Source organism: Aegilops tauschii, chromosome 4 (genome assembly GCF_002575655.3).
Source record: "Aegilops tauschii subsp. strangulata cultivar AL8/78 chromosome 4, Aet v6.0, whole genome shotgun sequence".
NCBI lineage: Eukaryota > Viridiplantae > Streptophyta > Magnoliopsida > Poales > Poaceae > Aegilops > Aegilops tauschii.
The window spans coordinates 340,316,431-340,388,519 of NC_053038.3; the positions used below are offsets into that span (position 1 = coordinate 340,316,431).

At 47.1% G+C, this 72,089-nt stretch overlaps 2 protein-coding genes across 2 annotated transcripts; both read right to left on the bottom strand.

Annotated features, from left to right (window-relative positions):
- Positions 1–18,731: 18,731 nt before the first annotated feature.
- Positions 18,732–22,460, bottom strand: LOC109733462 (probable leucine-rich repeat receptor-like protein kinase IMK3). Its single transcript, XM_020292686.4, has 2 exons — positions 19,756–22,460; positions 18,732–19,650 (listed from the first exon to the last, which is right to left on the bottom strand). The coding sequence occupies exons 1-2, from the start codon at positions 21,542–21,544 to the stop codon at positions 18,977–18,979; spliced, it is 2,463 nt and encodes an 820-aa protein (XP_020148275.1). The 5' UTR covers positions 21,545–22,460; the 3' UTR covers positions 18,732–18,976.
- Positions 22,461–22,958: 498 nt separating this feature from the next.
- LOC109733463 (pentatricopeptide repeat-containing protein At1g62350) lies at positions 22,959–30,805 on the bottom strand. The gene is made up of 2 exons (XM_020292688.4): positions 30,427–30,805; positions 22,959–23,446 (listed from the first exon to the last, which is right to left on the bottom strand). Exons 1-2 carry the CDS (start codon positions 30,757–30,759, stop codon positions 23,042–23,044), a joined length of 738 nt encoding a protein of 245 aa, XP_020148277.1. The 5' UTR covers positions 30,760–30,805; the 3' UTR covers positions 22,959–23,041.
- Positions 30,806–72,089: the final 41,284 nt, after the last annotated feature.

Sequence of the window (72,089 nt, forward strand, 5' to 3'; positions counted from 1 at the left end):
ATGAACCCGGCCGCCAAAAGCCGGGCCACTTCTTCACCAATAGCCTTCCGCCTCTCTTCGTTTAACCGTCGAAGGAACTGTCTGACCGGCTTAAATTTTGGATCCACATTGAGAGTGTGCTCAGCGAGTTCTCTAGGTACACCTGGCATGTCAGAAGGTTTCCATGCAAAGATGTCCCTATTCTCACGGATGAACTCGATGAGCACGCCTTCCTATTTCGGGTCCAGATTTGCACTGATGCTGAACTGCTGAGACGAGTCACCTGGAACAAAATCAACAAGTTTAGTCTCATCGGCTGATTTAAACTTCATTGCTGGTTCATTCTCCGTGGTTGGCTTTTTCAGAGAGGTCATATCTGTTGGGTCAACATTGTCTTTATAAAATTTCAACTCTTCTGTGGCACAAACAGACTCTGCATAAGCCGCGTCACCTTCCTCACACTCCAGAGCCACTTTCCGGCTGCCGTGAACTGTAATGGTCCCATTGTGACCCGGCATCTTGAGCTGTAAGTACACATAACACGGCCGTGCCATGAACTTGGCGTAAGCCGGCCGTCCGAATATAGCATGGTATGGACTTCTTATCTTGACCACCTCAAAGGTCAACTTCTCCACCCTGTAGTTGTTTTCATCACCAAAAGCCACTTCCAATTCGATCTTGCCGACTGGATAAGCCGACTTACCGGGTACCACACCATGGAAGATAGTATTTGACTGGCTGAGGTTCTTATCAACTAGCCCCATACGACGGAAAGTCTCATAATAGAGGATGTTGATGCTACTGCCTCCATCCATGAGTACCTTTGTGAACTTATAGCCTCCCACCTGAGGAGCCACTACTAAGGCCAGGTGGCCCGGGTTATCCACCCGGGGAGGGTGATCCTCCCTACTCCACACTATGGGCTGCTCCGACCACCGTAAGTAGCGTGGAACCGCCGGCTCAACAGCATTAACAGCCCTCTTGTGAAGCTTCTCGTCTCGTTTGCACAAACTAGTGGTGAACACGTGATACTGTCCACCGCTAAGTTGCTTCGGGTTGGTCTGATAGCCCCCCTGTTGCTGTTGATGACCCTGACCAGACTGTTGATTGAAGCCCCCTTGACCGTTCTGAGGACCGGAATTTGACCCGCCACCCGGGCCATGAAAGCCACCAGCGCCGGAGCCGCCTGCGCCTGGGCCGCCGCCCGGGCCATTGTAGTTTTTAAAGGCCTTCATGATGGCACAATCCTTCCACAGATGAGTCGCTGGCTTCTCTCTAGAGCCGTGTCTCGGACAAGGTTCATTCAACAGCTGCTCCAGAGAAGGTCCTGACCCGCCGCCTCGGGGAGGGGCCCTCCCCTTGCGTCGCTGGTTGTTGCCTTGGGTGTTGGCTACGAACGCCAGGCTGCCATCGGCCTTGCGCTTGCCTCCTCCTTGATTCCCCGGGTTAAACTGAGGGCCCTTGCCATTGCCGTTCTTCTTTCCCTTCCCTGTCCTTTCATCATCTGAAGGGGGATCCTTGGTACCATCGGAATCAGCATATTTGACAAGAGCCGCCATTAGTGTACCCATATCCGTGCAGTCACGTTTAAGCCGCCCAAGCTTCATCTTTAGGGGCACAAAACGACAGTTCTGTTCTAACATCAAGACTGCAGAGCCGGCGTCCATCTTATCTGATGAATGTATGATCTCCTTGACCCGGCGAACCCAATGGGTCGTGGACTCACCCTCCTGCTGCTTACAGTTAGTCAAATCCACAATTGACATAGACTGCCTACAGGTATCCTTGAAGTTTTGAATGAACCGGGCCTTCAGCTCAGTCCAAGACCCAATGGAGTTCGGTGGCAGCCCTTTTAACCACGTGCGGGCAGTTCCATCTAACATCATGGTGAAATATTTGGCCATGGCCGCCTCGCTGACCTCTAGCAGTTCCATAGCCATCTCATAACTTTCAATCCAGGCCGCAGGCTGTAAGTCAGCTGTATAGTTAGGCACCTTCCTAGGGCCCTTGAAATCCTTAGGTAGACGTTCATTACGGATGGCCGGCACCAAACAAGGGACACCCCCGGTCCTGGTAGAAATACCCACATCAACGGACGCCGTTGGATAAGCCGGGGGGGTCTGATAAACCGTCAATTGCGGCACCTGCTCCGCCTCTTGCCGTGCTTGGTCTGCGGCGTAGAAGGTTCCAACATGAGCCGGGCCATGGCGTCGGACATTACTTGAGCCGGTCGCCGAGACCATGTGCCGGCTGTAACTCGGGCTCTGGCCTGGGCGAGGAGTTGAGTGGATCCTGTCCCGGCTGTAGGAGTACGCCTCTTGCTGCGCTAGGGCCGTCTGCAGGAGTTCCCTGACCCGGCGGGTTTCAACGGCTGCCGGAGAATTGCCGTCAACGGGAAGAGCCGCCAGTCGTGCTGCCGCAGCTACCATGTTCTCCAGCGGGTTATCGTAATGACCCGGGGGTATTGGCACATACTGAGGCGGGGCAGGGGGCGCCTGGGGAGGCCCCATTACTAGTGGCTGAATAAGGGGTCCCGACTCGGGCGCAATGACCCCTGGTGGGTTACTGGATCCCGCACCCGGCGTGTTGAATAGATTGCGCGGATCGTAAACCGGCGGGAGTCGAGACTGGGCCTTCTGATGCCTCCTTCTTGTGACCTCGTTGGCCGCGTTCTGATCCATCGTGAGTTGGAAGGACTGCGCCTGAATCAACTGAGTCCGGGCGTCGAGAGCCGCCCGCTCCGCCGCCAGCCTGATCCCTTCTGCTGCAAGATCCTCTTTTGCTTTCATCAGATCCAATTTTAACTGTGCCACCTCCGCGTCATGCTGGGCTTGATCTGCCGGGTCAACCGTGGCAGTTAACAGGGCCGTCATCTTATCTGTGAGATCCATCAGCACCTGAGCCGGGGAAGGCTCCGGGTTTTCTGATCCGGTAGCGGGGTTCTGAATAGGCTGCGCACCAGCCATAAAAACTCCGACCTGACTTGGCGGCTCAAAAAGGTCTGGAATACTGTTGCCATCGGAATAACTCATGAGCCTGCCATCTTGAAGTTGGTACAGCGAGTTTGACTCATCAGCGGCCGACTCGCCGTCAGAGCCGGCGGCCGCCTCATCCCCAGACCCAGATGGATCGGAGGGCCTTCCATGGATGCATCCCACAAAAGCGCGTTTTAAGGCAGGCCGGGCCCGGGCGGGTCGTGCGCGCTGAGCCGTTTCGATGAGATCGGCGCAGAGACCCGGCTCGCGGCCCGGCTCACCAACCTTGCCAATGAAGACATGAATTCCGCCAAAGGGGACCCGGTACCCGTACTCCACTGAGCCGGCGTCGGGGCCCCAGTCCGCGTCGTCGATGTAGAGCCTGCCGCGACGACTCTTGGTCATCCGGCCCACAGCGTATCCCTTGAGCCCTTCGAAGCTGCCCTTCAAGAACTCAAATCCACCGTGCGCTCGCCCCACGGTGGGCGCCAACTGTCGTGGAATTGTCACGGCAGATGTCCTTGGGCTAGGACTTAGTCGTGGAGCCATCGCAACTAGGAAGCTTGAAGGGGTTATGCGGGACAAGGAACACGAGGGTTTATACTGGTTCGGCCCCTTACGGTGAAGGTAAAAGCCTACGTCCAGTTCGAGGTGTTATTGATTAGGGTTACGATCGCCAGGGAGCTAAACACTTATCCCGGCTCTCGGAGAGATTGTTGTCACCCTTGAACCGCTGCCGGGTCCTCCCTTTATCTAGGGAGGCTGATGCCCAGCAGCCCTTAGAGTCCCGGCCGGCTCATAAGAGCGTCCGGCTCGGACTCTAATCAATACTTGCCTTACACTACAAGTCTACTATAACAATGATTGTAACTACGGGCTTTAAGCCATATCCGGGTCTCAGCCCATCTCTAGCCCATTATCTTGAAACTTAGCTCCGGGCTTCTGGTAATGACCTTTAGAGTAACCCGGCCATCCTGGCGGGTGACTCCAAGGTCTATATCCTCAACAAGTCCCTTTGAAGTAGAAGCACTCAGTTTCAGGCTTAGGTCCAGACTTGGATTTCTTCCCTTGAGTAGCAACTTGCTTGTTGTTCTTCTTGAAGTTCCCCTTCTTCCCTTTGCCCTTTTTCTTGAAACTAGTGGTCTTGTTAACCATCAACACTTGATGCTCCTTCTTGATTTCTACCTCCGCAACCTTTAGCATCGTGAAGAGCTCGGGAATTGTCTTTTCCATCCCTTGCATATTATAGTTCATCACGAAGCCTTTATAGCTTGGTGGCAGTGATTGAAGAACTCTGTCAATGACACTATCATCAGGAAGATTAACTCTCTAGTCAAGTGGTTATGATACCCAGACATTTTAAGTATATGTTCACTGACAGAACTATTCTCCTCTATTTTGCAGCTATAGAACTTGTTGGAGACTTCATATCTCTTAACTCGGGCATTTGCTTGAAATATTAACTTCAACTCCTGGAACAGCTCATATGCTCCATGACATTCGAAACGTCTTTGAAGTCCCGATTCTAAGCCGTAAAGCATGGCACACTAAACTATCGAGAAGTCATGAGCTTTGCTCTGCCAGACGTTCATAACGTCCGGAGTTGCTCCTGCAGCGGGTCTTGCACCTAGCGGTGCTTCCAGGACGTAATTCTTTTGTGCAGCAATGAGGATAATCCTCAAGTTACGGACCCAGTCTGTATAGTTGCTACCATCATCTTTCAACTTAGCTTTTTCTAGGAACGCATTAAAATTCAAGGAAACGGTAGCACGAGCCATTGATCTACAACAACATAGATATGCAAAAACTATCAGGTACTAAGTTCATGATAAATTAAAGTTCAATTAATCATATTACTAAAGAACTCCCACTTAGATAGACATCCTTCTAGTCATCTAAATGACCACGTGATCCATATCAACTAAACCATGTCCGATCATCACGTGAGATGGAGTAGTTTTCAATGGTGAACATCTCCATGTTGATCATATCTACTATATGATTCACATTCGACCTTTCGGTCTCAGTGTTCCGAGGCCATATCTGCATATGCTAGGATCGTCAAGTTTAACCCGAGTATTCTGCACGTGCAAAACTGGCTTGCACCCGTTGTATGTGAACGTAGAGCTTATCACACCCGATCATCACGTGGTGTCTCGCCACGACGAACTGTAGCAACGGTGCATACTCTGGGAGAACACTTATACCTTGAAATTTAGTGAGGGATCATCTTATAATGCTACCATCGTACTAAGCAAAATAAGATGTATAAAAGATAAACATCACATGCAATCAAAATATGTGACATGATATGGCAATCATCGTCTTGTGCCTTTGATCTCCATCTCCAAAGCACCGTCATGATCTCCATCATCACCGGCATGACACCTTGATCTCCATCATAGCATCGTTGTCGTTTCGCCAACTATTGCTTCTACGACTATCGCTACCGCTTAGTGATAAAGTAAAACAATTACATGGCGATTGCATTTCATACAATAAAGCGACAACCATAAGGCTCCTGCCAGTTGCTGATAACTTTTACAAAACATGATCATCTCATACAACAATTTATATCTCATCACGTCTTGACCATATCACATCACAAACATGCCCTGCAAAAACAAGTTAGACGTCCTCTACTTTGTTTTTGCAAGTTTTACGTGGCTGCTACGGGCTTCTAGCAAGAACCGTTCTTACCTACGCATTAAAACCACAACGATTTTTCGTCAAGTGTGTTGTTTTAACCTTCAACAAGGACCGGCCGTAGTCAAACTCGATTCAACTAAAGTTGGAGAAACAGACACCCGCGAGCCACCTGTGTGCGAAGCACGTCGGTAGAACTAGTCTCATGAACGCGGTCATGTAATGTCGGTCCGGGCCGCTTCATCCAACAATACCGTCGAATCAAAGTAAGACGTTGGTGGTAAGCAGTATGACTATTATCGCCCACAACTCATTGTGTTCTACTCATGCATATCATCTACGCATAGACCTGGCTCTGATACCACTGTTGGGGAACGTAGCATGCAATTTCAAAAAAATTCTTACGATCACACAAGATCTATTTAGGAGATGCATAGCAACGAAACGGGGAGAACGTGTCCACGTACCCTCGTAGACCGAAAGCGGAAGCGTTATATTAACGTAGTTGATGTAGTCGAACGTCTTCACGATCCAACCGATCCAAGTACCGAACGTACGGCACCTCCATGTTCAGCACACGTTCAGCTCGATGACATCCCTCGAACTCTTGATCCAGTAGAGGGTTGAGGGAGAGTTCCGTCAGGACGATGGCATGGTGACGGTGATGGTGATGTGATCCGCACAGGGCTTCGCCTAAGTACTACGACGCTATGACCGGAGGAGTAAACTGTGGAGGGGGGCACCGCACACGGCTAAAAGAATTCTTGGTGTGCCTTTGGGGTGCCCCCCGCCCACGTATATAAAGGGGGAGAGAGGCCGGCGGCCAGGAGGGGCGCACCACGGGGGGAGCCTACTTGGACTCCTAGTCCAAGTAGGATTCGCCCCCCCTTTTCCTTTCTCCACCGAAGGGAAAAGGAAGGAGAGGGAGAGGGAAAGGGAAGGGGGGCGCCGCCCCCTCCTCCTTGTCCTATTCGGATTCCCTGGGAGGGGGGTACGCGGCCACCCCCCGCGGGCTTCCCTCTCTCTCCCTTAGGCCCATGTTGGCCCAACACTTCCCGGGGGGTTCCGGTAACCCCTCGATACTCCGGAAAAATACCCGAATCACTCGGAACCATTCCGATGTCTGAATACAACCTTTCAATATATCAATCTTTACCTCTCGACCATTTCAAGACTCCTTGTCATGTCCGTGATCTCATCCGGGACTCCGAACAAACTTCGGTCACCAAAACACACAACGCATAATACAAATCGTCATCGAATGTTAAGCGTGCGGACCCTACGGGTTCGAGAACTATGTAGACATGACCGAGACACATCTTCGGTCAATAACCAATAGCGGAACCTAGATGCTCATATTGGCTCCTACATATTCTATGAAGATCTTTATCGGTCAAACCACATAACAACATACATCATTCTCTTTGTCATCGGTATGTTACTTGCCCGAGATTCGATCGTGGTATCCTCATACCTAGTTCAATCTCGTTACCGGCAAGTCTCTTTAGTCGTTACGTAAAGCATCATCCCGCAACTAACTCATTAGTCACATTGCTTGCAATGCTTATAGTGATGTGCATTACCGAGAGGGCCTAGAGATACCTCTCTGATACACGGAGTGACAAATCCTAATCTTGATCTATGCCAACTCAACAAACACCTTCGGACACACCTGTAGAGCATCTTTATAATCACCCAATTACGTTGTGACGTTTGATAGCACACAAGGTGTTCCTCCGGTATTCGGGAGTTGCACAATCTCATAGTCAGAGGAATATGTATAAGTCATGAAGAAAGCAATAGCAATAAAATGAAACGATCATAATGCTAAGCTAACGGATGGTTCTTGTCCATCACATCATTCTCTAATGATGTGATCCCGTTCATCAAATGACAACACTTGTCTATGGTCAGGAAACTTAACCATCTTTGATTAACGAGTTAGTCAAGTAAAGACATACTAGGGACACTCTGTTTTGTCTATGTATTCACACATGTACTAAGTTTCTGGTTAATACAATTCTAGCATGAATAATAAACATTTATCATGATATAAGGAAATATAAATAACAACTTTATTATTGCCTCTAGAGCATATTTCCTTCAAGCACATCCTAGATGGAGTTGTTGTCCTACATGAAACAGTCCATGAATTACACCGGAAAAAGTTGAACGGGGTAGTACTCAAACTAGACTTTGAAAAGGCTTATGACAAAGTCAAGTAGCCCTTTCTTCAATAGACTCTCAAAATGAAAGGATTTTCTGCAGAGTGGCGCGCTATGATCTATACCTTCATTTCTGGAGGTAGTGTTGCCATTAGGGTCAATGATGACGTTGGACACTATTTCCAAATGAAGAAGGGATTGCGACAAGGTGACTCGATATCGCCCATGCTATTCAATATAGTGGCGGATATACTAGCGGCCATGATTGAGCGTGCCAAGGTTGATGGCCAAATTGATGGGATAGTTAATCATCTAGTTGATGGTGGTCTCTCTATACTTCAATATGCCGATGATACGATTCTCTTCATAGATCATGACCTCAAGAAAGCGAGAAATCTGAAACTGGTTTTATCAGCATTCGAGCAACTCTCGGGTCTTAAGATCAATTTTCATAAAAAATGAATTGTTTTGCTTTGGCGAGACTCAAGACGAGGCCCGCCTGTATGCTGATATGTTTGATGCGGGTTGGGACAGTTTCCGATCACATATTTGGGGATACCGATACATTATCGGAGACTCACACATGCTGAATGGAAACACGTCGAGGAGAGACTACAAAAACGACTTGACAGTTGGAAAGGTAAATTGTTGTCTCTGGGTGGAATATTGGTCCTCATAAATTCAGTACTGAGTAATATGGTACTATATATGATTTCCTTCTTCCAGTTGCCGAAAGGAGTTTTACATAGATTGGATTACTTCCGATCAAGATTCTTTTGGCAAGGAGATAGCGAGAGAAAGAAATATCGACTGGCTAAATGGAGTGTGGTTTGCCGTCCCAACGACCAAGGCGGGTTGGGCATTCATGACCTTGAGGTTAAGAATAGGGCCCTTCTCGGCAAATGGTTGTTTAAATTATTGACGGGAGATGGTGTATGGAAAACCCTCCTAAGCAGGAAATATGTGGGTTCCAAGGCGGTATCCCAAGTATACTGGAAGCTTAGGGATTCCCACTTTTGGGTGGGTCTAATGGCTACGAAGAAATATTTCTTCTGCTATGGATCCTTCTCTATTAAGTATGGTTCGGAAATTAGATTCTGGGAGGACAAGTGGCTAGGAAATGCCACACTCCGGGAACAATATCCAGCTCTATACAACATTGTGCGTCACAAGGGTGATACTATGGCCATGGTAATAGAATCATTTCCGCCGAATGTGTCGTTCAGAAGAGATTTAATTGGACCCAGACTCCAATCGTGGAATATCCTGCTACAACGCTTGTCCATGGTGCGATTATCACATGGGTCTGATGTATTTCGATGGATTCTCCATGGGAATGGACAATTCTCAGTGGAGTCTATGTATAGAGTGTTAATCCAATCTGATGTGCCAGTTGATAATAATAAGAAGATCTAGAAGATGAAGATACCTCTTAAGAATAAAATCTTTGCATGGTATCTTCGTCGCGGAGTCATTCTTACTAAAGATTGTTGGAAATATGCCCTAGAGGCAATAATAAAATGGTTATTATTATATTTCCTTGTTCATGATAATTGTCTATTGTTCATGCTTTAATTGTGTTATCCGGAAATCGTAATACATGTGTGAATACATAGACCATAACATGTCCCTAGTGAGCCTCTAGTTGACTAGCTCGTTGATCAATAGATGGTTACGGTTTCCTGACCATGGACATTGGATGTCATTGATAACGGGATCACATCATTAGGAGAATGATGTGATGGACAAGACCCAATCCTAAGCATAGCACTAGATCGTGTAGTTCGTTTGCTAAAGCTTTTCTAATGTCAAGTATCATTTCCTTAGACCATGAGATCGTGCAACTCCCGGATACCGTAGGAATGCTTTGGGTGTACCAAACGTCACAACGTAACTGGGTGGCTATAAAGGTGCACTACAGGTATCTCCGAAAGTGTCTGTTGGGTTGGCTCGGATCGAGACTGGGATTTGTCACTCCGTATGACGGAGAGGTATCTCTGGGCCCACTCGGTATTGCATCATCATAATGAGCTCAATGTGACTAAGTAGTTAGTCACGGGATCATGCATTACGGAACGAGTAAAGTGACTTGCCGGTAACGAGATTGAACGAGGTATTGGGATACCGACGATCGAATCTCGGGCAAGTAAAGTACCGATTGACAAAGGGAATTGTATACGGGATTGCTTGAATCCTCGACATCGTGGTTCATCCGATGAGATCATCGTGGAACATGTGGGAGCCAACATGGGTATCCAGATCCCGCTGTTGGTTATTGGCTAGAGAGGTGTCTCGGTCATGTCTGCATGATTCCCGAACCCGTAGGGTCTACACACTTAAGGTTCGATGACGCTAGGGTTATAAGGAAGGTTTGTATGTGATTACCGAATGTTGTTCGGAGTCCCGGATGAGATCCTAGACGTCACGAGGAGTTCCGGAATGGTCCGGAGGTAAAGATTTATATATGGGAAGTCACCATACGGTCACCGGAAATATTCGGGGGTATACCGGTATTGTACCGGGACCACCGGAGGGGTTCCGGAGGTCCACCGGGAGGGTCCACCTGCCCCGGAGGGCCTTATGGGCTGTAGGTGGAAGGGAACCAGCCCTTAGTGGGCTGGGCGCCAACCCCCCTAGGGCCCATGCGCCTAGGGTTTGGGGGGAACCCTAAAGGGGGGCCCCCTTGCTTGGGGGGCAAGCTCCCTCCCCCCTTGGCCGCCACCCCCCCTCTAGATCTCATCTAGAGGGGCCGGCCCCCTTCCCCCTTCTCCCTATAAATAGAGGGGTGAGGGGAGGGCTGCAGAACCACATCCAAGGCGCAGCCCCTCCCCTCCCCAACACCTCTCCTCCTCCGTGTGTGCTTGGCGAAGCCCTGCCGGAGAACTGTCACTCCACCACCACCACGCCGTCGTTCTGCTGTTGGAGCCTTCTTCCTCAACCTCTCCCTCCTCCTTGCTGGATCAAGGCGTGGGAGACGTCACCGCTCCGTACGTGTGTTGAACGCGGAGGTGCTGTCCGTTCGGCGCTTGGATCATCGGTGATTTGGATCACGACGAGTACGACTCCATCAACCCCGTTCTCTTGAATGCTTCCGCTCGCGATCTACAAGAGTATGTAGATGCATTCCTCCCCTCTCGTTGCTAGTAAACTCCATAGATTGATCTTGGTGATGCGTAGAAAATTTTCATTTCTGCTACGATCCCCAACAGTGGCATCATGAGCTAGGTCTATGCGTAGTTTCTATGCACGAGTAGAACACAAGTTGTTGTGGGCGTCGATTTTGTCAATTTACTTGTCGTTACTAGTCTTATCTTAATTCGGCGGCATCATGGGATGAAGCGGCCCGAACCGACCTTACACGTACGCTTACGTGAGACAGGTTCCACCGACTGACATGCACTAGTTGCATAAGGTGGCTAGCGGGTGTCTGTCTCTCCCACTTTAGTCAAATCGGATTCGATGAAAAGGGTCCTTATGAAGGGTAAATAGAAATTGGCATATCACGTTGTGGTTTTGGCGTAGGTAAGAATCGTTCTTGCTAGAAACCTATAGCAGCCACGTAAAAATTGCAACAACAATTAGAGGACGTCTAATTTGTTTTTGCAGCAAGTGTCATGTGATGTGATATGGCCAGAAGGATGTGATGAATGATATATGTGATGTATGAGATTGATCATGTTCTTGTAATAGGAATCACGACTTGCATGTCGATGAGTATGACAACCGGCAGGAGCCATAGGAGTTGTCTTAATTTATTTATGACCTGCGTGTCAACTGGAACGTCATGTAATTACTTTACTTTATTGCTAACCGTTAGCCATAGTAGTAGAAGTAATAGTTGGCGAGACAACTTCATGAAGACACGATGATGGAGATCATGATGATGGAGATCATGGTGTCATGCCGGTGACGATGATGAACATGGCGCCCCGAAGATGGAGATCAAAAGGAGCAAAATGATATTGGCCATATCATGTCACTATTTGATTGCATGTGATGTTTATCATGTCTTACATCTTATTTGCTTAGAACGACGGTAGCATAAATAAGATGATCCCTCGCTAAAATTTCAAGAAAGTGTTCCCCCTAACTGTGCACCGTTGCGAAGGTTCGTTGTTCCGAAGCACCACGTGATGATCGGGTGTGATAGGTTCTAACGTTTGCATACAACGGGTGTAAGCCAGATTTACACACGCAATACACTTAGGTTGACTTGACGAGCCTAGCATGTATAGACATGGCCTCGGAACACAAGAGACCGAAAGGTCGAACATGAGTCGTATAGCAGATACGATCAACATGAAGATGTTCACCGATGATGACTAGTCCGTCTCACGTGATGATCGGACACGGCCTAGTTGACTCGGATCATGTATCACTTAGATGACTAGAGGGATGTCTGTCTGAGTGGGAGTTCGTTAATAATTTGATTTGATGAACTTAATTATCATGAACTTAGTCTAAAAAACCTTTACAATATGTCTTGTAGATCAAATGGCCCACGCTAATGTTGCCCGCAACTTCAACGCGTTCCTAGAGAAAACCAAGCTGAAAGACGATGGTAGCAACTACACGGACTGGGTCCGTAACCTGAGGATTATCCTCATAGCTGCCAAGAAAGCATATGTCCTTGAAGCACCGCTAGTTGATGCACCTGTTTTCCCAGCAACTCAAGACGTTCTGAACGCCTGGCAGTCACGTAGTGATGATTACTCCCTGGTTCAGTGCGGCATGCTTTACAGCTTAGAACCGGGGCTCCAACAGCGTTTTGAGCAGCACGGAGCATATGAGATGTTCCAAGAGCTGAAAATGGTTTTCCAAGCTCATGCCCGGGTCGAGAGATATGAAGTCTCCGACAAGTTCTACAGTTGTAAGATGGAGGAGAATAGTTCCGTCAACCAACACATACTCAAAATGTCTGGGTTGCACAACCACTTGTCTCAGCTGGGAGTTAATCTCCCGGATGACGCGGTCGTTGACAGAATCCTTCAGTCGCTCCCACCTAGCTACAAGAGCTTTGTGATGAACTTCAATATGCAGGGGATGGAAAAGACCATTCATGAGGTATATTCAATGCTGAAATCAGCGGAGGTGGAGATCAAAAAGGAACATCAAGTGTTGATGGTGAATAAAACCACTAAGTTCAAGAAAGGCAAGGGTAAGAAGAACTTCAAGAAAGACGGCAAGGGAGTTGCCGCGCCCAGTAAGCAAGCTGCTGGGAAGAAGACAAAGAATGGACCCAAGCCTGAGACTGAGTGCTTTCATTGCAAGGGAAACGGTCACTGGAAGCGGAACTGCCCCAAGTACTTAGCGGATAAGAAGGCCGGCAATACCAAAGGTATATGTGATATACATGTTATAGATGTGTACCTAACCAGCGCTCGTAGTAGCTCCTGGGTATTTGATACCGGTGCGGTTGCTCATATTTGTAACTCAAAGCAGGAGCTGCGGAATAAGCAGAGACTGGTGAAGGACGAGGTGACGATGCGCGTCGGGAATGGTTCCAAGGTCGATGTGATCGCCGTCGGCACGCTACCTCTACATTTACCTATGGGACTAGTTTTAAACCTCAATAATTGTTATTTAGTGCCAGCTTTGAGCATGAACATTGTATCTGGATCTCGTTTAATGCGAGATGGCTACTCATTTAAATCCGAGAATAATGGTTGTTCTATTTATATGAGAGATATGTTTTATGGTCATGCCCCGCTGGTCAATGGTTTATTCTTAATGAATCTCGAATGTGATGTTACACATATTCATAGTGTGAATGCCAAGAAATGTAAGGTTGATAATGATAGTCCCACATACTTGTGGCACTGCCGCCTTGGTCACATTGGTGTCAAACGCATGAAGAAACTCCATGCAGATGGACTTTTGGAGTCTCTTGATTATGAATCATTTGACACGTGCGAACCATGCCTCATGGGCAAAATGACCAAGACTCCGTTCTCCGGAACAGTGGTGCGAGCAACCAACTTATTGGAAATCATACATACTGATGTGTGCGGTCCAATGAGCGTTGAGGCTCGCGGTGGCTATCATTATGTTCTCACCCTCACTGGTGACTTGAGTAGATATGGGTATGTCTACTTAATGAAACACAAGTCTGAGACCTTTGAAAAGTTCAAGGAATTTCAGAGTGAGGTTGAGAATCAACGTGACAGGAAAATAAAGTTCTTACGATCATATCGTGGAGGGGAATATTTGAGTCACGAATTTGGCACACACTTAAGGAAATGTGGAATTGTTTCACAACTCACGCCGCCTGGAACACCTCAGCGTAATGGTGTGTCCGAACGTCGTAATCGCGCTCTGTTGGATATGGTGCGATCTATGATGTCTCTTACTGATCTACCGCTATCATTCTGGGGTTATGCTTTAGAGACTGCCGCATTCACTTTAAATAGGGCTCCGTCAAAATCCATTGAGACGACACCGTATGAATTATGGTTTGGAAAGAAACCTAAGCTGACGTTTCTTAAAGTTTGGGGATGCGATGCTTATGTCAAGAAACTTCAACCTGAAAAGCTCGAACCCAAGTCGGAAAAATGCGTCTTCATAGGATACCCTAAGGAAACCATTGGGTATACCTTCTACCTCAGATCCGAAGGCAAGATCTTCGTTGCCAAGAACGGGTCCTTTCTAGAGAAAGAGTTTCTCTCGAAAGAAGTAAGTGGGAGGAAAGTGGAACTTGATGAGATGACCCCTCTCGAACCAGAAAGTAGCGCAGCACAAGAAAATGTTTCTGTGGTGCCTGCACCGACTAGAAAGGAAGTTAATGATGACGATCATGATCAAGTTACCACTGAACTTCGTAGGTCCACAAGGACACGTTCCGCACCAGAGTGCTACGGCAACCCTGTCCTGGAAATCATGTTGTTGGACAACGGTGAACCTTCGAACTATGAAGAAGCAATGGCGAGTCCAGATTCCAACAAATGGCTTGAAGCCATGCAATCCGAGATAGGATCCATGTATGAAAACAAAGTATGGACTTTGACAGACTTGCCCGATGATCGGCGAGCGATAGAAAATAAATGGATCTTTAAGAAGAAGACGGACGCGGATGGAAATGTTACCATCTATAAAGCTCGACTTGTCGCTAAGGGTTATCGACAAGTTCAAGGAGTTGACTACGATGATACCTTCTCACCCGTAGCGAAGCTAAAGTCCGCCCGAATCATGTTAGCAATTGCCGCATTCTACGATTATGAAATATGGCAAATGGACGTCAAAACGGCATTCCTTAACGGCTTCCTTAAGGAAGAATTGTATATGATACAGCTGGAAGGTTTTGTCGATCCTAAGAATGCTGACAAAGTATGCAAGCTCCAGCTCTCAATCTATGGGCTGGTGCAGGCATCTCGGAGTTGGAACATTCGCTTTGATGAGATGATCAAAGCGTTTGGGTTTACGCAGACTTATGGAGAAGCCTGTGTTTACAAGAAAGTGAGTGGGAACTCTGTAGCACTTCTCTTATTATATGTGGATGACATACTATTGATGGGAAATGATATAGAATTCTTGGAAAGTATAAAGGCCTACTTGAATAAGTGTTTTTCAATGAAGGACCTTGGAGAAGCTGCTTACATATTAGGCATCAAGATCTATAGAGATAGATCGAGACGCCTCATAGGTCTTTCACAAAGCACATACCTTGACAAGATATTGAAGAAGTTCAATATGGATTAGTCCAAGAAGGGGTTCTTGCCTGTATTGCAAGGTGTGAGATTGAGCACGGCTCAATGCCCGACCACGGCAGAAGATAGAGAAAAGATGAGTGTCGTCCCCTATGCCTCGGCCATAGGGTCTATTATGTATGCCATGATGTGTACCAGACCTGATGTAAACCTTGCCGTAAGTTTGGTAGGAAGGTACCAAAGTAATCCCGGCATGGAACACTGGACAGCGGTCAAGAACATCCTGAAGTACCTGAAAAGGACTAAGGATATGTTTCTCGTTTATGGAGGTGACGAAGAGCTCGTCGTAAAGGGTTACGTCGATGCTAGCTTCGACACAGATCTGGATGACTCTAAGTCACAAACCGGATACGTGTATATTTTGAATGGTGGGGCAGTCAGCTGGTGCAGTTGCAAGCAAAGCGTCGTGGCGGGATCTACATGTGAAGCGGAGTACATGGCAGCCTCGGAGGCAGCACATGAAGCAATCTGGATGAAGGAGTTCATTGCCGACCTAGGAGTTATTCCCAATGCATCGGGGCCGATGACTCTCTTCTGTGACAACACTGGAGCTATTGCCCTTGCCAAGGAGCCCAGGTTTCACAAGAAGACCAGGCACATCAAGCGTCGCTTCAACTCCATTCGTGAAAATGTTCGATATTTGTAAAGTGCATACAGATTTGAATGTCGCGGATCCGTTGACTAAACCTCTTCCACGAGCGAAACATGATCAACACCAGAACTCTATGGGTGTACGATTCATCACAATGTAACTAGATTATTGACTCTAGTGCAAGTGGGAGACTGTTGGAAATATGCCCTAGAGGCAATAATAAAATGGTTATTATTATATTTCCTTGTTCATGATAATTGTCTATTGTTCATGCTTTAATTGTGTTATCCGGAAATCGTAATACATGTGTGAATACATAGACCATAACATGTCCCTAGTGAGCCTCTAGTTGACTAGCTCGTTGATCAATAGATGGTTACGGTTTCCTGACCATGGACATTGGATGTCATTGATAACGGGATCACATCATTAAGAGAATGATGTGATGGACAAGACCCAATCCTAAGCATAGCACTAGATCGTGTAGTTCGTTTGCTAAAGCTTTTCTAATGTCAAGTATCATTTCCTTAGACCATGAGATCATGCAACTCCCGGATACCGTAGGAATGCTTTGGGTGTATCAAACGTCACAACGTAACTGGGTGGCTATAAAGGTGCACTACAGGTATCTCCGAAAGTGTCTGTTGGGTTGGCTCGGATCGAGACTGGGATTTGTCACTCCGTATGACGGAGAGGTATCTCTGGGCCCACTCGGTATTGCATCATCATAATGAGCTCAATGTGACTAAGTAGTTAGTCACGGGATCATGCATTACGGAACGAGTAAAGTGACTTGTCGGTAACGAGATTGAACGAGGTATTGGGATACCGACGATCGAATCTCGGGCAAGTAAAGTACCGATTGACAAAGGGAATTGTATACGGGATTGCTTGAATCCTCGACATCGTGGTTCATCCGATGAGATCATCGTGGAACATGTGGGAGCCAACATGGGTATCCAGATCCCGCTGTTGGTTATTGGCTAGAGAGGTGTCTCGGTCATGTCTGCATGATTCCCGAACCCGTAGGGTCTACACACTTAAGGTTCGATGATGCTAGGGTTATAAGGAAGGTTTGTATGTGATTACCGAATGTTGTTCGGAGTCCCGGATGAGATCCTGGACGTCACGAGGAGTTCCGGAATGGTCCGGAGGTAAAGATTTATATATGGGAAGTCACCATACGGTCACCGAAAATATTCGGGGGTATACCGGTATTGTACCGGGACCACCGGAGGGGTTCCGGGGGTCCACCGGGAGGGTCCACCTGCCCCGGAGGGCCTTATGGGCTGTAGGTGGAAGGGAACCAGCCCTTAGTGGGCTGGGCGCCAACCCCCCTAGGGCCCATGCGCCTAGGGTTTGGGGGGAACCCTAAAGGGGGGCGCCCCCCTTGCTTGGGGGGCAAGCTCCCTCCCCCCTTGGCCGCCGCCCCCCCCCCTCTAGATCTCATCTAGAGGGGCCGGCCCCCTTCCCCCTTCTCCCTATAAATAGAGGGGTGAGGGGAGGGCTGCAGAACCACATCCAAGGCGCAGCCCCTCCCCTCCCCAATACCTCTCCTCCTCCGCGTCTGCTTGGCGAAGCCCTGCCGGAGAACTGTCACTCCACCACCACCACGCCGTCGTGCTGCTGTTGGAGCCTTCTTCCTCAACCTCTCCCTCCTCCTTGCTGGATCAAGGCGTGGGAGACGTCACCGCTCCGTACGTGTGTTGAACGCGGAGGTGCCGTCCGTTCGGCGCTTGGATCATCGTTGATTTGGATCACGACGAGTACGACTCCATCAACCCCGTTCTCTTGAACGCTTCCGCTCGCGATCTACAAGGGTATGTAGATGCACTCCTCCCCTCTCGTTGCTAGTAAACTCCATAGATTGATCTTGGTGATGCGTAGGAAATTTTAATTTCTGCTACGATCCCCAACAAAGATAACCTTATTAAGAGGAATTGGCATGGAAGTTCACAATGTGTCTTTTGTCACCATGATGAGACAATAAAACATTTATTCTTCCAATGCAAATTGGCTCGTTCTATATGGTCAGTCATCTAAATAGCTTCCGGCTTCTATCCTCCCTGTAGTGTTGCTAATGTATTTGGCAACTGGTTACATGGGATTGATCACATGTTTAGAACTCTTCTCAGGGTGGGAGCGCTTGCCATTATTTGATCGCTTTGGCTATGTAGAAATGATAAGGTTTTTAATGATAAAAGTACTTCTCTGTTGCAGGTTATCTACGGATGTACCGGGACTCTTCGTTTATGGTCCTTTCTACAAAGCATGGAGAATCGAGACCTGTTTACGAAGGTGTGTACACGATTGGAGGCTACAGCGAGTGATACTTTTACCCAACATGGGTGGCAGCATGATCTTAGGATTGCCCCCCTCCACTTTAGGCGTTATATGGACTCTACATGTTTCTTTGTATTTCGTCTTTTTATTTTTCATTTTTGTAAGAGAACCTTGTTTGGCTGTGTGCATCTTAGTTATGCAGAGGCCCGGTGTAATACTTTTATAAGTAATAAAGCGCACCTTTTCAAAAATGGAAAAAAGTACCAAGGCATGCCATGTTACCTTGCTCTTCATGACTAGAGCGCAACTGTTAAAAGGATCCATAGTAAATCAAACGATGTATTGCTTTCAAGGAGTCGAATGGCATCCCTTTGAGGGTTCAGACAAGTACTGAAGCACTAAGGTTCATTGAAAGTGTAAAAAAGGCCAGCACTCCCGAATCATCTTCTGATAACAAGGAGTGCTTCTGCCAGATACAAATGAATTTAGGAATGAAAGAATGACACGGGTACCAAAATTCTGCTGCCCTCTAAGAACTCTATATACAGACTGAAAAATAGACTCTGGAGTCTACTTATTAATAGTCTGAAGTAACTAAGAGCTGGAATTTTCTTTCAGTCTGCAAGAGGCTGACTACTCTGTGGTGGTGGATCTTGTGTCATCGGTGATGGTAGTGGCGGTCGCAGTAGTATGGCTTGGCTCGCCGGTGAAGGACGAGGTAGCGGAGATCGCGATCGAGGGCCTGATCTGCTCGAGCTGCCGCAGTACCTGCTGCGCCTCGGGCCGTGCCACGGGCGAAGGATCGACACAATGCAATGCGAGCTTTAGCGTCTTCACGAGCTCCTCGCCAGTCTCCGAGCCCGTGGCCGCGTCCTTCATGAGCTCAAGGTCGAACACCTCGTTGGTCCACTCCTCCTCGACGACGGAGGCCACCCACTGCGGCAGGTCGAGCCCGTTGGTCGTGTCCCCTGGCGACTTGCCGGTGAGGAGCTCGAGCATGATCATGCCCAGGCTGTAGATGTCGGTCTTGGTGTTGGCCTTCTTCAGCTTGGAGAGCTCGGGCGCGCGGTAGCCGAGCGCGCCCGCCGCGGCGACCACGTTGTTGTTGGCCGCGGCGCTCATGAGGCGCGGCAGGCCGCAGTCGGCGATCTTGGCGTTGTTGTCCTCGTCCAGGAGGATGTTGCTGCTCGTCAGGTTGCCGTGCACCATGCTTGCATCGGTGTGCAGGTGGTGCAGCCCCCGCGCCACGCCCACGGCGATGTTCATCCTCGTCGGCCAGCTCACTGGTGGGCTGTCCGGCGCGCGAGCTGCAGTGCAAGAACAGTGGGCATTGCAGAGTTGTGGTCAGCACACAGAATGAAACAAGCCAAAGCTAATGGAGTAGTAAGAGAGCACCGAAGAAATGTGGTTACCATGGAGGAAAGAGGCGAGGTTGCCTTTGGTCATGAAGTCGAACACAAGGAGCTTCTCGCCCTTAGGCCCATGGTAGTAGGCCCTGAGGGAGAGGAGGTTGGGGTGCCGGAGCTTGCCGAGCGCGTTCACCTCCACCTCGAACTCCTTGCTGCTCTTGGCGATCTTCTCCCGGAGCCGCTTCACCGCCACGTAGCTGCCGTCCTCCATGGTCGCCTTGTACACCGTCCCGTACGTGCTCTTCCCCAGGATCTCCGCGGTGGCGCAAAGCAGGTCATCCGCCGTGAACGAGAGGGGGCCGTCGAAGTGGACTAGCTTGCCACCGCCGTCCCCGCCGGCGTCACTTCCCTTGCCAGCGACCGTGCCAGGCTTCCCGGCATCCTTGGTTGCCGTGCCCTTGGTGCCCTTCTGGGAAGGCGCGCTGTCCTTCTTATCTTTCCTCCAGAAGATGAAGACGCAGCAGAACAGGAGACCGAAGAGCAAGCAGATGCCTCCGACTGCAATGATGAGCTCCTTTCTGTTGAGCCGCCGGGTCGGCCGCTGCGACAAAGGGAGCGGTGGAGACGCCATGGTCGCCGGAGAAGAAGCGGAGGTGCAAATGTCCGAGCCATTGAACCCACAGAGCTGAAGGTTTCCTACGAAGGAGCTGGAATTGAACCTGTTGGAAAGAACCATAGGCACAGGGCCTGAGAGGTTGTTGTAAGACACGTTGAAAGAGTTGAGGTTGGCAAGGCTGCTCAGGGACTCTGGAATCCCTCCTGTGAGGTTGTTCTCGGAGACGTCGAGCAACGACAGCCTTGAGAGGTTCCCGGTCGCCGCCGGAATTTCCCCGACGAGGGCATTACTCCTCAGGGACAGATTGGTTAGGTTCTTGAGCCCGTCAATGGCTTCAGGAATGTGACCACCAATGCTATTGCCATCGAGCTTGATCTCTACCAACGAGGTAACGTTGCAGAGTGAGGCAGGGAGGGTACCACCTAACAGATTGTCAGAAAGGTCCAGAAATTGGAGCCTTGAGAGGTTCCCAATCCCATCAGGGATGCTGCCACTGATCAGATTGCTGCTTAGAGACAGATCACGGAGCATCCGGAGATTACCAATGGTGGATGGCATCTCTCCGCTGAGATTGTTATTGTTGAGGCTAAGGGACTCGAGGAAACGGAGAGAGGTGAGACTGGCCGGCACAGCACCGGAGAGGTTGTTGTGCGCGAGGTCGAGCCTGTAGAGCCTGGTTGCATTGGCGAGAGAGGAAGGGATGGTCCCGGAGAGCGAGTTGCCGCTGAGGTCGAGCGTCTGGAGGAAGGCGCACCCGCCGAGCGCCGGCGGCACGGCGCCGGCGAAGCGGTTGTTGAAGAGGTAGAGGCCGCGGAGGTCGCGGAGGAAGCCGATGGCGGCCGGCACCTGGCCGCCGAGCGCGTTGTCGTGCATGCTGAGCTTGCGCAGCGCGGTGAGCTGGCCGACCTTGTCGGAGAGCGCGCCGGCGAGGGCCTTGAAGGGCAGCTGCAGCGCGACGACCTTGCCGCGCGCGCACTTGACGCCGGCCCACTCCCCGGAGCAGGCGCCGAGGCCCGTGCCGTTCCAGCCGCGCAGGAACCCCCGCGGGTCGACCAGCGCCTGCCGGATGGCCTGCAGCCCCTGCAGGTCCGCCTGCGCGATCATCACGCCGTCCCACGACGACGACGCCTGCCCGCGCGCCGGCAACGCCGCGTGCAGCAGGAGGACCAGCAGCGACAGCGCGAGCATGTCGCCTCTTGACCCAACACTGCACCGGTTGCTCCTCCACACACCCATTGGGACTAACAGCTAGCTACGCAAGCTCTAGCACTACTAGCTCTAGGATCTAATCCAAAAGAAACGCAATGCAATGCAATGCAGCTGCACTATCTGTATCCTCGTACCTAGTAGCTCGCTAGCTAGGCGCTGTTTTTGACGAGTTGATGCTGCGGTAGGAAAAGCAATAGTGCTGGACTCTATATATGCAAAGCGGCCGGTGAGAGGAGGGAATATAATTAACAGAAGGGATTCAAGCATCCAGATGCGATGCGCTAACCAACGGCTAGCTCGTCGTGCTCCTGCCGCTGCCACGGCAGCGACCAAGACTAATTTAAATCAGCTCGTACTCCTCCTAGTCCTACGGCTACGGTGCAGCCTGAGGGGCAGACCGGCGCTACGGTGCGTGCGGGCCAGGGGCAGGGCCGGAAAGAATCCAATCTCTATGCCATTCAGTGCAGCAGCAGGGCCGTACCCTGCCTGCCTGCGACGCCAACGGCTATCTCTCCCCTCCCTCCCCGGCGGCAGCAGCGATCACGTGCGCCGGGGGTTTTAATACATCGAGAGCAGCGAGTGAATTTATTGGCAGTAAAGAGGGATTTGGGAGCGGCAGACAGCAAACGGGTGCATGGGGAAGGGGCACTCGGGGTGTCGGCCGGCGACGTGCCGCTGGACGTGGATCCCCACTGCCGCCATGGCCCGCCGCGTCAGCGGCCGCGCGGCACGGCGGGTTTGGCGAGACCGGGACGAGACACCATCATTTTATTCATTTCGTGCCCGGAGAGATTTTGCTGGATCTTTGCGCCCAGGCTTTTGTCAACTGCTCCCTGGTGGTGTACCAAGCCACTCGATGGACCATCATGTGGTGCACCACTGGAGGAATGTGCACAGCACGAGCACGGCTCAGGAGGAGGCCATGGCCGTGGGGTTGGTGCCCGCTGTCCCCATGGCCATCCTTCACTTCACTCTGCGCCTTCGACCCTGCCGGTGCTTCCCAACGGCCAGGTGCTGATACCTATGCATGCAGCATCCAACGGGTTCAAAAGATGACTAGAAAGGGTAACTGAAAGCGGCGCCTCACTGCACCGCAGAGGGTGTGGATCTGGCTCTGGCTCTGGGCAGAAACGGAAAAGCAAGAATGATTGGACAAGCAAGTCACATCCCCCGGTTTCGATGGGAACGCCGGAGCTGGATGAGATTCCTTCTAATTCTAGTAGTACCACTAGGATGTTGAAATGGCCATGGCCGTTAGCCACTATCACAAGTTTACATCTCGAAACAATATCACAGCTTCGTTCGTGTCAGTGCCAAGGGTATCATGACTAACCAATGGCTTCTTAGGTTCTTATTGCGCTCCGTAGCTTCACAGCTCTTGCATCAAATGAGGAACTAACAGGATTCACGAATGGTACGATCCATCATAAGGCAAGAGAGATGAAGGTAGCTCAGCAGGTGAGCATTCCAGTAGATCTTTCATAGTAGCTTCAAGCATAAAAGTATGCAAATATTTATACTGGATCAAAATCTGAATTCGTCGTCTATATCGGACAAGCTATCCGGGGGATCATACACAATCATATCAGGGAAAAGTTCCAGAAAATCTTGTTTTATCTTCTCCCTCAGCTCCGGATATGGGATCAGGCCTTTCAGTATAACCCGGAATGGCAACGAGAGAGGTGGCTCCGGGGAGCTCCTCATGTCTTCATAGAACTCCATTGCCAGGTCAATCAAGCCGGCATCGCAGAAGACTCGCACGATATCACCGTAAGTGTGCTGATCAAACAGCACTCCTTCAGACTTCAGATCTGCCCAGACCTGCCTTGTCTCGTCAACCTTCTTGTTCCTAGCTAGCATATGTAGCATGTCTCGGTACAAGTACATATCTGGCCGATACCAGATCTCTCTCCTCACAACGCCATATATCTGCAAAACACAAAAATGTTTAATCTTACACGAGCCTACGCAAGTTCAAATATAATTTTTTTTCTTCTACACTAATCTGCTCTAGGTTGCAGGTACATCCACCTACTAACCAAGGTAATAATGAGACGAGACCGTGTCCAATAAATGCACACCGCCCTTCTCGCAACAGAAATGCACACTGCGCAACTAAAATAGCTCAGCCTGTCCCCGGAAATGGGATGGAAATAAAGGGGCTAAGCTTCTCTATGATTGAGGAATTAGGATCTGAATAGATAATATAATAATTCTATTGCCAAGGCATCAAATATGCATTTTAACATCTATCAGTAAATGATTTGGTCGCTTATGCCTTACTTTGGTCGCTTTGGCTATGTAGAAATGATTTGGTTTTTAATGACAAAAATGCTTCCTGACGCTCAATGACTCTGGAGACGTGGAGTCCCACAAACATACCAAGGGCAACATCTTGTGCCTCCTGAGGTTCTTCAGCAATAGCTTGGTTGACTCGGCCACGCCTTGTTTGTCCTGGTGTGCAATCTGCATTCCTTGGTGTCTGGAGTATGCCGCGTCCTAGTCCTGCCTGTGGCCTTCTGCTTGCAGGCCCAAATTGAACTTCACCGGCGTGAGCCCTGCGTTTCTCTTGTTGTGGTCGGCACTAGCAAAGTGCCTCTCTAGCACACCTTCCCTGTAGTGTTGGAGTGATGACCTCCCGCTTTAGCTCTAGGAGACTGCGCATTGTTGTTGGGCCTCGGTTGTCTAATGTTCCGAACTTAGAAGCTTGGATGTTATTTGGTCTTCTGTTGGGAGCTACCCACCCCATGGTGACCCTTCTGTGGTGCTCCTCCAGCTTAATAACTCCCTTGAGGATGACCTTGTTAACGAGGTGCTGGAAGGTAGGGAAATCACGGGAGACCAATCGTTCCTTTAGTCTGGGATCCACCCCTTCAAGAACCTTGTTGTCTTATCCCTCTCAGTTGTGATGGGAGCTCCCTCATAGCGCACCAGTTGAGCTCACATACTCCGATACAGACATCTTTTCCCCGGGTTACAGCCTGAAACTCATCCCTCTTTAGATCCAGCATGCACGCAGGGAACTGCGTGGTATGCAAGGCACTGGAGAACTCATTCCACAGGATGCCTTTTGCGTCAGTATGTGAAATTCGGCAAGTTCCCCACTAGTCTTAGGCCACACCTTTGAGCTGGTGTGCCGCTAATTTGAGTTTGAACACAGCCTGGCCCATTGCAGTTGGCTACATTAAGCTTCCTTTGCATGTCCTTTGGCCAACTATCAGCATCCAAAGGGGCTTTCAATCCTTCAAAGGTTGAAGGCTAGGTCCTCCTGAACTCAGCCAATCTAGACAAGGAATCGGAGAGGGATGAGTTCCAGGCTCTGACCCAGAGAAAGATGTTACTCCAGAGTACTTGAGCCACTAGCCCACTACTAAAGTGGCGGCCATGGGAGAGCTGACACCCCAACTGAGGCAGACAATAACGGAAGATTCTTGAAGGGACTGAATCCCGGACTTACGGACACACAGGCGTCCAACTATTTCACCACCTTCCAGCACCTCGTCAACAAGGCCAGTCCAAGAGAGATTCTAGGAGATGGCTTGAGTACCGCAAGCGCAGAGCACCGTGGCAGGGTCACCACCATGGGTGGGTAGCTCCTGATAGAATACCAACCAGTGTCCAGACTACCAAGTGTAGAATACTAGATTGCCGAGGCACAATAACAACCCTCCGCACAATTAATATAGGCTCCAAGAACTGAAGGCATGCTACAGCTGCGGGGTAGAGGGGGGAAATACACTTGTGTTCCTGGTTGTATATGCACCCTATAAGGGGATTTTTTTTTTAATATTTTAATAAAAAGTCAAAATAGGTACGAACTATTTTGACAAAAAACTTGACTTACTTTTACACTAGTATATAAATTTTCACGAAAAAAAAAACAAAAGTTGACTTCACAGCAAAAAAGACAAAATTTATTTGCTATTATAGGTCACTATTCACACTATTTTAGCCAAAAATTTGTCTTTTTTGAAAAGAAGTCAAAGGGAGATTTTCTTTTTGTGGATTTTTTCTCACGAGTACAATAAAAGGTCAAGTTTATTTCAAAAATATTTTCAGGAATTTTTTACTTTTTGTTGAATTACTAATTTTTTCCCATATAGGGTGTAGATGTCCCCATAGACCACAAATCCACCTCCGGGTAGAGGGACACTAACTAATGCTTGCTCTCAACAAGTGAAACAACGAGCCCACACCGGCAAAGTTAAATTTAGGGTCTGCAACCAAGACGCCATAGGTGGGAAAGGGACAGACAGCAGTGAATGCATGTCGTGCACCAGGAAAAAGAGAACATGGCCGAGTCAGCCACATCATTGCCGAACAACCTTAGGAGGCACCAAATCTTTCATTCGTATGTTTCCAGGACTTTACAGAAGTTGTATCACAGTGGACACTCACGGTTACACAGGCACGTGCACATCTAGGGCACCAGCATATGGCACATGGATGCATGGTTGTGTACCAAGAGGGAAAGAAGATGGCCATTTTCCCAGGGTGGGTATGTTGGTGGTGCACCGGGCATCGGTTCTTTTGAAGGTGCGTGGGTGTGATAACCCGGCCCTTTTAAATAAGGCATGTGTAGGACAATAATCTCATATTGCTTAGGGAAATAGAACACCACCAACATATAAGGGCAAGAGTTCCACGGAAACTAACCATGGGTTAACCATTTGTTGAATTGACAAAAAAAGGTTACTTCCATAGTATGTCGCCAACCCTAGTAGGGTTAGGTCTACGCTAGTTTGGAACCTGGGCTATTACAAAAACTAGTTTGCCAAAATAAACCACCAAATCCTTGAATTATGTGAGATGTAAATATACAATCAAAAGTCATAACCCCAATAAATTCAAAGTTTGGGATGTCAAAAGCCAATACAATTTATTGTGAAGGAATGGTGAATATGTTTTCATTAGATGTACAATATATGAAAACCCAAAGTTCAAGTGAGAGGTGAGATCGCCACACCAAGACATGCTTGATATAAATGGTAAATAGCTCCCCATTGGGTTAATAAGAAGATACTGAACAATATCGCTTGAAGCTGACGAGACCCCCACCCTCCACCCCCCGGCGATCGTCTCCCTGAGGCGGCTCGGGCAGAAATCCCATCTCTAACCGCCGTGGCCGCCCCATCGTCGCCGTCGGCACATGGCCGCGGGGCAAAGCCCGATGGCGGCTGGCGGGACTCATTTTCCTCGTGAAGCACTGCTCATAGAGATTCCACCGCTCCCCTCAGATCCAAACCTCGCCCATGTCCTTCAACCCCCATCCTAGGATTTGGCGCCTGCTGGCTCCCTATCAGGGGCGAGCCCTACGACCTCGTACCTCGCTGCTACAGCTCCCTGGCCCAACAGTGCCCCTGCTCACCTGCACCGTCGCTAGCAAGCAGATCTTTGCAAGGTGCCTCGCCGCATCTTGCATCCTCAGCGACCTACTGGTGCCCGTTGCTTCCATCAACGCGCGGCGAGCTCTATCGCCTCTGAATCCCGTGTTGATTGCGTCAGTCCCTTCGTCTCCTATCCACGTTCGCCGCGGACCGCTGGTTCTGCCGGTCGTCCCCGTGTGACATCTCAGCCGGCAGCGAATCCCCTTGCTTTGGCAGTTCCCATGCCGAATGTGCTGATTTGCCTCATGTCCCCGTGCAGAGCACCGCGCTTCCCGCATCCACACCCTCCCCCAACACCTGACCACCCTCAATTGTGTGGTCACCATCGATGGTGCGGCTCTACCTCCCCTCCCCGCTCAAGACCTCCTCCACCTCTGCGCGCCCCCGTATGGCCACGTTGACGCTCCAGATGCTTCTGCTTCGCCAGCTTCACCACCCCAACATCTGGTCGACGTCGTGCCTCTTCATGGCACGCCAACAAAGGTGGCGCCGTGGCCCCCGCCTCCCAGTTCTCCCGTTGGGATACCGCCGTTCATGGCCCTGCCTGCCAGCCAAGGACGCTTTGCCGATGGTCCTCGTCGGCGCCCTCAACGCCAAGACGCTTGTCGGCTTCGGTCTGCCGGTAGGAATAGCTTGGATCTGGGGGCGACCATTCTAGCATTGCCTGACGCAATTGGCAGCTGAGCTGGATTGGGAGAAATCGATGGTTGGTTAGCTGTTGCTGGCCGAGATGGCGGCGAAACTTCGTGCCATTTTCCACCTGATGGCACTTTATTGATCCCGATCTGGTAGAGTTTAGGTGTACTCTGGGAGAAATCCCTGGTCGGATCTTGTATTTGAGCGACCACAGGGTCGCTCCCCTGTGTCGTAACCTCCCTGGAGGTGTGATCTAGAGTGCACCTTTACTCGTCTTGCCTCCGCTTGTACGACGATGACTGCTCCCCTTGCCCACTTCTCTTTGTGGTGCCTCGGCGTCGACTCCATGTTGATGTGCTTGTGCAGTTCCCTCCAATGGCGACTGTTGTGTTCCGGCGAGCTTCGTGCTCTTGGTGTACTATCGGTTAATCTTTGTTGAAAGTTGGCGCAAGGTGCCTCTCCAACTTGCTAATCATTCTGATTTCCTGTGGCAGAGCTCCCAGTCAAGGTTCATGTTCGCCGGCGCTCTCTCGGCTTGCATTACTCCAATTCTTGCCCTTTGTGGCAGAGCCTGCGGCCATGCTATGGCACTCACTGATTGTGGATGCTCATTTATCGCGGCGTGTGGATAACGCACGCGAGTGCTCTCGGCAACTCACAAAGTCTTGGTATTGTGCTACCCTAGACGACACCCCATATCTCTTGTGTCTTTTGGTGATATCTGTTGGCTGGGTTGTGCCTAGTCATGAACTCCATTTTTCTCTCTCGTCTTTCTTTTTTCCCTTCTTACTTGTATGGTTTTGAACCCGGTTTCCCTCATAAATGGGGTTAACTTGTTCAAAAAAATTATCCGGTTTTCCTTATAAGCTAGATCACTCTCTTGGCATAATGGACACTTTGAGTAATATATTCAGGTGGTACCCCCCCCCCCCCCCCCCGCACGCGTTTTGATTTCTCAAAAAAAAACACTAAATGTGAAATCTAAATAAACAGTATCAATCACTTTGTAACTGCATTGTTGCATGCCTCAAAGGATGTAGGGAAGAAAAGGAAGGAACAAGGCATTTTGTGCGTCTCAATTTTAGCCCCGGTCCACAAAACACCCTTTTCAACTCTAAACCATTCACATCACATCCTCAACTATCAAAATGGGTGCAAATCATCATCCTTAATGAACTTGGTTTGGCTTAGGATGTGTGTATACTCTTTCATGGCATATCTTTTCACTGAACAACAAATACTACTGTAGCAAATTAGCTAAGTTTTTCTTTAGCAAAAGGGGTCTCCTCCGATTTCCATTAGCAGAAACCATGAGCAGTGCATACAAAGTCTCCTTACATCACCTGCTAAACTAGATAGATCATAACGCTAGAACAAACAGCTCTAGCTAAGAGATCAGCTACCAAAAGGAGCTACCTCCAGCACCACAACCACAAACTCAATTACTCCCTCCGTTCCTAAATATAAGTCTTTTTAGAGATTCCAATATGGACTACATACGGAGCAAAATGAGTGAATCTACACTCTAAACTATGTCTATATACATCCGTATGTAGTTCATATTGGAATCTCTAAAAATACTTATATTTAGGAACGGAGGGAGTACAATGTTCTTAAGCCCCGAAATTAGCTAAGTACTACATTAGTTTATATGTTTATCCAGGGTGGTAAATTTGACCATGCAGACCGCCTCTTTCAGAGCATTGAAAGCAAATATAGGAACTGCCTATCAAATACAAGTGACGTCAAGGAGCTTACACCTCAATTCTTGTACATGGAGTTTCTTGTAAATTTAAATTCATAGCACTTTGGGGTAAAGCGGGACGGTGAACCTTTAGGCATGTTGGTCTCCCTCCATGGGCAAAGGTAATGATTGATAATTTCTACATTCTTTTATATTAACTTTCTGCGAATCTACTAATATAACCAATCTAAATATTTGGAAGAGTTACCAAACTAAATATTTGAAGCGTTATTATTGGTCAGAAGAAAAAAAAATCTGGGCCCGGGCTTTGTTTCAATCCTGGCTCTGCCACTGACAGGACGTACTCAGCTGTATATGCCATTTAAGACCACATGGCCTGAATATGCTGTTTACTTCAAATTGTCTTGTTATCGATAGGATACCCCATGAATCCAAACTTCCATATACACGCCACATTAGGCATCTCAAGACTGATGTGAACCTCCCACTCATGCAAATTGTTCTGCTATTGATTAGGATATCATCTCAATGTGAACTTCCATGTAGGCGTTACATTAGGCAGAAGCAAGGGGAGAGGGGGAGGGGTAGTGGTAAGAGTTTAAGTGTTCAGGTACAGACAAGCACAAAGAACCTAAAAATCATCAATGCTACAGAAGCATGTTCAAATGAAGACCACACTTCAGAGGTCCAATTCACTACATTGGATAGCATATATCACAAATAGCACCTGGCGACAGGCAAGAGTACCAAAAGCTTATGAAGTGAATCACAGGCACAGCTATTGAATTTCAGCACTTACTAACTCCAACAGCAAAAATAATCCTACATAAAACATATGCATGATATATTTCTGCATACAACAGCTTTATGAATCATGGTCCGTGATAAAAAAACCGCATATTCCCATTCATGCAACCCAAGAACTGTAGACTGAAAGCTATTTCGGTGTTGATAACATATCTGAAGTTCTGAACCACTAATTTCCTACATCGATATGCACATAACTTGACAATCAACACCACTGCAACCCCATATAGGACCCATTTGCCCCAAACAGCAGCATAATCATCTGTTTAACTCTCAATTAGGGCGAGAGTACTAGAGAAAAAGCAATAGCAAGCTAGATGTATTCGCAAAAGAAACAGAAACGCGAGCAGACTCGTCGGGGGTGGAAGCAGTACCTTCATGGAGAGGATGACGTGGTCCTGGCGGAGCAGTTCAGCGAGGACGGCGAGGAGGTCGGTGCGGAGGAGCCGAGACACATGCAATTTCATGTACTCCACCAGCCTCTGGTGGCCTCCGGCAGGGGGTAGCGCCGCGAGCCGCTTGAGCTGCGCGACCGCCATGAGGCCTTCCTTCCCCATCTCCTTCTTCCGCCGCCATATCGAAAGGCTTGGGCTCGATGCCGCCGCAGTAGAGCACAACCTCTGGTGGAGTTCACCCGCGGCGGCGGCTGCCGGTTGTAGGGTTTGGAGGAGGCGACGGTGGTGGCGGCGTGGGAGAAGGGAAAGCATTTGGGTGGGACCTGTGAGACAGAGTAGTTTTTTTTAGGCAAGTGAGACTCAAAATGACAATTTTCCTCGTGAGGGCGGGTATCCGTGGGCATTACCCGCTAAGAAGCGGTGATGGGGTCAAAATCTCCCCATGGGTATAACGGGGCGGGTATCCGAGAAGCGGAAGGGGGGGGGGGGGGGGCAAACTGGAGCCTTCATGGATATCCGGGACCCCACCTGTCAGTCAAACTAGCCACCTAGTACATATACAAGAAAACCCTAAATCGACTCATCTGCTCACCTTTCCACTCGGTTTCTCATACCCCGCAGCCGCCTCTCCCTCTCGCTCTCCCCAATCCCCACCCCTCCCGATCCATCCATCCATCCATCCCTAGATCGACAACCACCGGCGGCGCCCTGCACCGGCCGACGTCTCATCCGGCCGCCCTCCATCTGGTCCCGCGGCTCGTCGCCCTCTCCTACTCCTCGCCTCCTCCTCGTTCACCTCCTCGCCTCCTCGCGAGTCCACGACGGCGATTATGGCGAGCGACTGCCGGGCCAAAAGCTAACCGCGACGGTGATAGTGGCGACGACGACGAACGCCGGCGGCGCCCTGCACCGACCGCCCCTCCCATCTGGTCCCACGGCCCGTCGCCCTCTTCTGCTCCTCGGCTCCTTGCGAGTCCACGACGGCGATTGCTACCTCTTGAGCACTGCGTTTGTTTTCCCTTGAAGAGAAGGGTGGTGCAGTAAAGTAGCGTAAGTATTTCCCTCAGTTTTTGAGAACCAAGGTATCAATCCAGTAGGAGACCACGCCCAAGTCCCACGCTCCTACACAAACAAATAAGAACCTTGCAACCAACGCGATAAAGGGGTTGTCAATCCCTTCACGGCCACTTGCAAAAGTGAGATCTGATAGAGATGATAAGATAATATTTTTGGTATTTTTTATGATAAAGAGGAAAAAGTAAAGAAAGCAAAATAAACAGTAATAGAAATAGCTTGTTGACGGGAGATTAATATGATGGAGAATAAACCCGGGGACCATAGGTTTCACTAGTGGCTTCTCTCAAGATAGCATGAGTATTACGGTGGGTAAACAAATTACTGTCGAGCAATTGATAGAATTGAGCATAGTTATGAGAATATCAAGGTATGATCATGTATATATGCATCACGTCCGTGACAAGTAGAGCGACTCCTGCCTGCATCTACTACTATTACTCCACACATCGACCGCTATCCAGCATGCATCTAGAGTATTAAGTTCATAAGAACGGAGTAACGCTTTAAGCAAGATAACATGATGTAGAGAGATAAACTCATGCAATATGATATAAACCCCATCTTTTTATCCTCGATGGCAACAATACAATACGTGTCGTTTCCCCTACTATCACTGGGATCGAGCACCGCAAGATTGAACCCAAAGCTAAGCACTTCTCCCATTGCAAGAAAGATCAATCTAGTAGGCCAAACCAAACTGATAATTCGAAGAGACTTGAAAAGATAACCAATCATACATAAAAGAATTCAGAGGAGATTCAAATATTGTTCATAGATAATCTTGATCATAAACCCACAATTCATCGGATCTCGACAAACACACCGCAAAAAGAGATTACATCGAATAGATCTCCATGAGAATCGAGGAGAACTTTGTATTGAGATCCAAAGAGAGAGAAGAAGCCATCTACCTAATAACTATGGACCCGAAGGTTTGAGGTAAACTACTCACACATCATCGGAGAGGCTATGGTGTTGATGTAGAAGCCCTCCGTGATCAATGCCCCCTCCGTCGGAGCGCCGGAAAAGGCCCCAGGATGGGATCTCACGGGTACAGAAGGTTGTGGTGATGAAAATAGGGTTTTTTCTCCTCTTCTAATGTTTTCGGGGTACGTAGGTATATACAGGAGGAAGAAGTAGGTCGGTGGAGCTACGAGGGGGCCACGAGGGTGGAGGGCGCGCCCAGGGGGGTAGGCGCGCCCCCTGCCTCGTGGCCTCCTCGTTGATTGCTTGACGTCCACTCCAAGTCCTCTGGATCACGTTTGTTCAGAAAATCACGTTCCCGAAGGTTTCATTCCGTTTGGACTCCGTTTGATATTCCTTTCCTTTGAAACACTGAAATAGGCAAAAAACAGCAATTTGGGCTGGGCCTCCGGTTAATAGGTTAGTCCCAAAAATAATATAAAAGTGTATAATAAAGCCCATTGAACATCCAAAACAGATAATATAATAGCATGGAACAATCAAAAATTATAGATACGTTGGAGACGTATCAAGCATCCCCAAGCTTAATTCCTGCTCGTCCTCGAGTAGGTAAATGATAAAAACAAAATTTTTGATGTGGAATGCTTCTTAGCATAATTTTCAATGTAATTATTTTTATTGTGGCATGAATATTTAGATCCGAAAGATTCAAGATAAAAGTTTAGTGTTGACATAAAAACAATAATACTTCAAACATGCTAACCAAGCAACCATGTCTTATCAAAATAACATAGCCAAAGAAAGCTTATCCCTACAAAATCATATAGTCAGGCCATGCTTCAATTTCGTCACACAAAACGTTCTCATCATGCATAACCCCGATGACAAGCCGAGCAATTGGTTCATACTTTTTAACACGCTTCAGCCTTTTCAACCCTTACGCAATACATGAGCGCAAGCCATGGATATAGCACTATGGGTGGAATAGAGTATAATGATGGGGGTTATGTGAGAAGACAAAAAAGGTAGAAGGTCTCACATTGACGCGGCTAATCAATAGGCTATGGAGATGCCCATCAATTGATGTCAATGAGAGGAGTAGGGATTGCCATGCAACGGATGCACTAGAGCTACAAATATATGAAAGCTCAACAAAAGAAACTAAGTGGGTGTGCATCCAACTTGCTTGCTCATGAAGGCCTAGGGCATTTTGAGGAAGCCCATCATTGAAATATACAAGCCAAGTTCTATAATGAAAAATTCCCACTAGTATATGAAAGTGACAACATAGGAGACTCTCTATCATGAAGATCACGGTGCTACTTTGAAGCACAAGTGTGGAAAAAGGATAGTAACATTGTCCCTTCTCTCTTTTTCTCTCATTTTTTCTTTTTTTTGTTGGGCCTTCTCTTTTTTTTCCTCTTTTTTTTATTTAGTCCGGAATCTCATCCTGACTTGTGGGGGAATCATAATCTCCATCATCCTTTCCTCACATGGGACAATGCTCTAATAATGATGATCATCACACTTTTATTACTTACAACTCAAGAATTAGAACAAAATATGACTCTATGTGAATGCCTCCGGCGGTGTACCGGGATATGCAATGAATAAAGAGTGACATGTATAAATTTTTTATGAAAGGTAGCTTTGCCACAAATACAATGTCCACTACATGATCATGCAAAGCAATATGACAATGATGAAGCGTGTCATAATAAACGAAACGGTGGAAAGTTGCATGGCAATATATCTCGGAATGGCTATGGAAATGCCATGATAGGTAGGTATGGTGGCTGTTTTGAGGAAGATATAAGGAGGTTTATGTGTGATAGAGTGTATCATATCACGGGGTCTGGATGCACCGGCGAAGTTTGCATCAACTCTCAAGGCGAGAAAGGGCAATGCACGGTACCGTAGAGGCTAGAAAATTGTGGAAGGTTGAGAGTGCGTATAATCCATGGACTCACATTAGTCATAAAGAACTCATATACTTATTGCAAAAGTTTATTAGCCCTCGAAGCAAAGTACTACTATGCATGCCCCTAGAGGGATAGATTGGTAGGAAAAGACCATCGCTCGTCCCCGACCGCCACTCATAAGGAAAGCAATAAAAGAACACCTTATGTGTCAAGATCATCACACAACTTTTACCATACGTGCATGCTACGGGACTCGCCAACCTTAACACAAGTATTTCTCAATTTCACAATTATTCAACTAGCACACTCTAATATTACCACCTTTATATCTCAAAACACTTATCAAGTATCAAACTTCTCATGATATTCAATGAACTCAATATGAAGTTTTTATTATGCTCATCTTGGATGCCTATCACATTCGGATTAATTTCACAGTTAAAGCAAATTACCATGCTGTTTAAGACTCTCAAAATAATATAAGTGAAGCATGAGAGATCAATAATTTCTATAAAATAAAACCACCGTCGTGCTCTAAAAGATATAAGTGAAGCACTAGAGCAAAAACTATATAGCTCAAAAGATATAAGTGAAGCACATAGAGTATTCTAACAAATTCCGAATCATGTGTGTCTCTCTCAAAGGTGTGTACAGCAAGGATGATTGTGGTAAACTAAAAAGCAAAGACTCAAATCATACAAGACGCTCCAAGCAAAACACATATCATGTGGTGAATAAAAATATAGCCCCAAGTAAAGTTACCGATAGACGAAGACGAAAGAGGGGATGCCTTCCGGGGCATCCCCAAGCTTAGGCTTTTGATTGTCCTTGAATTTTACCTTGGGGTGCCTTGGGCATACCCAAGCTTAGGCTCTTGCCACTCCTTGTTCCATAATCCATCAAATCTTTACCCAAAACTTGAAAACTTCACAACACAAAACTTAACAGAAAATCTCGTGAGCTCCGTTAGCGAAAGAAAACAAAACACCACTTCAAGTTACTGTAATGAACTCATTCTTTATTTATATTGATGTTAAACCTACTGTATTCCAACTTATCTATGGTTTTATAAACTCTTTTACTAGCCAGATTCATCAAAATAAGCAAACAATACACGAAAAACAGAATCTGTCAAAAACAGAACAGTCTGTAGTAATCTGAATCAAACGCAAACTTCTGGAACTCAGAAAAATCTACCAAAATAGGACGACCTAGATAATTTGTTTATTGATCTACTGCAACTGGAATTAGTATTTTATCACGTTCTGGTGATTTTTAACAATGTTTTCGTGAACCGAAAGTTTCTGGAATTTTGAGCAAGATCAAATAACTATCATCCAAGAAGATTCTATAGGTTTCACTTGGCACAAACACTAATTAAAACATAAATACACATCTAACCAGAGGCTAGATCAAAGATTTATTGAATAACATCAAGTAAAAATATTGGGTTGTTTCCCAACAAGCACTTTTCTTTAAAGCCTTTTAGCTAGGCATTGATAATTTTAATGATGCTCACATGAAAGACAAGAATTCAAGCGCAAAGAGAGCATCATAAAACACGTGACAAACACATCTAAGTCTAACATACTTCCTATGCATAGGCATATTATAAGCAAACAAATTTGCAAGGCAAGCAAAAACTAGCATATGCAAGGAAGAAGAAAGTGACGATAGCAATCTCAACATGAAGAGAGGTAATTTAGTAACATGAAAACTTCTACAACCATATTTTCCTCTCTCATAATAATTACATGTAAGATCATATTCAAATTCAATAGTATAGCTATCACAAAACATATTCTTAACACGATCCACATGTATGCAAAGTTGACACTCTTCCAAACCACTTTCAATATTATTGCAAACACTATTATCAATCTCATATTCATCATGAGGCCTAAATAAAATTTCAAGATCATAAGAAGAATCACCCCAATCATGATCATTGCAACAAGTAGTAGACATAGCAAAACTAGCATCACCAAGCTTAGGGTTTTGCATATTATTAGCACAATTGACATCAAGAGAATTTATAGTACAATCATTGCAATCATGCTTTTTATCGAAGGAACTATCAAGTATGGGTGCAATAGCAACGATCTCATGTTTAACATAAGGAACTATAGCAAATTCATCTTCATAAATATTGGCATCATGGCCACAAGAATAGCAAGCATCATGTTCATCAAGGGATATTTCAATCAAATCATCGGAATCATAATTATCTATAGATTCATGCATATCATTATTTTCTTCCTCCATAGACTCCTGCGAAATATTAGCCTCTTCTTGGACAGCGGAGGAGTCCTCAGTATATGGTTTAACATAGGCATTGGAAGCATAATTATCATAACAATATTTAAGTATGGCAAAATTTTCATATTTGTAAAGAGTAGCATCATATGTTTCAATCAAAGAAGCAATTTCATAAGCACCCTTAAAAGCAACAAATTCTTCAATTTGTTGAACATTATAGTAACTATAAACACCCTTAGCATATGAAGATATGATTCCATTATCACTAAACTCACATTGGTAGGGAAGGTGTTTCTTAAGGTTTTCAGAGCAACAAGTAAAATCATAAATTTCACAAAGATTCCAAGCATAACACATCAATCTGTTTATTTGATCCCATAAGAGTCTCCCCTTTTCAGACAAACGGTGACGCACAAAATGAGCATGCTCATCTAAAGATTTCCCATCAACTAGACTAGTTGGGGTTTCAGCACGAGCGCATAAGGATCGAAGATGATCCAAGTAGAACACTTTAAGTGGATCCATATCAATAGATTTCTAGCAAGCAAAGATGCAAGCAAAAAGAAGGCACATGGTAACACAAGATCGAACGGAAGGAGGGTGAATAAAACAACAAGGGTGAAGTGGGGGAGAGGAAAACGAGAGGCAAATGGCAAACAGTGTAATGCGAGGGATAAAAGTTTGTGATGGGTACTTGGTATGTCTTGACTTGTGCATAAACTCCCCAGCAACGGCGTCAGAAATGGCTCGTTGTCGGGCAATCAAATCTTGACTTGACTTCGCGTAAGCCTCCCCGGCAACGGCGCCAGAAATCCTTCTTGCTACCTCCTGAGCACTGCGTTGGTTTTCCCTTGAAGAGGAAAGGGTGATGCAGTAAAGTAGCGTAAGTATTTCCCTCAGTTTTTGAGAACCAAGGTATCAATCCAGTAGGAGACCACGCTCAAGTCCCACGCTCCTACACAAACAAATAAGAACCTTGCAACCAACGCGATAAAGGGGTTGCCAATCCCTTCACGACCACTTGCAAAAGTGAGATCTGATAGAGATGATAAGATAATATTTTTGGTATTTTTTATGATAAAGAGTAAAAGTAAAGAAAGCAAAATAAATGGTAATAGAAATAGCTTGTTGACGGGAGATTAATATGATGGAGAATAGACCCGGGGGCCATAGGTTTCACTAGTGGCTTCTCTCAAGATAGCATGAGTATTACGGTGGGTAAACAAATTATTGTCGAGCAATTGATAGAATTGAGCATAGTTATGAGAATATCTAGGTATGATCATGTATATAGGCATCACGTCCGTGACAAGTAGACCGACTCCTGCCTGCATCTACTACTATTACTCCACACATCGACCGCTATCCAACATGCATCTAGAGTATTAAGTTCATAAGAACGGAGTAACGCTTTAAGCAAGATGACATGATGTAGAGGGATAAACTCATGCAATATGATATAAACCCCATCTTTTTATCCTCGATGGCAACAATACAATACGTGTCGTTTCCCCTACTGTCACTGGGATCGAGCACCGCAAGATTGAACCCAAAGCTAAGCACTTCTCCCATTGCAAGAAAGATCAATCTAGTAGGCCAAAACAAACTGATAATTCGAAGAGACTTGCAAAGATAACCAATCATACATAAAAGAATTCAAAGGAGATTCAAATATTGTTCATGGATAATCTTGATCATAAACCCACAATTCATCGGATCTCGACAAACACACCGCAAAAAGAGATTACAATGAATAGATCTCCAAGAGAATCGAGGAGAACTTTGTATTGAGATCCAAAGAGAGAGAAGAAGCCATCTAGCTAATAACTATGGACTCGAAGGTCTGAGGTAAACTACTCACACATCATCGGAGAGGCTATGGTGTTGATGTAGAAGCCCTCCATGATCAATGCCCCCTCCGGCGGAGCGCCGGAAAAGGCCCCAAGATGGGATCTCACGGGTACAGAAGGTTGCGGCGGTGGAAATAGGGTTTTTTCTCCTCTTCTGATGTTTTCGGGGTACGTAGGTATATATAGGAGGAAGAAGTAGGTCGGTGGAGCTACGAGGGGCCCACGAGGGTGGAGGGCGCGCCCAGGGGGTAGGCGTGCCCCCTGCCTCATGGCCTCCTCGTTGATTGCTTGACGTCCACTCCAAGTCCTTTGGATCACTTTTGTTCAGAAAATCACGTTCCCGAAGGTTTCATTCCATTTGGACTCCGTTTTATATTCCTTTCCTTCAAAACACTGAAATAGGCAAAAAAAACAGCAATTTGGGCTGGGCCTCCGGTTAATAGGTTAGTCCCAAAAATAATATATAAGTGTATAATAAAGCCCATTGAACATCCAAAACAGATAATATAATAGCATGGAACAATAAAAAATTATAGATACGTTGGAGACGTATCAGCGATGACGGCGAGTGACGGCCGGGCCAAAAGCTAACCGCGACCGGCGGTGATAGTGGCGACGACGATGCCGACAACTCCCCTCCTCTTCTTCCACCTGAAGCACAAGATGTTGGGGAACGTAGTATTTCAAAAAAAATCCTACGATCACGCAAGATCTATCTAGGAGAAGCATAGCAACGAGCGGGGAGAGTGTGTCCACGTACCCTCGTAGACCGAAAGCGGAAGCGTTAAGTAACGCGGTTGATGTAGTCGAACGTCTTCGCGATCCAACCGATCAAGTACCGAACGTACGGCACCTCCGCGATCTGCACACGTTCAGCCCGGTGACGTCCCTCGAACTCTAGATCCAGCTGAGGCCGAGGGAGAGTTCCGTCAGCACGACGGCGTGGTGACGGTGATGATTAAGTTACCGGCGCAGGGCTGCGCCTAAGCACTGCAACGATATGACCGAGGTGTGTTTCTATGGAGGGGGGCACCGCACACGACTAAGAGAAACTTTGGTGTGCCTTTGGGTGCCCCCTCCCACGTATATAAAGGGGGGAGGGAGGAGGAGGCCGGCCAAGAGGAGGAGGCGCGCCATGGGGGGGCAATCCTACTCCAAGTAGGATTCGGCCCCCCTTTCCTATTCCAACAAGGAGAAGGGGGAAGGAGAGGGAGGAGAGAAGGAAAGGGGGCCCGGCCCCCTAGTCCAATTCGGTTTGGGCTAGGGGGGGTGCGTGCCCCACCTTGGCCTGCCTCCTCTCTTCCACCAATAGGCCCATGAGGCCCAATAACCTCCCGGGGGTTCCAGTAACCCCGGGTACTCCGGAAAATACCCGATACACCTCAGAACTATTCCGGTGTCCGAATATAGTCTTCCAATATATCAATCTTCATGTCTCGACCATTTTGAGACTCCTCGTCATGTCCGTGATCTCATTCGGTACTCCAAACTACCTTCGGTACATCAAAACACATAAACTCATAATACCGATTGTCATCGAACGTTAAGCGTGTGGACCCTACGGGTTCGAGAACTATGTAGACATGGCCGAGACTCATCTCCGGTCAATAACCAATAGCAGAACCTGGATGCTCATATTGGCTCCCACATATTCTACGAAGATCTTTATCGGTCAAACAGCATAACAACATACGTTGTTCCCTTTGTCATCGGTATGTTACTTGCCCGAGATCCGATCGTCGGTATCACTATAACTAGTTCAATCTCGTTACCGGCAAGTCTCTTTAATCGTTCCGTAATGCATCATCCCGCAACTAACTCATTAGTCACATTGCTTGCAAGGCTTATTGTGATGTGCATTACCGAGAGGGCCCAGAGATACCTCTCCGACAATCGGAGTGACAAATCCTACTCTCGATATATGCCAACTCAACAAACACAATCGGAGACACCTGTAGAGCATCTTTATAATCACCCAGTTACGTTGTGACGTTTGATAGCACACTAAGTGTTCCTCCGGTATTCGGGAGTTGCATAATCTCATAGTCAGATGAACATGTATAAGTCATGATGAAAGCAATAGCAACAAACTAAACGATCATAGTGCTAAGCTAACGGATGGGTCTTGTCCAACACATCATTCTCTGATGATGTGATCTCGTTTATCAAATGACAACACATGTCTATGGCTAGGAAACATAACCATCTTTGATAAACAAGCTAGTCAAGTAGAGGCATACTAGTGACACTCTGTTTGTCTATGTATTCACACATGTACTAAGTTTTTGGTTAATACAATTCTAGCATGAATAATAAACATTTATCATGATATAAGGAAATATAAACAACAACTTTATTATTGCCTCTAGGGCACATTTCCTTCAGTCTCCCACTTGCACTAGAGTCAATAATCTAGATTACATAGTAATGATTCTAACACCCATGGAGTTTTGGTGCTGATCATGTTTTGCTCGTTAGAGAGGCTTAGTCAACGGGTCTGCAACATTTAGATCTGTATGTATCTTGCAAATCTATATGTCCCCTTCCGACACTTGATGACGGATGGAATTGAAGCGTCTCTTGATGTGCTTGGTCTTCTTGTGAAATCTGGATTCCTTTGCCAAGGCAATTGCACCAGTATTGTCACAAAAGATTTTCATTGGACACGATGCACTAGGTATGACACCTAGATCGGATATGAACTCCTTCATCCAGACTCCTTCATTTGCTGCTTCTGAAGCAACTATGTACTCTGCTCCACACGTAGTTCCTGCCACGACGCTCTATTTGGAACTGCACCAACTGACGGCTCCACCATTCAATATAAATAAGTATCCGGTTTGTGACTTAGAGTCATCCGGATCAGTGTCAAAGCCTGCATCGACGTAACCATTTACAACGAGCTCTTTGTCACCTCCATAAACGAGAAACATATGCTTAGTCCTTTTCAGGTATTTCAGGATGTTCTTGATCGCTGTCCAGTGATCCACTCCTGGATTACTTTGGTACCTCCCTACTATACTTATAGCAAGGCACACATCAGGTCTGGTACACAACATTGCATACATGATAGAACCTATGGCTAAGGCATAGGAAATGACTTTCATTTTCTCTCTATCTTCTGCAGTGGTCGGTCATTGTGTCTCACTCAACTTCACACCTTGTAATACAGGCAAGAACCCTTTCTTTGACTGATCCATTTTGAACTTCTTCAAAATCTTATCAAGATATGTGCTTTGTGAAAGTCCAGTTAAGCGTCTTGATCTATCTCTATAGATCTTCATGCCCAATATGTAAGCAGCTTCACCGAGGTCTTTCATTAAAAAAACTCTTATTCAAGTATCATTTTATGCTATCCAGAAATTCTATATCATTTCCAATCAGCAATATGTTATCCACATATAATCTACTACGCCTATAAAAGGAAGAGAAGGCAGATCTAACTCAGCATATTAGCCGTTTAATCTATGATCTAAAGGCCTAAAAGCATCGTTAACGAAATCCTCCCTCGCTCGATCCTCCCTCGCTAACGAAACTCTCTCAAAAAGAAAAACCGCACGCACCCGCAGTCCCGCACGCCCCTTTCCCCCAACCGCTCGACCCCGTCGCCGCCCCTTCACGCTCCGCGCCTGCCCTCCGCCCCGCCGCCGCGCCTGCCGCCGCCGCCAATCGCTCGATCCCGCCGCTCGGCCCCGCTGCCACTTCTCGCTGCCAAGCACAGCCGCCGCTCGGCCTGCTTAGCCTCGCCGAACCACACTCCGCCGACGCCGGCGGACAGGGGTTGGCGACCTCCAATTTGCCGCTCGCCAGGGGACAAGGGCGACACCGACGAGGCGCATAGCGACTGCAACAGAAGCAAGCGCCGCCGTGCCCCCCGCCTCGTGCGCCCGCCGTCCGCTGCCCCCATCCTCGCGCTCCTCCGCTCCGCTCCCTCGCCCTCCACCACCGGTCCTCTTCTCGGACACTGCCCCCAGTCCTCTTCTCTGCCGCCGCCCGCCAGTCCTCCTCTTCTCGGACACCGCCCGCCGGTCCACTTCTCTGCCGCCGTGCCCCCGGCCTCGTGCGCCCGCCGTCCGCCGCCCCCATCCTCTCCCTCCTCCGCTCCCGCTCCGCTCGCCCTCCACCGCCGGTCCTCTTATTGGACGCTGCCCCCCAGTCCTCTTCTCCGCCGCCGCCCGCCGGTCCTCCTCTTCTCGGATGCCGCCCGCCGGTCCTCTTCTCTGCCTCCGCCCTGCCGATCCTCTTCTCCGTCGCCGCCCCGATGGTCCTCTTCTTCGCGGCTAGCAACTCCATTAGTGTGTTAAATATCTTCTCATCATTTGATAGGTAGATTCTAACCGCTGCTCTGCGTAGGTTTTGCAAGGAAGAAGATAAATTGAACCGTGGGGAAGAGGAAGGCGCCGCTAAGCCACCCACTAGGAAGCGGATGGACAAGCTCGATATGGTCTTTTCCTGTCCATTCTGCAATCATGGGAGCAGCGTTGAATGCCGGATGTTAGTACCATCTTCACATATTTTTCCTGTTAGATGGTTGATACTGGATGGCTATCTATCCATTCAACATTGTGTCTCGCCTTCTTTTTTCTTCAGTGATACGAAAAACATAATTGGTGAGGCTAATTGTCCAAATCATACATAAAACTGCAGATTGTGCCTCCTAACATAGACGTAGATGCCATACTGATTGGCTCTCAGCTAGAAAATTATGCAGCAGACATCTCATTTGGTTTTGTTCCTTCTCAACCTAATGATTGCAACTCCGGAAATAGGGTATAGCTTATGTATAAATTTTGTACAGCCATACCCATTTCATATACTCTTGGGGTTTTAATCACTCTAATCAACTATCATAATAGAGCATAGCTGAGGTAGTAAATCATGCAGGGTTATATGTAGATTCGGTTGCCATTAAATGATGTCTGTATGACAGGCCGCTCCGGCGAGTCGGATGGGTGGCGGCGGCGGCTGAGCTTCTCCATGGCCTGCTGCAGTTCCAGGGAGAGAGAGCTTTGAAGGTGAGGAGGAGATATAGAAGAACAGCAGGAAGGGAGAGGAGGAAGGGCAGGGGTGTGGCAGCCTTGACGGTGAACCTCCGGTTGCGACAGTCTCCAGCGAGAGGCGGCGTGCGGCGCCGACGCGGGCCTACAGGGCGGCGGCGGCGGCTTGGAGCTGCGGGAGCTCGGGCGTTTGGATGCGTTTGGATCGCAGGCCAAAGGTCATGCATATTGGGTACGTTTTGATATCTATCAAACCTGTCCATACAAAATATTGGCATGATTTATCTTTCTGTTTTGAGGCCACATGCATGTTGATTCTGTCAACACACTGGGATCCCTGCAGATAGAACCATAAGAAGAGGACTGGTCCTCTGATCATTGTAGGACTTCAACGCCCATTTAGGAATTAGGACACACATGCTATGTTTTGTTACCAGCTGGTGGAGTTAATTCCGAAAGTCTACAATCTGCATGGTATACAGTTATCATCAGTTTAGTCGCTCGTTTGTACCATCGTTGAGCTTGTGATGTCATGGTACGAGATTTTGTACCATCTATATTTTCTATAGTTATTTTAATCTTTCATCGACATGGACGAGGATGGTAAAAGATTTTTGAGATTATGGTTCCCATTTTTGCATATTGCTTGGCTCTCGACTTAGTGCTTATCAATCAGAAGTTGAATTCTTGGTAATGTGACCTTCCTTTTAGATTTCAATTCTGTGGAACAGTAAAAGATGCTAGCCTTGTAATATAGAGCGAATGTAGAGAAAACATTTATACAGATGTATTATTTATGACTTGTTATAAATATGCCCCACCACCTATGTAATTCAAATTAGTTAAACTTTAAGGAGGGTGGATCAGAGTCAGGCTAAATTTATACTACAATATCCTTAATGTCTATAACTATAAGTGGTGTCCTCTTTTATGCGCGTTTCCGCTTTAAGAAATGATTTTAGAATCCTATTCAATAGAAATGAGAAAATATGTAAACAAAATAGAAGAAACAAAAGCATATAGGATATTTATTATATTATATTATATATTCCTAGGTTAGATTCATCATCTACAACATGTTTCTAATATAAGCAATATATTTTTCTGGGAACATTGTTTTTCATTAGCAATATATTTTCCCAATGTTGTTATGTACTCCCTCCGTTTCTTTTTAGTCTGCATATAAGATTTGGTCAAAGTTAAACTTTGTTAACTTTGACTAAGTTTATAGAAAAAATATCAAGATTCACAATATGAAATCAATATTGTTAATTGCGTCATGAAATTAATTTTCATACCATATAGCTTTAGTATTGTAGATGCTGATATTTTTTTCTACAAAGTTGGTCAAACTTTACAAAGTTTGACTTTGACCAAATGTTATATGCAGACTAAAGAGAAATGGAGGGAGTATCTTTTTTCTTTCACTCGATCATGTTATCACCAAGAAATCAGATTGGTATTACATGGAAAATAGATTGCACAAGAAATCAGAGCAAGGATATATAAAACCAGAGCATCCCAATGTTCATATTACTTGGATTAGTATTTGTCTATTTACCTTTTAAAATCTTCTGCATGTTCTGACAAGAATAAAATCCGGTAGACTACTGAATGTACATGTACGTATGTACTTCAATAAAAGTATGTACTGGTAATTCTGTTGGCATAGTTTAAATCTGCTTTTGTCATCTATGAAAGCAGTACTGACACTTTTGTGAATGTCAACACATGTTAAGATGTCTTCACTAAGCAGATTGAGTCTATATATAAGTTTGTGCATCTTGATTGTCTGATTATTGGAGCATTACACATGACACTGTCTGGTTTGTATCCTGTGAGAGCAGAAGAAGAGGCGCAATCAACTAAGAACCATGTCAGGTGGATGGTGCAAGTTGTTGTCATACGGACATATGGTGGTTATCCCGGGGAATGTTGTTTGTTTTGGTAGAAGAACTAAGGGAAAAGGATCCATTTGTGAAAAAACAAAGCCACTGGTTCGCATTACTGGGGTTATATCAAAGAGTCAGCAGGAAAATAAGGTCAACTTTTTATCTACCTACTGTCTATCTATTCATGTTGGATGTTGACTTCTCATTCACCATCCTAGCGGCAGTTTCATTGTTTCTTATTATAGGCCTTAGATGTGGATATATTGGTAATTGTTGGGGATATTACCACTGGGCGTAAACCGGCCAGGAGAGGCCGGGTTAACCCCATAAGTAGTCCATCTGTATCTGAAGTCCATAAAGACAGACGGTGACGCTTTATGAAGGCCCAGGGCCCAAAGCCAGTTTAAGGCCTGTAGACATAAATCGGCGTTGATATGTAAACTTGTGTTGTAAGGTAGAGGTAGCAGAGACCGAGCCGGACACGATTATGAGCCGGCCTCGGGATTCTGTAAACCGACGGGCGTCAACCCATGTATATAAGGGGACGACCCGGCGGCGGTTCAAGAACAACAGAGAACAACTCGAGACTCGGCAAAGCGTATTCGCTCCCTGGTCATCGAAACCCCAGCAATTCCATCACAACTAGACGTAGGCTTTTACCTTCATCGTAAGGGGCCGAACTAGTATAAAACTCTCTTGCGTCCCTTGTCCGCTTTAACCCCTTTAAGTTAATCCGTAGCGATGGCTCCACGACTAAGTCCTTTCTATAGGACATCTGCCGTGACAAAACCATGACAGTTGGCGCCCACCGTGGGGCTATCGCACGATGGTTTCAAGTTCTTGGAGGGCAACTTCGAAGGACTCAAGGGTTACGCTGTGGGCCGGATGACCAAGAGTCGTCGCGGCAAGCTCTACATTGACGATGCAGGCTGGGGTCCCGAGGCCGGCTCAATCGAGTACGGGTACCGGGTCCCCTTTGGTGGCATACACGTTTTCATCGGCAAGATCGGCGAACTGGGCCCTGAGCCGGACATCTGCACCGACCTCGTCGAAACGGCTCAGCGTGCGAGATCTGCCCGGGTCAAGCCTGTCATGAAGCGTGCCTTCGTGGGAGTTATCCATGGAGGGGAATCTGAGGATAGATCGGAATATGGTGGTGAGACCGTCGTTTATTCCGGCGACGAGTCATCGACCGAAGAGACCGAGTCGTTATATCAGTTACAAGATGGCCGGATTGGGGGCTGTTCCGATGGCGACAGTATTCCGGACCCCTTTGATCTACCAAACCGGGTTGCGATCTTCATGGCCGGTACGCAACCGGCGCTCCACTCTTCGACCGCAGCGGCGATGATTTCCGGATCGGCAGCGGCAACAGCGGCCGGGGCAGGAGGCCCTGTGCGACCGCCAGCTCAGGTTCTATCTGATTTGTTTGACGCGTTGGCAACGCTGATGGCGGAGGTTAACCCGGCGGATCAGGATGCACACAATGCGGAAATCGTGAAAGTGAAAGATCATATCACCCAGGCCAAAGCCGACTTAGCAGCTGAGGATACCATGATGGCCGCGGAGCGGGCCGCTTTGGATGCACAAGCTTACCGGATTATGCTGGATCAGAGTGCGTCGAACGAAGTCCTGAAGAGGAGGTACCGGTCTCGCCTGCCGCCGGTTTATAACGCTAGAAATCTCTTTAACACCCCAGGAGCAGGGACCAGTAATCCGACGGTGGTAAACCGGGCGGAGGCACCTGGAGCAGGGGCGCCAGTTCAGCCATGTTTGGTGGATCCGCCTCGTCAGAACAACATTGTAACACCGCATGTCCCCACGCCACCGGGTCATTACTCTAACCCGATGGACAACATTGTCGCTGCCGCTTCACGGCTGGCGGCCATCCCAATCGAAGGCGATTCTCCGGCGACGGTCGAGACGCGTCGGGTTAAGGAGCTTCTTCAGACAACCTTGGTTCAACAGGAGGCTTATTCATATAGTCGCGATCGGATTCATTCCACTCCCCGTCCAAGCCGGAGTTACAACAGACGTATGGATGAACCGGCAGTGTCAAGCAATGCGCGGAACCGTGATCCGCCCCATGGCAATAACCCGGCGGGTGGTGCTGGTGATGCTCAGGAGGTGGTGGACCGGGCTCGGGCACGCAGAGAGGCCGAGTTAGCGGCGCAGCATGAAGCCCGTCAGCTTACTCCGGTTCGTCCAACCACATCAGTGGAACCAGGAGTTACCTCTAGTTCTTTGGGAGTGCCGTGTCTCGTCCCGGCGTTGCGCAATGTGCGCCTGCCCAAGGATTTCAAGGGCCCGCGCAAGGTGCCGAATTACACCGCCGATTTATCCCCTGAAACATGGGTCGAAAGCTATGAGATGGCCATGGAGATGCTGGATGTGGATGATGCGGCATGTGCAAAATACTTCACCATGATGCTAGAAGGGACGGCCCACACTTGGCTAAAGAGCTTACCGGCTAATTCTATCAGGTCACGGGCCGAGTTGAGAGCCCGGTTTATTCAGAATTTCAAGGATACATGCAAGCAGCCCATGTCAATTGTGGACTTAGCTGCCTATGTCCAGGAGGAAGGAGAGTCAACAACCCATTGGGTGCGCCGGGTTTCGGAGGTTTTGCATTCATCGGACCGCATCAACGCTGACACCGCAGTTTTAACATTAGAAGGCAATTGCCGGTTTGAACCCCTGAAGTTGAAGTTGGGACGGCTCAAACGTCATTGTAATGACATGGGAACCCTCATGGCTGCATTGGTGAAGTATGCCGACTCTGATAGTACCAAGGATCCCGAGTCTGACGATGATAAGACAGGGAAGGGAAAAAAGAGCGGCAACGCCAAGGGGCAGCACCACAACCCGGCGGGTCATGGAAACGGCGGCAAGCGTAAGGCAGACCACGGTTTAGACTTTGTGGCTAATACTAATACACATGACAAGGGCCAACGGCATAAGGGTAAACCGCCCCAGCGCGGTGGAGGGCCAAGTCCTAATCCGGACCGTTTGTCTTATCTGTTGAACCAGCCCTGTCCAAAGCATGGGACGAAGGAGATCCCGTCCACGCACCTCTGGAAAGATTGTTACATCATGCAAGAGTTTAAAAATTCTGATTCTTTCTGGTATGATCATGGGCCAGAAGGCGGTTCGGGCCCCGGGTCTCATGGGCTGGGTTATGGTGGAGGAAATTCCGGTTCAGGCTTCCACAGTAATCAGGGTGGACATAACAGTCAAAGTAATCAGGGTAACCAAGGTGGCTATAATCATCAGGGCAATCAGCAGCAGCAACAGCAATCGGGTTACCAGAGCAACCCGAAGCAGTTGAATAGCGGACAGTATCATGTCTTCACCACTAGCTTGGACAAGCGCGATCAGAAGCTTCATAAAAGGGCGGTGAATGCCGTTGAACCGGCGGTGCCCCGTTATTTGCGCTGGTCCGAGCAGCCGATTGTGTGGAGTAGAGAAGATCATCCACCCCGGGTTGACAATCCAGGTCATCTGGCTCTGGTGGTGGCACCTCAGGTGGGAGGTTATAAGTTCACTAAGGTACTCATGGATGGAGGGAGTAGTATCAATATCCTTTATTATGAAACTTTCCGTCGCATGGGGTTAGCAGATAAAAATCTTAAACCGTCCAATACAGTGTTCCATGGTGTGGTGCCTGATAAGTCGGCATATCCTGTTGGTAAGATAGCTCTGGAGGTGGCTTTTGGAGATGAGCATGACTCGAGATCAGAAACCTTGGCCTTTGAAGTGGTGAAAATCAGAAGCCCGTATCATGCCCTATTTGGACGGCCAGCTTATGCTAAGTTTATGGCACGACCTTGTTTTGTCTATCTGTAGCTCAAGATGTCGGGTCACAAGGGAACTATAACCGTGCATGGGAGCCGCAAGATTGCTCTGGAGTGTGAAGAAGGTGATGCGGCTTATGCGGAGTCGGTTTGTGCAACAGAAGAGTTGAAGTTTTACAAGGACAATGTTGATCCGACAGATATGACTTCGTTGAAGAAACCAACTACAGAGCATGATCCGGCCCTGAAGCTTAAATCGGCTGATGAGACTAAGCTTGTTGACTTCGTGCCTGGCGATTCGTCGAAGCAGTTTAGCATCAGCGCTAACTTGGATCCGAAATAGGAAAGCGCGCTCATCGAGTTCATCCGTGAGAATCGGGACATCTTTGCATGGAAGCCTTCTGACATGCCAGGTGTACCGAGAGAACTCGCTGAGCACACTCTCAATGTTGATTCCAAGTATAAACCGGTCAAGCAGTTTCTCCGCCGGTTCAATGAAGAAAGACGCAAAGCTATTGGAGAAGAAGTAGCCAGGCTCTTGGCGGCTGGATTAATCGTTGAAGTATTCCGTCCTGTGTGGTTGGCTAATCTGGTGCTGGTCCTTAAAAAGAACGACACTTGGCGTATGTGTGTGGACTACACAGACCTTAACAAAGCTTGTCCAGCAGATCCTTTTGCCCTTCCCCGTATTGATCAAATTATTGATGCTACGGCGGGTTGCGAGCATTTAAGCTTTTTGGATGCATATTCTGGTTATCATCAGATCAAAATGGCAGTTAAGGACCAGGAGAAGACAACCTTCATAACCCCCTTTGGAGCCTTCTGCTATGTGTCCATGCCCAGGCGACTTCTCAACGGTGTGTGCAGAATTGTCTTCATAAACAGATCGGCCGCAATGTTCACGCCTATGTGGATGATATTGTGGTAAAATCAAGGAAGAAGGAGACATTGATTGATGACTTGAAAGAAACCTTTGATAACCTGTGGGTTTATAAAATGATGCTTAATCCGGCCAAGTGTGTCTTTGGTGTACCTGCAGGCAAGCTCTTGGGCTTTTTGGTGTCTAACAGGGGGATTGAAGCTAATCCGGAAAAGATCAAAGCCATCACCTCCTTGGCTAAACCGAAGTGTATCAATGACGTTCAACGCCTAGCAGGCCGGATTGCTGCGTTGAGCCAGTTTGTCAGTCGCCTTGGCGAGAAGGCCATCCATCCCTTTATATCAGATGCTGAAGAAAACGGATAACTTCGTCTGGAGTGATGCCGCTAATGAAGCATTTGAGGACTTAAAGCGGCAGCTGGCTAATCCGCCGATTCTCGCTGCTCCAGTGGAAAAAGAACCATTGTTGCTATATGTGGCAGCTAATGCTCGGGCTGTTAGTGTGGCTATTGTGGTTGAGCGCAAGGAGGCAGGAAAGGAATATCCGGTTCAGCGGCCGGTTTACTATATCAGTGAGGTACTTATTGAGTCCAAGCAGAGGTACCCTCATTGGCAAAAATTGGTGTATGGGGTTTTCATGGCAAGCCGGAAGCTTAAGCTGTATTTCCAAGGTCATCCCATCACGGTGGTCAGCTCTGCTCCGTTGGGAGATATAATCCAGAACAAGGAAGCAACTGGCCGGATTGCTAAGTGGGCTATAGAGCTCGGGCCTCACGGGTTGAAATACATACCCCGAACGGCAATCAAATCTCAGGCACTTGTGGATTTCATCAATGATTGGACAGAATTACAAGCGCGAGAGGAGAAGCCGGATCATACTTATTGGACTATTCATTTTGATGGGTCCAGGAAATTGGAGGGCTCGGGGGCTGGAGTCGTATTAACTTCCCCACGAGGTGATAAGTTTTGTTATGTTCTCCGTTTAATGTTCCCTTGCACTAACAATGCAGCTGAATATGAGGCTTTACTCCATGGTCTTCGGATGGCTAAGTAGATGAACCTAAGCCGAGTTAAGTGCTTCGGTGACTCGGATCTGGTGGCTCAACAAGTGTCCGACAGTTGGGATTCCAAGGACCCACTAATGGCAGCATATCATCGTGAGGTGGATATTGTTGCAGGTCACTTTAATGGTTATCAGGTGGATCATGTGGACCGGCGGAAGAATGAAGCGGCGGACGCTTTAAGCCGCCTGGGTTCCCAACGTAAACCGGTTCCACCTAATGTCTTCCTGGATGTTTTGCATAATCCGTCCGTCAAGTTCCCTGGTGAAGAGGATTTGGCTGTTCCTGATCCGGAGGCTCAGTTGGTGGCGGCTCTTCATGTTATCCTGGATTGGACGGTTCCATATCTGGCGTATATGAACCGGGGCGAGTTACCAGAGGATGAAACTTTGGCCAGGCAGATAATCCGGCGATCCAAGTCCATGCCTATTATCAATGGAGAGTTACATCATTGCAGTGTGATAGGGGCGTTTCAACGCTGTGATTCTCCTGAGGAAGGCCGTGAAATTTTGCGTGAGATCCATGAAGGAGATTGTGGTCACCATGCCGGTTCAAAGTCTTTGGTGGCCAAGGCGTTTCGTCACGGTTTCTATTGGTTGACAGCTCATGCTGATGCCGAGGACTTGGTCAAAAGATGTGATGGCTGTCAGAAATTCTCAAGGCGCGCTCATGTACCGGCTCAAGAATTAAGGATGATTCCAATCACCTGGCCGTTTGCAACTTGGGGGCTGGATATGGTTGGGCCTTTCAAGAGGTCCAAGGACAAGAAGACCCACCTTTTGGTGGCGGTTGATAAATTTACAAAGTGGGTGGAGGCAGAGCTAGTTAGCAAGTGTGACGCAGCCACGGCGGTTCAATTCATCAAAAAGGTGATCTTTCGGTTTGGCTTTTCACACAGCATTATAACAGACAATGGTACCAATCTGTCGAAGGGTGCCATGAAGGAGTTCTGTCAACGTGAGCACATCCGGCTTGACGTGTCATCAGTGGCTCACCCCCAGTCCAATGGTCAAGCGGAGAGGGCCAATCAAGAGATGTTGAGAGGCATCAAACCCCGGCTTATGGTTCCTTTGCAACGGACGCCGGGTTGTTGGGTTGAGGAGTTACCTTCTGTGTTGTGGAGCATCAATACCACACCCAACAGATCGACAGGATACACACCATTCTTCATGGTTTATGGAGCGGAAGCAGTTCTTCCTAGTGACACCCGTCATGACTCGCCTCGTGTAGTGGCATATGTTGAAGCTGACAACGAGAAGGCACGACAGGAAGCTCTTGACCTGTTAGATGAGGAACGTGACATGGCGGCAGCCCGTTCGGCGATTTATCAGCAAGATCTGCGTCGTTATCATAGCCGCTGGGTTAGAACCAGAACCTTTCAAGAAGGTGATTTGGTGCTTCGGCTCATCCAGGATCAGACAGATATGCATAAGCTATCCCCCCTTGGGAAGGACCCTTTGTGGTCAGCAAGAATCTGCACAACGGGTCATACTACCTAATCGATGTTCGAGAGCGCAAAGACTCACGTAAATCGGAGGAGGAGACCAACCAGCCGTGGAATATTGCTCATCTTCGGCCCTACTATACTTGAGCTATAGGCTCTGCTTATGTACATATTATGACATTGTATATATCAGGATCAATATAATAAACCAGAACCTCAGCTAAAGCGGGGTATCTGTTGTTTTTCTTACATCATGTGTGGTTACATGGAGCTTACAAAGCGGCGTCCGGTTTACCCCTTGATTTAGCTTCTCAAAGCTTTATATTACATCACTTGGGGGCTTGGTCGTATCCGAACCATAGCTACACCTCTTGATCGGCGCAATGCCACAGCATCACTTGGGGGCTTGGTCGTATCCGAACCATAGCTACACCTCTTGATCGGCGCAATGCCACAACATCACTTGGGGGCTTGGTCGTATCCGAACCATAGTCACACCTCTTGATCGGCTCAAAGCCACATCGATCCGGGGTCAAAGAGAGTGTTGTAACAACAACTCAAACATAGGCACCCACTGAGCACAGCTCACAATGTTGCTTGGGGATTCTTTGCTGTCGAAATGAACTAAGAATCTACACTTGTAACAGGCTATCAAGCCATGGCTTGGAAGCCTGGTGTATACACCTAAAACCCCGAGTTAACCTGCCTATTTAAGTAAGTCACTCCGCCCAGGTAAACCTGGTATGACCCTTCGAACTTTGGCAAGTTACTCTAAAATGAAGACCCTGAACTTGTCAAGTTAAAACGATGATTGGTTAAGGATTGAGGACCATCTTAAAAGGCTTTGCAAAAATGGTTTAACTCAGTGGCCTGGCAGCCCATGAAAAGCCTCGAATTTGGGGCCTGGCAGCCCGTGAAAAGCCTCGACTACAACGGTTTTTATTTGCCTTTTGCTAAGTTTTCTTTGTTTCATAAGATTTGTGATATTTTTTAAACCGGTGTTTATCAACCCGGTTAGGCTGTCAACTACAAGTTGTCAGTACACGATCAAATTATAATCCGGAGACTATTAGCCCGGTCTGGTTTTGACTCAAAGTCACCAGTATGGAATAAACCGGTGTTTCTCACAGCCCGGAACGGTTTTCTGATAAACCGGCATCATATAACAGGAGTTACTTCTACTCCGGATTAGGGTTATTACCCTCATTACAAAGTTGGTCAGCCAACACTATGCCTAAAGGTCACAGGTATCATATATTTCAATATTTGGTTATCTTTTACAACCTTGGTTATAAACCTTGGTCATATATATATTTGGGTATCATGACCGGCCCGGTGGTAAACCGCCAGGGCGCTTTAAGCTTCTTGTCTGCAGGAACAACTTGAATAAATAGCTATGGATTATGAACATCATGTCTTAAGCATGGCGGATTAGCACGCATCAGTTGCAGATAAATATGCACGAAGGCATAACAGACCAAGTGTTTTAACTAGCCTATTACAAGGCGTTTCAGTGCCCAAAGGGATAATTGTTTCTCAATAAGCATTGCAGCACGTGGAAGACTAAACCGGCCCCCGGATTATGATTGCTTATCAGCTTGACCTGACGGCTGCGGATTATCTTGCACCAGTTCATCTTCTTGGTCTCTACCTAGCGGCTGGAAGTCAACAGTTGTCCAGTCGATCCCAGTTAAAGCCTGGAACACAGCTTCATCGCTTATAAGGGTTGACGGTTCAATATCAGGGGCATAAGTGTGCTTACGGATTGGAGGGATCAGATTTTGCGCTTCAGGAGTCGGTGCAGCAACCCATTTGTTATTGGTGTCATAGCTCGCCTGGTAAAAAGAAAGATCAACTTCTTCAGCCAGTTGACAAGCCAGTGGACGTACTTCCCGGTTTATGGCGCGGAGATCCTCCTGATCAAATTCTGATCCGTCTTCTTTTAAGCTGGGATAGCCTTTAGCCACTTCCACCGGATCAAGGTCAGGTACCCATGCTTTTGCCCGGGTTAGTGCGGTCAAAGCACCCGCCCTTGCAGCAGATCTCTTTAGCTCTTCTACCCAGGCAGGCAGCATCGACAACCTTGATAAGGTTTCCTTAATTAAAGTGGGGGAGGCTTGTTGTGTGAAGCGGCACAGATGATCCGTTGTGCACCGGTATATAACTGCTCTATCAGCGTGTAGGCGGCCTTCAGTTTCTTCTGTACATCAGAGCCCAGGCGACTAATGCGAGTTCCTGCATCATTACAAATGTCAGTAAACCGGCAACACATGGGAAGGTATGTTGAAAGGATACAACAAGGATGCTTACCGAACACAGCAGCAGTCATGGCATGAATCTGCCGCTTTATGCCGGTCAGTTCATCAACCACCGGTTTAAGAGCGGCTTCTGCGTTTTTAGCCCTTTTTATCAAAGCGGATTTTTCGGTCTCCAATCCGCCCGCTCTTTGTTGAACCCCTCTTTCAGTTTCTCCATAGCGCCTAGAGCGCTGGTCAATTCTTCCTTCGCTTTGGAGGCTTCAGCTTGCTGGGATTTGAGGTTCTCTTGCAGATCAGCGGTTTGGCTTTCCTTCTTGCTCAGTTCAGCCTATAAAGAGACAGATATATAATGAGTTGACAGTACATATTTGAAGTACCAAGCACATAACAAGTTATGCCCTTAGTACTTGGGGGCTAATGCATATTTGCTCTTTATCAGAAATTTTTACAAGTCCCAAGCACAATACAAGTATTAAGCTTGGCACTTGGGGGCTAATGTGTATTTGCTCATAAAATGCTGATATGGGAATTCTTCTACAAAGTCCCGGTTTATCTTTATAAAGTTAAACCGGCCCTTGGGGGCTACATCAGTGAAGTTAAGATGCATTGTTGCAAACATGAAATTGTTACTATGTCCCGGTTTAAATTGGTATCTTAAACCGTCACTTGGGGGCTACTGGAGTTGATAAGCTGCAATTAAATATAAGAGAGAAACACTTATGAAGTTACCTCATATCGCTCCTTCATCATATTTACCAAACCGGCTTCATAGTCACGGCTGGTGTACAGACGGTTCAGGAAGCCAGAGTGAAGGTCTTGAGCATTCAGATGGGCATAATTTGACAAATCGGCGTTCCATTTGCTTTTGCCAATTGCAGAGAGCTCATCTTTGGCAGTATGCTTTGCAAAGCGACAGGATTGCCCGGAGCGGTATGGCCAGTGCCAGTAATCATAATGTCATCAGCGGCCGTTACTGGGGTTGGCGGTTTGTCAGTATTTTTAACTGGACTTGCCGGTTTATTGTCAGTTTGGACAGGGCTGGTTGGCTAGTCAGCATGGCTTGTGGTGTCAACTTCTGCCTGCTCAGCAACGAAGTCATGATCTTGAGGCGGTGGGTCATTCAGTATGGCATCAATGTTGGTCTCTTCAGGATCTGGAGTTTTCTCCGGTTCAACAGCCACGTCTTCATCAACCGGTTTATTCAACTGAGCTTTCTTGCTGGGTCTGGGCTTGGCGCTGAGAAAAGATAGACATGAGGATCAGTACAGTATGTAAAGATAACACATCAAGAATAAAGACACGTGCATAGCTCACCCAGGAACTGTTTTGAGGGGTGGAAGCTGTGTGGCCGATGACTCGCCAGAAGATGAGTGAGAAGTACCCTGATAATTTGAATCAGACGGGTTAAGAGGCTGGCGGAAACAACCCGCTTTGGGGCATGAAGTGTCAAGGGTTTAAGAGACCTCTGACCGGTGTTTCCGAACCGGAGTATTCGGTAAACCGGCGGAGGTAACTACCTGGCCGCTATGCCGGGTTGTGCGGCGAGCCTCGTGTTGCTGTGTCTTAAAAAGAAAGTTTGGGTCCAAGTAAGCAAGGGGGTGAGAAAATTTTACTTTCCGGTTTGCTTGACGGATTTTTGATGTTTGCAGAGGATCTGAATCGGAGGAAAGAATGGTTACCTCTACGTCATCAGCATGACTGCCTTTAGCGTTGTCCTGATAATAATCATTGTCAATGAGGTGTACGAAAAATGAACCAAGAGAGTCAAGTTCTACCTCTGATTCCGGATTACCCACATCGTCATCAGCTGGTAGATCGGAGGATGCAGTGGTCCTTTTCTTGGTAGGTTTTTTGATAACCTTGGTCTTTGGACAAACTGGCTTGACCGGTTTATCTTGCGGCTTGACCGGTTTGTCTTGTGGTGGTTTCTTGTTCCAGAATGGATCATCACCCTGTGAGAAAATAATCACACTTTCAGAGAATATTTGGACAAAAGCAACTTCAGATAAAAAGATTATATGATCCTTACAGCTGGCAGTTTGTTGAAAGCGCAGAAAGGGAGTAGTTCGGTTTGGGCACAGACAGCCTCCGGTTCGTTCAGCATTTTCTTTACAGCCTCAGTGACTTCTGCATCTGTAAGCTGAATGTCAATATGCCGCTGAGCATTCTTCAAACTCCTTGTATACTCACACATCAAACCGGAGCGCCGGCTTAAGGGCAGATTACTCCAGCTTATCCAACAACGAGCAAGATCAACTCCTGTCAAACCGTTTGCCATGAAGGCTCTAAGCTTTGATAATTGAGGAGCATAGTTGGCCCTTTCTTTTGCAGTCAACCTCTGAGGAAAAGGATGTGTGTTGCTCAGGCGTTCAGGGCGGTAACCCGGCAGGGGTTTTTCATCAGGTGAAGATGTATCCTTGCAATAAAACCAGGTCTGGTTCCACTCTTTGGGGTGACTATGGAGCTTGGGGTGAGGGAAAGTGGTTTCCTTCCTTTTCTGAATCGCCATTCCGCCCAGTTCCGTATTGGGTCCATCCGAGAACTCTGTCCGACGGTTTAAGTGAAAGAAATCCCTAAACAGTTCGACTGTAGGTTCCTCTTGCAGATAAACCTCACAGAAGACTTGGAAGTGGCAGATGTTGGTCACGGAATTGGGACCAATGTCTTGAGGACGCAGTTGAAAACTGGCCAGTACATCCCGGAATTTTTTTGAACCGGGAGGGCTAAACCCTCGTCCGAGATGATCAGCAAACACGACTACCTCTCCGTCCTTGGGTGTAGGAGGACTTTCCGGGCCAGGGACCCTCCAGTGGATGGCATCTTTTTTGGCTAAAGCGCCTGTTTTAACAAGATTGTTTAATTGCTCTTCGGTTACTCGAGAGGGAGCCCAATTGCATTCGTAGACTTGCTTGGCCATGGCAATGGAAATCTGAAACATGATTATTGCCGGTTTAAGATTTACAGTGGACAACTATACAGCAGTATAAGGATACATGCATATTGTTAAACCGGAATTGGTTATTCGTAAATCGGAGTCTGACAATGGAAACAGTATAATGATGAATGTATTGGCGGTTCAACAGGGGACTAATGGTATCTACCGGGTCATCATTTTATCTGTGAAGTTAAACCGCCTAATCTGGCATTAAAGGTATAAGTATAAAGATGTATAAGTGAAGGGAAAACAAGTTTCACAGTTTGGCATGAGAATTTCAGATCTGCCGTGCGTTGGATAATCAAAATATACTCTGGTCTAATATCAAGCGCTCAAAAAGTTCAGTGAGTTCAGATGAGTTGGATATCAAGCAGGTGCCTTAACAAGAAGAAAGGAGTCGAAACTACAAAAGGCGCTGAAAATAGTTAGATCTAACCGGCCATTGGTGCTACCGAAGGAAGAATAGCTTCAAGCTATGAAGAACACCGAACCCTAATGGCGGATCTAGGGCAAGAAGAAGAGGGACTTACTGGTGCAGGAGGGAACAACGGAGGATCACCGCTTTTCTCTGATACGATCAGGTTGATGCAGCGGCCTTTGTCGAAGCAGAGGCGAAGGACGACGGCAGCGGCAGAGCTTGAGGGTCTGTCGGCGCGAGGAAGACGACGACGCGAAGAGATACGGGGGGGGGGAATGGAAAGACCCCCTGGACCTATTTATAAGGGCAGAAAGATAAGCGTCAGGCGCGAAAATCGAGGAGCCTAAATTTTGGATATGAGGCGGAGCTGTCGCCTCGATTGTCGGAGGCTCATTAAAGAAGGTGGATTATACACAGTTTTAAATAACAGGTGACGTAACGGCGGTTTACCATGGTCCTAGAAGATGATGTCACGACGGTTTACAAGATTATGTGAAGATGTTGAAGAAGAAATTTTCTTAAGTATTGAGGATTGACATGAACCGGTTCAAATCAATCTGGGGCCTAATGTTGGGGATATTACCACTAGGCGTAAACCGGCCAGGAGAGGCCGGGTTAACCCCATAAGTAGTCCATCTGTATCTGAAGTCCATAAAGACAGACGGTGACGCTTTATGAAGGCCCAGGGCCCAAAGCCGGTTTAAGGCCTGTAGACATAAACCGGCGTTGATATGTAAACTTGTGTTGTAAGGTAGAGGTAGCAGAGACCGAGACGAACACGATTATGAGCCGGCCTCGGGATTCTGTAAACCGACGGGCGTCAACCCAAGTATATAAGGGGACGACCCGGCGGCAGTTCAAGAACAACAGAGAACAACTCGAGACTCACGCAAAGCGTATTCGCTCCCTGGTCATCGAAACCCCAGCAATTCCATCACAACTAGACGTAGGCTTTTACCTTCATCGTAAGGGGCCGAACTAGTATAAAACTCTCTTGCGTTCCTTGTCCGCTTTAACCCCTTTAAGTTAACCCGTAGCGATGGCTCCACGACTAAGTCCTTTCTCTAGGACATCTGCCGTGACAAAACCACGACAGTAATCATTCTTCACCTGTTATGACTGAAGTTTGAATTCCACATTGTATTGCCTTGATTTACAAATTGGTTTAAAAAATGAACGTAATTATTGCCTACCATTTGTCCAAAATTGGAAGTATATACATGTAACACCCCGTTTGTGACTTGCCATATTTGTAACTCTGACTCTTGCCATTTCCGACTATGTGTTATGTTTTTCCCTCCGTTGTCGGGTTTTGTCTTTCGTTTTGTATTTTTTCATGTCATGCATTTTCATATCATGTCATCATGTGCATTGCATTCGCATACGTGTTCGTCTCATGCATCCGAGCTTTTTCCCCGTTGTCCGTTTTGCAATCCGGCGCTCCTATCTCCTCTGGTGCACCCCTCTTGTTTTCTTTTGTGTGCGTGTGTCAAACTTTCTCGGAATGGACCGAGGCTTGTCATGTGGCCCTAGTATACCACCCGGAGACTACCGGTCAAGTTTCGTTCCATTCGGAGGTCGTTTGGTACTCCAACGGTTAACCGGGCATCCGCAAAGTCCATTTGAGTGTCCAGCAAAACCCCCCTCAAAAACCAGCCCAAAACCCACCAAACTCTCTTCCATGCTCTAGGTCGTTCGATCACGATCGTGTGGGCGAAAACCGCACCTCATTTGGAGTCTCCTAGCTCCCTCTACCTATAAAACTCCATCTCCCCCGAAAAACGGAATCGCAGACGAACCCTAGAAACTCCCTCCGCGCCGCGCCGGACGCGCCCGCTCCGGCCGGACAACGTCCGCCGCGCCGCCCGGCCAACCGGAGCGCGCCACGTCGCCTCCTCCCTCTCCCCTCGCCGCCGGCCCGCCGGGCCCAGGCGGGGCCCGCCCGGCCCGATCCGCCGCCCGTCGCCACCGCCGGCACGGGGCTCCGCCGACGCCGCCGCCATCCGCCCCCGCAGCTCCGCCGGCGCCGCCGCCTGCCTCGCCCGTCGCCGGCGTCGCCGCGCGCCGCCGCCCTCGGGTCGCCTCCTCCTCGCCGCGGCTCCCCGCCGGCCGGCGCCGCCCCGCCGCGGTCGGCCCCGCCGGCCCCTGCCTCGCCGTCGCCATCGGCAGCTCGAGCTCGAGGAGCTCGGCTCGATCCGATCCGGTAAATTCCCCCGTTGACTTTTCTCGCGACCCCGAAATTCTCGAAGTCCTCAGCTTTCATCAGCAAGTGCTCCTGTTCCCGATGCTATAACTCCGCGCTTGTAGCTCCGATTCGCGCCTGTAATATGTCAAATTGTTCGTCTCGTGATGCTCTTAATTTTTTTCAATTTCACCATGTTTATTAGAGGTCATCTTGATGCCCAAATATCTGTTGGAAGAGGGCTAGTTGCTGTTATTCTCTGGTTCTTATCAGAACTTGGAGATTTGTCATTTTTGTATCATTAAATCTGTGCATCTTTTGAGCATGAGCTCTACATGTGTTTTGAAGTATGCCATGCCATTTTTCCAGTGGTGTAGTCCACGTATTTTTGTGATCTCTGTCGTGACTAGCACAAGCATGCAAAGTAGGCCCCGTAATATTTCTGATTTCAGGGACAGTGAATTCTCCAAGTCCTTGTCTGCTGTAATTTTGTTGCCATGTAAACTTGATGCTACAGAGAGATCCATGCATATTTTGGAGATGTTCAGTAAGGATGTTTTGAAGCTATAGTTGTAATTGATCCATGCCTGCAATTGTGTGCAATTATAAAGTGCCATAGCATGACTCAATCTTGCTCTACGTTTGCTATAAAATATTTCTGGCAGATACTTAACATGAGATGCAATTTTGCCAAGCTTATTGTAGTTGATCCATACATGCTATGCAATTTTTCTTGCCATGGTTAGCTTCTTAAACATTCCATCTTGCTGTAGGTATGCTTGGTTTGTCATGCTTTGCTCTGTAGTGAGTGCATCAAGCTCACAAAGAGGCCTACATATTATTATTTCTGCCATGCTCTGTTTTCTGCCAAGTCTGAAACCTGATAACGAAACTTGCTATGTTTACATGCTTGCCATCATATCTTCTGGTCCTTTTTGGCTTATGGTCAGTAAGGGACTTTTGTCATGTGCATTTAGTAGAACACTTCCATGCCTTGTTTTGCTATGTTAAGTTCCTGTAGCATGTTTATTTCGTGCTCTGAACATTGCTACCTGATGCTGTTTTCTGCCATGTCCAGTTTTTCTCTTAAGTCTGTGAACCTGTAATCTTTTGCACTTTTGCCATGCTTGTTTGAGCTTGATATGTTGTGAACTAGCCATAGCTCAGTGTTCATCTTTTGTCAAGCATCTCCTGTAGTTTACTGTCATGTGCTTTTTTGCTATGTTGGGGTGCTGTAGCATTGTTACTTGTTGCATTTTAAGTGCTATCTTGCTGTTAATCGCAGATTCGTGTCATTCTTGTTTTGCTTGCCATTTGCAAACCGTGCATCCGATTCCGGTGATCTTTATATCGATTTCGACCGAAATCATCTCATCTTTCCAGTGGCATACTTGGTTTGCCAAGTTACTGCCATGTTCATCATTTTCCTTCCGGAGCACGCATACGCATCGCATATCATATCTTGCATATCATACATGTTTTGCATCATGTTGCTTGCGCTTTTCTCGTTGTTGATTGTGGTTCCGTTTGTTTGTGTTCTTGTCTTGGGTAGAGCCAGGAGACGAGTTCGTGAACGAGGAACCTGTCGAGTACGCTTACGAGGATCAAGCTTTCGACAACCCTGAGAACCTTGCAGGCAAGATGACCACCCTCGAAATCACTTCTATCTTTGCTATACTAGTTGTTCGCTCTATTGCCATGCTCCGCTACCTATCACTTGCTATATCATGTCTCCCATTTTAGCCATGTCAGCCTCTAACCACCCCTTCCTAGCAAACCGTTGTTTGGCTAAGTTACCGCTTTTGCTCAACCCTTCTTATAGCGTTGCTAGTTGCAGGTGAAGTTGAAGTTTGTTCCATGTCGGAACATGGATGTGTTGGGATATCACAATATCTCTTATTAATTAATGCATCTATATATATTTTGGTAAAGGGTGGAAGGCTCGGCCTTGTGCCTGGTGTTTTGTTCCACTCTTGCCGCCCTAGTTACTGTATACCGGGATTATGTTCCTTGAGTTTGCGTTCCTTATGCGGTCGGGTGATTTATGGGACCCCCTTGACAGTTCGCCTTGAATAAAACTCCTCCAGCAAGGCCCAACCTTGGTTTTACCATTTGCGACCTATACCTTTTTTCCCCCGGGTTTTCTAGAGCTCGAGGGTCATCTTTATTTTAAACCCCCGGGCCAGTGCTCCTCTGAGTATTGGTCCAAACTGTCAGTCGCCGGTGGCCACCAGGGGCAACTCTGGGCTGGCCTATCAGAAGCTTGGACAATCCGGTGTGCCCTGAGAACGAGATATGTGCAGCTCCTATCGGGATTTGTCGGCACATTCGGGCGGCTTTGCTGGTCTTGTTTTACCATTGTCGAGATGTCTTGTAAACCGGGATTCCGAGACTGATCGGGTCTTTTCGGGAGAAGGTTTATCCTTCGTTGACCGTGAGAGCTTATGATGGGCTAAGTTGGGACACCCCTGCAGAGTATTATCTTTTGAAAGCCGTGCCCGCGGTTATGAGGCAGATGGGAATTTGTTAATGTCCGGTTGTAGATAACTTGTCACTTGACCCAATTAAAATACATCCACTGCGTGCGTAGCCGTGATGGTCTCTTCTCGGCGGAGCCCGGGAAGTGAACACGTTCTGTGTTATGAATGACGTAAGTAGGTGTTCAGGATCACTTCTTGGTCATTGTTAGATGACATCCGTTCCTTTGCTTCTCTCCTCGCTCTCTTTTGCGCAAGTTAGCCACCATATATGCTTATTGCCGCTGCAACTCCACCTCTTTGCACCATCCTTTCCTTCAAGCTTAAATAGTCTTGATCTCGCGGGTGTGAGATTGCTGAGTCCCCGTGACTCACAGATTCTACCAAAACAGTTGCAGGTGCCGACGATGCCAGTGCAGATGATGGCGTCGATCTCAAGTGGGAGTTCGACGAGGAACGTGGTCGTTACTATGTGTCTTTTCCTGATGATCAGTAGTGGAGCCCAGTTGGGACGATCGGGGATCTAGCATTTGGGGTTGTCTTATTTTCATCTGGATTTTGATCGTAGTCGGTCTATATGTTTGTATTTTGGATGATGTATGATGATATTTATTTATGTATTGTGTGAAGTGGCGATTGTAAGCCAACTCTTTATCCCATTCTTGTTCATTACATGGGATTGTGTGAAGATAACCCTTCTTGCGACAAAACCACTATGCGGTTATGCCTCTAAGTCGTGCCTCGACACGTGGGAGATATAGCCGCATCGTGGGCGTTACAATACAGAAGATCAGAAATCATGGCATGGTTACTTGCCTGCTTTGTAACGCCCCGGGTCTGATGCGCCAGGTGTCTTTCGTTTATTCGTCGTCATTGCCATGTCATTTCTTGCGTGTTGCATTTTGCCATGTCATCATCTGCATTGCATCCTCATATTTTCAAAAGTTGCATCCGGCCTTTTTTCCTGTTGTCCGTTTCGCGATCCAACACTCTCACACGCACCCGTTGCACCTCTCAGTCCTCGTGTCATGAGTGGCATATAAATATTCTCGGAATGGGATGAAACTTGGCGTGCGGTGTTGTTCTAGAATAGGTAGCCCGCCTGTCAATTTTCGTTCCATTTGGAGTTTGTTTGACGCCCTAACGGTTAACCGCGTAGCCCGAGACCCCTCTCTCTTTGCAGCCCAGCCCCTCTTCACCTTAGCCCATGAGCCCATCCAAACCCCCTCCATGCTCTCGGTCGTTGGATCGTGATCGTGTGGGCGAAAACCGCTCCCCATTTGGACTCTCCTAGCTCCCTCTACCTATAAATATAGGTCCTCCCCCATTTTCACGGATGAAACTCTAGCAATCTTCCCCCTCGCGCCGCCGGACACGTCCGTCCGCCGCCGGACATGTCCACCGCCGCGCCCAGCCAATCGCGGTCTGCCATGTCACCCTCTCTCTCCCCCCACCGCAGCCCACCGGGCCCAGATCCGGCCCGCCCCCGGGCCGAACCGGGCCGCGCGCGCCGCCGCCCATCGCCGCTCCCCGCCGCCGATGCCCGCCTCCGCCGGTCGCCGCCTTGCTCCGCCACCGCGCCGCCGCCCCGCATCCCACCGAGCGCTCCGCCGCGGCTCCCGCGGCCCAGCCCAGCTCTGCCCCGGCCCGCCTGCCTCGCTCCCTCACCGTCTTGGGCCATGGCCCGCGAGGTGAGCAGCCCCTAAATCCCGCCCGAGCACCTCTTAGCTAATCTGCGCCCGTCCGTTTTTTTTTTCAAAATTTGGCTGTCCCTAAAAACTCATCATATGTGCACATATTCACCATGCCATAACTTCTTGCTCTGTGCTTCGATTGTTGCTTATAATATGTCAAAATGTTCCTTGTGAGATGCTCTTCATTTCGTTTCACTGTGCTGTGCTTGTTTGAGTCCATCTTGATGCCCTCATCATCGTTGCAAGAGTGCTATATGATGTTGTCTGTTGTAGTTTAACATAACTTGCTCATTTATCTTTTTTATATCATTTTGTGTGATTTTCTTTTGAGCATGATGTCTATATGTTTTGTGAGATACAACATGCCATCCTTGTTTTGGTGCAATCCACTCTTCATGATATGCCATGTGTTGATTGAAACAAGCTTGCAAAGTAGTCTCCATGATGTTTGCTGATTTCTGTGACTTCTGCCAAGTCTGTTATGTTGTGATGCTATGTAAACCTGCTTCTACTAGTCATTCTATGCATAATATGGAGATGTTCACTAAGGATGTGTTGTTATACATGTTATGCTCTATCCATCCATGCCCTTGGTTGCATTTATTCCCGGCTGTAGCTTGTTGTAATCTTGCTCTCAAATTGCTAAATAATGTTGCTGTCAGCCTGTTAACATTAAGTTCAGTTTTGCCATGTGTTTTGCTAGTGATCCATGCACCGTATGAACTTACTCTTGCCATTCTTAGCTTCATAATTATTCCATCTTGCTGTTGGTTGACTTCACATGCCATGAAATACTCTGTAGTGAGTTTTACAAGCTCACCAACATGCCTAGTTATCGTTGTTCCTGCCATGTACTGTTATTTTCACTAAGTCTAAATCTGTCATATCATTTGCCATATTTGCATGGATGCTACCATCTTTTCTCTTGATCTTTGGAACAAGTTCCATAAAGGAGTTTTGTTCTTTGTCTTTAGTTCTAGCATTCCATGCTCTAGTTTGCCATGATAGCTTGCTGTAACATGTTGTTTGATAGCTCTAAACATTGCAACATGATGTTATTTCTGCCATGTCCAGTGATTTCTACTAAGTCTGTGAAACTGTTATTATTTGCTATCTTTCCATGTCCTTTTGAGCATGTTCTAGTGAATTCTGAAGATAGCCCAGTGTTCATGTTTTGTCATGCTTTACCTGTACATCACGTCCATGCCATTAGTTTTCATGTGGAGGTGTTGTACCATGTTGTTTTGATGCTTGTAAGTTGCCTAGTTGCTGTTTTTGACAGCTTGTCCTTTAAACTTGTTTCATGTGTGTGTTGAACCGTTGCTCCGTTTTGAGTGCGCTCTATATGAAACTTTCTTAGTTTTGCATGTAGTTTCATGTTACCTTGTTGCACCCATGTTTTGAGTATGTTTGCTTGATGTTTGAATGCTTTTTGCATTAATGCCATGTTTAACTTGTTTTGCTCATATCTTCTAGACCGTAACTCTGAATTAAACGAACTTTATATGTAACTTGACTAGAAAGCTGTGTAGATCATCTTGATGCATATTAACTTGCTGTTTAACAACTTGAACATAAGGTTTATTCAGATCTGGATCAATTTCCAAATTTGCATATGAGGACTTACCGGAATTGTTATATATTGTTTCCGGCCTCATTTGAACTTGCTTTGATGTGTTGCTCTTGTATGCATCATCTCTTGCCATGAGTAGCTTCATGTAGCCTTGTTATGCATCATACTTGGTTGAGCATCATGTCTTGTTATGTGTTGTGTGTTTACTGTGTTGTTTGCTTCTTTCCGGATGTGCTTCTCCTCGTTAGTTCCTGTTTCGTTGCGATCATGAGGATTTGTTCGACTACGCTTGGTTCGTCTTCATGGCTTCATCTCCTTCATGGACTCGTTCTTATTCCTAGCGGGATTCCAGGCAAGATGACCGTCACCATGGATCTCACTACTATCATTGCTATGCTAGTTGTCTCGATGCTATCGCTATGTCGCGCTACCTACCACTTGTTGCCAAGCATCCCAAATTGCCATGAAAACCTCTAACCTTTTCACCCTTCCTAGCGAACCGTTGTTTGGCTATGTTACCGCTTTTCTCAGCCCCTCTTATAGCGTTGCTAGTTGCAGGTGCAGTTGCAGGTTGTTCCATGTTGGAACATGGATATCATGAACTTTGTTGGGACATCACAATATCTCTTATTTAATTAATGCATCTATATACTTGGTAAAGGATGGAAGGCTCGGCCTTATGCCTGGTGTTTTTTTCCACTCTTGCCACCCTAGTTTCCGTCATACCGGTGTTATGTTCCTTGATTTTGCGTTCCTTACGCGGTTGGGTGTTATGGGAACCCCTTGACAGTTCGCTTTGAATAAAACTCCTCCAGCAAGGCCCAACCTAGGTTTTACATTTGCCTAATAACCTATTACCCTTCCCTTGGGTTGGCCAACCCGAGGGTCATCTTTATTTTAACCCCCCAGGCCAGTGCTTCTCTAAGTGTTGGTCCGAACCGAGCAGCCTGCTGGGCCACCTCGGCGAAATTTGAGGGCTGGTTTTACTCGTATCTTGTCTCATCCGGTGTGTCCTGAGAACGAGATACGTGCGACTCCTATCGGGATTGTCGACACATCGGGCGGCTTTGCTGGTCTTGTTTTACCATTGTCGAAATGTCTTGTAACCGGGATTCCGAGACTGATCGGGTCTTCCCGGGAGAAGGAATATCCTTCGTTGACCATGAGAGCTTGTGATGGGCTAAGTTGGGACACCCCTGCACGGTATAAACTTTTGAGAGCCGTGCCCGCGGTTATGTGGCAGATGGGAATTTGTTAATATCCGGTTGTAGAGAACTTGACACTTGACGTATTTAAAATGCATCAACCGTGTGTGTAACCGTGATGGTCTCTTTTCGGCGGAGTCTGGAAAGTGAACACGGTTTTGGGGTTATGTTTGAACGTAAGTAGTTCAGGATCACTTCTTGATCATTTCTAGTTTGCGACCGTTTGCGTAGCTTCTCATCTTACTCTTGTATTCGTAAGTTAGTCATCATACTTGCTTAGCCGCTGCTGCAACCTCACCACTTTACCCCTTCCTTACCCATTAAGCTTTGCTAGTCTTGATACCCATGGTAATGTGATTGCTGAGTCCTCGTGGCTCATAGTTTACTACAACAACAGTTGCAGGAGCTGGGATTCGAACGAACATGGCCCGACGAAGAATTGATGCAACAACCAATGTACCAAGGTCACGTAGTTGTCTACAAACGGAAAACAAAGCTATTTAACACTTCATTTAGTACAACAATAACGTATATTTTGGACCCATATATATCATTCGGAAAAAGAAAACTTAAATTGAAAAAAAGCATAGAGTTGCTAAAAAAAGTTCACTAGTATGGAAAACCAGTTCAAATTTTTGTAGAAAAATTCACAAATTTGCAAAAATGTTCATCAATGAAAAAAAAGTTCATCTATTAGGAAATTTTATTCACAAATTTGTTAAAAAGTTCATCAATTTTAAAAAGGTCATAGAATTTAAAAAAAGTTCATCAGTTCGGATAAAAGTTCACAAATTCTAAAAAAATAATCGATTTCAAAAAATGTTCACAGAATTTGTAAAAAAGTTCATCAATTTGATAAGAAATTCATCGATTTTGAAGAAAGTTCAACGAATTTTTAAATAGTTTATTTGACTTTCAAACAAAAATCATCACTTTAGACAAATTTTTTTATTGATTCTTATAAAAAGTTCATCGAAAATTGAAAATAGTTCATCAAAATTGAAAAAAGTTTGTAGATTTAAAAAAAGTTCATCAAATTTGAAAAATGCTCAACAATTCTGAAAATACTCACCAAAATTAAAAATTATTCATTTTCTAGAGAAGTGCATAAATTTTAAAAAATCATCAACTTGAAAAAATGTCATTGATTTTTTTTCCAAAAAAATTATAAAAATCATCGATTTGAAGAAAAAGTGCACGTGTATGCAAAACATTATTCGAACCAGGAAAAAGAAAAAGGAAAACAAAAAAAATAAAAGAAAAAGGACAAAGGAAAGAAGGATAGAAGAAAAAAAATGGATCCAGCTATGTAGCGGGGTGGTTAGACCAACGTGCCTTGATGAGTGAGGTCGCTGGTTCGAATCACACATTGAGGCACTTGTTTTGCAAATTAAAACGCTGAAAAGAAAACTCTTTATGAGCCGGCCAAGTGGCGGGGCGCTTCAGGCGCCTGCCTACTTAGAGCATTTCCAACAGCCGCCCAATGTTACTTAGAGCATCTCCAACAGCCGCCCAACACGCGGCGCGTTAAAAAGTTCTTTGCAGCGCGTTCATCGTCTGGAAAAGCGCGACGGGCAGCGCTGGCTCCAGCAGCCAAGGTAAAATTTAGCGCGCGCGTAGCTCCAGCAGCCGCGCTAAAATGCAGCGCGCGCTATCGCACGAACATTGCATACATATTTTTAATAAATAAAAACGATACATAATAAAATTCATAGATAAAAACGATACATAGATATTTTACATAGTTCCATAGCATAGATAGATAAAACTACAGTGCAACGACATAAAAAGAATGACTAGATAGTGCAACTACAGCCTACTCCCAGTCGTCCTCATCATCATCATCATCATCCTCGCTGGTCTGGTCCGAGGTATCGAGCCACATGTCCTCCCAACGAGGATCATTATCCGTAAAGATCGACTGCCCACCTCCTTCAACGATATCGCACTGCGATAACGCCAGGGCCTTCCGCCGACGCCTGTCCAACCCATCCGCGCGACGCTTTGCCGTCTGCTCCGCCCAGTAGGCTTGCTCGTTGGCGACGTCCTCCGGGTGGCGCCGGCGCCACTCCGCCATGCCTCGCTCGTCCTCCTCGGTGATGAGGAGGCGGTGCTGCCGCCGAATGTGCTCCGCACGGTCCTAGTCTGTGATAAGACGAGGCGGAGGGGCGACATCCTGCGCTTGCTGGCGCATGTGGACGTCCTGGAAGTTCACCTGCGCGCGCGGCCTGTCTAGGCGCCACGCCGCCGCGTCGTACGCGCGGACGGCCTCGTGCGCAGTCTCGAAGGTGCCGAGGCCGAGCCGGACGTCGCCGGACCAGATCTCGGCGTAGTACCAGCCGTTGGGGTGCTGGCGGACGCCGCGGTAGCCCGATGCTCCTCGGCGGCGCGGCATGGTGGCGCGACGGTGGCGGGGCGCTGGAGCGGCGAGGAAGCAAAGGGAGGTACGAGAAAGCGGGAGAGAGCGCGCGTGGCAGTGTGGATAGCCGCTTGGCGAGCGCCGCAATTTCTAGGCGCGCCGGACGCGGCGCGCCAAATGTAGCGCGCGAGCTGCCGCCTTTTCCCGCGCGCGCAATTTCCCCGCCACCGCTGGAGCGCGCGAAAACGTCCCGTGCGCGCTAAAAAGCCAGTTTATCGCGCGCGCGTCTTTTGGCGCGGCTGTTGGAGATGCTCTAATGGGCTCCGAAGCGCCAAATAGGAATCGCCGCGGCTATGTGCCGCCTGGAGCGACGCCGACGTACGGCTCGCCTGCAGGGAGCCCAAACCAGGACGGCCTGGTAACCACTTGGAGCATCACACTGACGTTAAGATGACATCGTGCTTGTCTTTTAATATAACTTTTTGTTTTCCCGGCATATTTTTATTTTCATTTTTCAAAATTTATATATACACAATATTCTCATTATATATACATATATATTAAAAAATAATTTACAGAAAATTTAAAAAATGTTAATCTTGCACTTGAAAAATGTTAAACGTGTATATAAAAATGATTCTGATGTATACAAAAAATGTATGACGTGAATGAAAAATAAAATAAATGTTTAGTATGTATAAAAAATGTTAATCTTGTTCACGAAAAATGTTAATCGTATGTACAAAAATGTTAATCATCTGTAAAAAAATGTTAATCATCTGTAAAAAAATATAAAAAATGTCACACATCTATAAAAAATGTACGTGACATTTAAAAACAATGTTTATAAAATGTAGAAAACATGCTTGTGAAAATGAAACAAAATTTTACGTACATTCAGAAAAATGTACATCACATCTAACATAATCTTCACAAGTTTCAAAACTATGGTCGTAAGATTTCTAGAATATGTTTATGGAATGTACAAAAAATGTTTGCATACTTAAAAAAGGTATTTTATATTTGAAAAATGCTTCAAGATGTATTTGGAATATTGTTTAACCTGTATTTGAACAATATATTCAGAACATATTTTTCTAAAAAGATTAAACACGTATTTGAAAAATGTTAAATCTTTATAAAAACTGTTTTACATGTGGACAAAAAAGTACAAAAATATACGTGTCTACATATTTTGTACAAAAATAGACATGTCTACAAAAGATGTACAAAAATAGACATGTTTTGGAAAAATATAGCCATGTTTTAAAATAAAAAATAAAAAAGACAAAAACAAAATGAAAGCCGAAGAAACAAAAAGAGTAAAAAACAAACAAAGAAAAAAATGCAGTGAAGAAAAAGGAAACTCCATAGAATACTATAGGAATACAAAGAAAACTGAGAAAATAACGAAGAAAAAATGATTAAAAAACTGCAAAAACCCATAAAACCAAAGAAACCTATAAGGAAAACCCAAAATATAATGAAGAAAAAAGAAACTCAAAGAAAACCGAATAGAAAACAATAGAAAACGAAAGGAGAGAAAGGAAGAAAACCGGACTGAAGTGACGAACGCGGTGACTAGACGCGGTGCGAGCAAAGTCATCGAGCGCCGCAGCTAAATGGGGTAAGCCCACTCTTGTGTAGCCCGTAGGCAATTCCTATTACCACTCCTGTGTAGCACGTAGGCGATTCCTATTAGGAATCAGTATGGGCGAAACATAGTTCTGGCGGTAAGGGAGCAACTAATTAATAGGTTCCTAGAAAAACTAATTTATATCACTTGAAGGGCTTTCAGCCTCTCACAGAGGTTATTTGCCAGAGAGCGAGCCAAGTGATGCGCTCAGCAGTCGCCACGTGTCACGCGATAGGGGCATCCTCGGGATGTCGGTTTTTTTAGTTTTTGTACGCGTTTTCAGTTTTTATTTGGGTTTGTTTCTTTTTTTTGGCCTTTTGATTTTTGCTTGGTGTCCCTAGGTTTTCGCGTATTTTTTTTACGGCCGTGCTTATGTGAAAAGCATAGTTGTGTTTACGAAAAGAAAAAAAGCGCAGTTATGTTTACGAAAAGAAAAAATCACATCATATGTATCCTTGCTCCCATGATGTCTGAGTGAGACCGCGAGAGTAGTCAATCTCAGGTAGAGCTCACGAGGATCCTCGTCATCATTCATGACAAACTCATCGCCCTCATCAAGGACCACTTCAAAGTTTGAGCGTTGAATGCTTAAGCTTCCCTTGTACAAAGAGATAATATGTTCCCATGCATCTTTTGCAAGAGTGAATGGGCGCAAGTGTGCAAGCTCTTAGGGCGGCATATCGGCTTGAAGGATGAACAAAATGGAGTGGTTGAATTAGACTTGATAATGCGGGTAGAACCCTTGCTCAATGATTCTCCAAAGATGGGTTGAGCTATGATTCAAATAAGACTTGATATGAAAAATC

Excerpts from the sequence above, each read along its gene's own strand:
- LOC109733463 (XM_020292688.4), bottom strand. The coding sequence starts at position 30,759 with ATGCTTTCCCTTCTCCCACGCCGCCACCACCGTCGCCTCCTCCAAACC. Across the intron at positions 23,447-30,426 it reads ACGTCATCCTCTCCATGAAG|ATATATGGCGTTGTGAGGAG; the intron begins GTACTGCTTCCA and ends TGTGTTTTGCAG.
- LOC109733462 (XM_020292686.4), bottom strand. The coding sequence starts at position 21,544 with ATGGGTGTGTGGAGGAGCAACCGGTGCAGTGTTGGGTCAAGAGGCGAC. Across the intron at positions 19,651-19,755 it reads CCTCGCCTCTTTCCTCCATG|CTCGCGCGCCGGACAGCCCA; the intron begins GTAACCACATTT and ends CTTGCACTGCAG.